The sequence below is a fragment of the Suricata suricatta genome, chromosome 2 (assembly GCF_006229205.1).
Source record: "Suricata suricatta isolate VVHF042 chromosome 2, meerkat_22Aug2017_6uvM2_HiC, whole genome shotgun sequence".
Lineage (NCBI taxonomy): Eukaryota > Metazoa > Chordata > Mammalia > Carnivora > Herpestidae > Suricata > Suricata suricatta.
Window position 1 is genome coordinate 29,167,540 of NC_043701.1, and position 72,089 is coordinate 29,239,628.

Sequence of the window (72,089 nt, forward strand, 5' to 3'; positions counted from 1 at the left end):
ACCATTTCAGGCCTAGCCTCTAAACTAGTAAAAGTTATGTAAACTACTGGATAGTCTTTTTCTTTCAAAGAAAATGCTATAATTTATCTAATTTATAAAGAACATTTATACTCTCCACTGTTAAAAATTTTTAATAAAGTGTAAATATTGAGAATATTCTGATCTACATGTCTCTATTTTCCAATTGTTCTGGAACTCTCAGGTTTTGTTTGTTTCTAATTTGAGAGAGAAAGTGAGAGTGCACAAGTCAGGGAGAAGGCATAGGAAAAAAGAGAGAGAATCTTAAACAGCTCAGGGTGGAGCCTGACAAGGGCCAGCACCCTGGAATCATGACCCGAGCAGAAACGGAGAGCTGGACGCTTAACCGACTGAGCCACCCAGGTGTCCCGGAACTCTCTTAAACTAAGTATTAATTCCTACAACTCACACGATGTCAACCTATACTTTAGATTTCTCCTCAGTATAAAGCAGATTGTTTAAAAACAGAAACACGATTCTATCCATTTCCATGGAGGTTAAGACTTCTAAGGGTTTATCTAAGCTGCAGTGCACCAAAAACTCAATAGGTTAAAGGGATAAAAACTGACTTGGTATTGTACAGTTGACCTTTGAACATGGCATCCCAACCCCCGTGTAGTTGAAAATCCACGCAGCACTTCTGACTCCCCAAAAGCTTAACTACTAATAGTCAACTGTTGACTGAAAGCATTTACTGATAACAGAAATGAGATTAATGCATATTTTGCACAAGTATTATACTCTGTATTCTTACAATAAAGTAAACTAGAGGAAAAAATGTTATGAGAAAATACTTTTACTGTACTGTATTAATAAAAAAAAAAGTCCACATATAAAGTGGACCCATAGGTACAAACCCACGTTGTTCAAGGATCAACTGTATCTGTTGTTGTCTGTACTCATACACACCTGGGTGTCCAGGGGTCCTCCAAGTCAGGACCAATTCTGTTACGGAGTCTAAAACATTTTCCTCCTAACAGAAATCATCTTCCTCCCATAAGGCAAAATAAATAACACAGTACACAAAATTTGTAGTTTTCAAATTTCTTTCTCAGTTGACCTTTGATCAATTCTATGAAGGATGGGGATGCAGGAGCCATTATTATTCAGAGATATTAAAACCCTGTCCAGTGTCACACAGCTAAATGGAGGTCACGACAAAACGCAAGTCTTTTCTGTAATTCTTCCAATGTATCCTACATACACTAGATCACATATTTAAAGCAAACTTTGGGAGGAGATCTGATACTTGTTCTAATTTGGAAAAGACCTGTAAGTGCTGTAAAATTAATAAAAACTTACAGTTTTAACTAAAAGTCTTTGTAAGGATCCACTCAACTCTTAAAATTCTGTTCTCCTGTGATTCTATCAACGTAGGTACCTAGCAATATATAAAATATGCTTCAAGGTCTGCTATTTTTCATACCAGTTTGTGGCCAAAATTAGAAGACAGTATTTGATCTCTAAAGACTAGGCAACTTTAATGAGCTGTAACTAGAATAAAGCAAATTAAAAGAAAAAAGTTGTACTTTTTTATGACTCTGTACCTCTCTAATAAAAGTTGCTAATTTTTATTACCAAAAAATGATTAAAAATACCTACACGTAAAGCTCTAAACCACAACAAATTATTTAAATTTTAAAGAGCCATTGGTAACTTCCCCTCATTCTGAGATCCAGAAAACTATTTCATTTAAAATATCTTTCTCAGAAAGTCCCAATATTCACTGATAAATCATCCAGAGTGTTGAACATACTTTTTTGATGGATGCCATTTGTTCTTCTCTCCACTCCGGTTTATTTTTCTTTGCATTCATAAAGAATTCACTGACTCTTTGTTCTAGTTGATCCATTGCATCTATGACATAATAAAAACATTTCATATTTAGATGACCAAATTCATACACTGAATATACATGCTTTGATTTGGGGAAAGAAAAAAATATCTGACAACATACACTCTTTCACTTGGCCAATAACTTAAATATGTCATGCTTTGATTATGTAAATAATTTAATTACTTTAGAAAAAAATTACAATTTTCTCTACTGACTATTTTTGTTATTTCAAAATTTTTCCAGTTATCAAAGAAATGAATCAAGTGTGTATATAAGTTCTGTACCATAGTATTTCAATAGTACAGCCTTTGGGTCAAAAGCTAATGGCATTAAATCAGCCAAATTTCTCATTTGCCACAATTTCTCATTGAAAGTACCACTACAGGGGTGCCTGGGTGGCTCAGGTGGCTAAGCGTCTGACTTTGGCTCAGGTCACTATCTCACGGGTTTGTGGGTTTGAGCCTCACCTCAGGCTCTGTGCTGACAGCTCAGAGCCTGAAGCCCCCTTGAGATTCTGTGTCTCCCTCTCTCTATCCTCCCCTGTCTGCCTGCACTCTGTCTCTGTCTCTCTCAAAAATAAATAAACATTAAAAAATTAAAATAAAAGGAAGCACCGGTAGATAATCCCCACGTTACTTTGTTTTAAGGTTTATTTATTTTGAGAGAGGGTGAGTGTGCACATGGGGCAAGGACAGAGAGAGAGAGAGAGAGAGAGAATTTCAAGCAGGCCCCACACTGTCAACACAAAGCCGTATGTGCAGCTCAAACTCATAACCTGTGAGATCATACCCTGAGCCAAAACCAAGAGTTGCAGGCTTAACCAACTGAGCCACTCAGGCACCCCCACATTTCTTTTAATAAGAAAAAGTAATAAACAGATTTTAACCTCTCACTATATGGCATTAAGCACCCCATCGTCTCATAGCATGACTGAAAGTAGAGGGTACAATCATTTATTCACTTAATACACTATATTATTTATTCTAGATAAGTTTTCTCAAGCCTATGTCAAGAATAGTCACCTCATTCCATGTCTGCTAAAAAAGGAAAAGTAAAAAAAAAAAAAAATGAGGGAGTCTTACTATGTTTAAGTTAAGGAAAACCTTTTAGAGGTTTTCAGGGTATAATAGGTTTTTAAAGATTCTAAGAAGTCTTACAGTTAATTCTTCAAAATAATTTTTCTTTGTTTAAATAAGCTCATTTTCTAACTTATTTTACAAAGATGTCTCTTATTAATCTATTAACTTAAAAATTTTTTATTAAAATGCAAGTCTATAAAACCTCGCATTTATATAAATACAAATTATAAGAGAACTTAAAATTTGTAATGATAATGAAGAAGTATAAAATAACAGCTACCTTTTATTGATTTTCTACTTTGTATCAGATACTGTATGTTCTCATTTATCGGTTAATTTAAATTCTCACAAGATTTTCATCTTATAGAAATAAGAATAAGTAAAATTCTAACATGAACTCAGACATCAAAATCTGTGCTTAATCCTGTAGAAAATATTATTTTAGCTACTTCACTACATTAAAGTTAAAATGAATTTTGTGATCAAGCTAAAGAAATGCCCAAATCAGACTTCTACACTACAATCCACCAAATAAAAGAAAGCTTCCATATCCTATTACCTTGTATTAAGTGGCGCGACTTGACGCCAAGACGCTGAGAAAAGTGTACCCATGACGATGGTATGGAAGGCAGGGAGGGGCAGAGAAAGGAGTGAGGAAAAGCACAGGTCCTTAGCTACCTCAAGGAACGTTGGTCCTCTGATCTCTTTCCACAATTCCCCCTTTCTCCCAATCTATCCCCAAACCCAGGTTTTCCTGCACCTCTATTTTTCTAAAATAAAAACAAAAACAAAAAAACCGGCAGCATGAAAAACATGTCATGTGTATGTCCTAAACATCGCTGGGATAAATGGAATCAAGAAACATATTTTTTTAGGATACACCCCGCGAAGGCCAGCCACTATTATCAATTACACAATTAAAGAGTACCTGAATTTCTCCAAAGGGGGAAAGCCATAGAGGTACACCTAATTATACACTTTAATTATGTAACATATAATTCATTTCCATTCTTAATTTTTAATACAGTATCTCTACAAGACAGTTGGAACAGCTATATTAAATGCATTTCATAAAAGGGGAAAGTTCATGAGGCTCATTCAGAGCATGATGGACATAAATTTATACTTAAGTGTAATGTTGCTCTAAGTATTTACCTTATCTCCAAAGACACTGATTCTTTACTTTCTTTGAATCACAAACCCTTTTTTAGAAACTCCACAGAAAAAATGATCATATAAACCACATACTGCTCCGTGAAAGAACAAGGTTAATTTTGGGAAAAAGTAACCAGACTACCAAGCTACTACTGATAGAAAAAAAGTCAAAATTTTTATTACAGCAGATAAGAAGCTTTACAGTAAAATCTTATTTCCCTCACTTTGAGAAAATATCATCCTGTTGACAATTGAAAATGTATTCTATAATGTGTATTTCCAAAATTTGACATTCCAAGTTCACCAGGGTCACCAAAAGAACCACATATCACCTATGCTTGTGTTTTCCACTCTTGCAAATTTTTGAATAGAACGAACTTTTGAACAAAAGTATAAATGCTGAAATCTATGTTCCATACATAAGGGCTCAAGTCAAAAATCTTCTCAACATTTACACCGATGTACATTAAAACAGGAATCTACGTCCTCACTGATGGTACAGAAGCTTTTATTGCAGAGTCTCGAAATGAGAAGAAACAGATACATGTGCCCTAATGCCTCCTTCTCTTGTAAAAGCAAGGAGAAAAGTAGCGTGGAAAGCAAGAGGCAAGATTAGGCACTGGCTTTTCTTTTTCACAACTCCTTATGCACTAGCCAGTGAGCCGGAGGAGAGTCAAATAGCGGAGGCGATGAAGTCGATGGCAGGGAAGTCTGGACTGAACGCGCGCGGCGAAGAAGGGCAAACGCGCCGACTTACTCTGCACCTGCAGGTCCATCTCGCGCATCTCCGTGAAGCGGTCCCGCAGGTCCATAGGAAGCTGTTCAATCACTGTCAAAGGCAGAGTCCGTCAGAGGGGCGGGGCCAACAGTGAAAGTACGCGCTTACGTCGCTGCGTGCGTGCGTGCGTCGGGGGGGGCCGAAGGAGCCGGCAGCCCACAGCGAGGCTGCCAGTTACCGTGAGAAAGAAACATCCCCCGCCTCCCCCTCCCTCCCGCCATCCCGCCTGCCCGTCCGCTCGCGCTCTCGCCCGCCCGCAGGTCCCACAGACGGCCCCGCCAGCGCCGCCCACTCACTTTCCAGATAGTCCTCTAGGTACAACATCGCGGCCCTTAGAGCTGGGGGAACGAAGGGGTCCAGGGGTTTATTTGTGTCACTCGCTGTCGCCGGAGTTTTGTCCCTTCCAATATGGCGCCTCCGCTAGCAGCACCCGCTCAGCTTCGGCGGAAAAAAAAAAAAAAAAAGAAAAAAAAAAAGCACTTTGGCGCCTGACGGCGCTTGCCTCACTGCCGCCCGGAGCTGTCATTGGTTGGCGGAAGCAATGACGTAAACCGATCGGAGCCCGCTCCCGTGCCATTGTGGGAAGTGTAGTTTCATTCCCTCTCAGAGATTATTAATGTGCTGGCAGTTCCTCATGTAGAAACTACAAAAACCAGGCGTCCTCGCGAACTGTGCGCAACACAATCTGAAATGCGGTGCCTCTGTTTATTTGTTGATTTTTGCACAGGGAATGACGGGAGTTGTATGCGCCTGCAGAACACAACTAGGAACAACTTTTCACCTGTTCTTTACTGCTATGATTCCATACCCTAGCGTTTGTGAGTCATAGATTTCAGATAGTGCTAGGCAAATAGAAAATGTTCCAACGCTAGAATAATCAGCAAAGTTCGGGCGGCTTGGATTGTTTAAAACAGAACTCTGTTGGAATTTATCCTTAGTATCCACTACTAAAAATATAAATGGGACTTCTGGTTGGCCTCCACGTAACTAAAATAGGGTACACTAAGAATATGGGGTGAATATGAATTTCCCATATTAAAAGATGCAAAAATAGCCCTCTATAACCTCTTACAGATTTTATTTTGCGGTCTGACTCACCGTCACTGCAATGTAATTGAGCTATACATAGAACCTACACCCACAGAAAAGAAGAAATAGTGAGCAAGTAGAAATAACGGATGAAAACTTAATATCTATGGGACTGTTCTAATAATAACTTTAGATTATGTTGAGTAAACAGCCTGTATTAGATGTCTATAGTCCTGGGCGGTGTCTATTTCTACCTTTTGACTCCTCCCCCCACATGCTCCACCGTGATGTATTTAGTCCTTCACTGCTCAGTTTTCTTTTTCTTAAAAACGTTCGCACTCAGTAAAGGTTGGATTTTGTTCTTTTCCGCCTGTCTTAGCTCTATCTGTTTTTCAGTGAAATTTTCTTTAGTTCACGATTTAATGTTCTATTTATATATTTTTCAGATTGAAGTTGAAACATGTTGTGCATTTAAGTTTCCTGCTTTCCCCCTCTACATTTTCATATACTCAAGAATTTTTTCACCTCTCTTAATCAGGATACTTGCCTGTAATGTTGCTGAATGTCAAAGGAAACTTACCTCAATTCTAATAATTATCTAGTTTACTTTATGTACTTTTATCTAAAATTTAGTGCTTTCAATCTTCCACCCACACTCCATCCTTCCCCCCCCCCCCCATCCCTTCCTTCCTTCCTTCTTTCCTTCCTTCCTTCCTTCCTTCTGGCTAGTTTTAAGATCTCTTGGATATTTTTGCAGTTTCTCTGGGGTCAATCTAGGTATGTAGTCATTTATTTCTTTATTTCTTTATTTCTTCCTTCTTAACTGTTCAAAATAATTTTTTGAAAAGATTGCTGAATCTCAAGATTCTCTGCAACAATTGTAAAAATTGTCAACCATTCTCTCTTATCTGTTGCTTGTTTTCCATGTTCTCCATTAACTCTTAGAACATCTGTGAGACACCTCTAAGACTTTCTCACTTTATCCTCCATTTGGGAGGCTTTCTTTTATATGGTCCATCTTAATATTTTCAGATAACTTTTCATTTTTACAAATTCTATTTGACTTTTTGGGCCATTTTGTAATTTCTTATACAAACTAAACATAATATGAACATCAAATAGTCTATATTCTGGGTCTGTTGCATCCAAAACTGGAAATTTTATGGGTCTTTGCTGTTTAACACAGTTTTATGGATCTTTTTACATCTGTGCTGTCTGTTGTTTCTGCTAGCTTTTGCTCATGGTGCCTATTTCTTTGTAAGTTGTGATTCTGGATTCTGCACTCATGCTTCTAGAGTTATAAATGTCCAGATTATCTGAGGCCAGAGTTAACACTGAGTTTTCCTAGACAGTATTAGAATTTGCTTTGGCAAGTTACATGCAGGCACCATTAAACCTAGACCAGTTTAAATTTTTCACTTAAAGTGTATTGGACTACACAGATAGATTTCATTTGGCCTCACATCCAAGTGGCTTGGATTTGATTCTCAGAGGATGTTCTCAGAGGAGACTTTTTCTTTCTTTCCTGGATTCCAAGGTCAAGTCAGCCCTGTTTCTTTACTGACGTGTGCATCAGATTTCTTTTTTATTCACCCTTATATGGGGAATGTAGCCCTTTAGGGCTTCAGATTTTTCCCATTAGACTCCTCCTTTTTAGATGGGTTCTTGGCTTTATTTTCTGACGTTGACATGCAGCACAACTACAAAGGCAGGAGCTGTAGATGTTCAGAATTTGACAGATAATCTCTTGGCAAAATCGCACTTTGGCCCTCACTTATTTCTCAGGATACTCTCATTTTTCTTCCTTTTTTTCTTTTGTTTCTCTCTGACAATTTCTTCATTTCCTGCCAATTCATCGAAGTATTTGATATTTCTTTTTAACTTAGCAGTTTTCATTGTTTTCATCAGGTGGTTATTCAGAATGGCTAAAAGAGCATGCTATGAGAAATAAGAGCAGTAGAAATTGAAGCTGTCATTCTAATGAAAACTGAGCTTTTTTAGGGAGTTTTCCCATATTAGAGAAAAATGAACTAATAGGTGGATCCCCAGTTCATTCACTATACACACACTTCAAAGAAGCCAAAACATAATACAACTTACATGCTATGTATTTTAGTTAACGAATGTACTCCTCACTCATGCACCATGTATCAGATGCAGAAAATTGTACATGTACACACATATGATAGTTTTCTCTATCATTAGTACGTGCCACTTGGTGTGCCCGCTCACTCATAACCTCTACTGCATTTCTAGAGAGTGCTTCTTCTGTATGGGGGTGATGGCATCAGTACTACATTATTGTGCTCTCTGATCTTCACTCATTAATTTACCAAGGACAGACCAAAGCTGGGCCTATTAGATGTACTCTCTTGGCATTTGAAGTTGGGAATGAAGAAACTTGGACACCAAAGGCCTTGCCGCAGACTTGCAGCACAATAAATACAGGGTCCACAAGCTCCCATTGAGGGGTCCCCGAGCAGCTCTGGTTTTCTCCTTGCTCCCTACCCCCCCCACTCTACTCTGTCACTTTCTCACTAGTCACTAGTTGTATGACCTTGAGAAAGTAATTTTAACACTCTGTATCCAATTCCTGGTTTGTAAACTGGAAATAGCAATAGTAGTTAGTATTTGAGCAAAATAATATTGTTTATGCAAAGCACTTAGGTTGGTGTCCAGTAAATGATATGACGCAGTAAATGCCAGCTTCTATGACTGTCATAATTGAGTCCCCTCCTGAATTACTCATATTGCAGATGCTCCTTTATGCTTCTCTTAATTTTGCCTTGTGCCCCTGTTTATTTTGTGGCTGGGCACCATCTGGAACTCTAGGAAATCTCACCTCCAACTGTTGTATTGCCACCGTCATATGAAACTCAAAGAAGTGAAGTGGGGAAGGTTATATCAGCGTACTACTTAAAAATGGATGCAAAATGACTATTACCAAAAGTCTAAGAGAAAGGAAATGTTAAAGCCTCCATGCCTTATATCTTAAGATTCTCCTGCTTCCATATCTTATAAAGAAAACCACCATCCTGAAATCTTGCTAGTAAAACTCTGAAATAAAATATTTTCTTAGCTCTGGGCCAAGTAATGGATCCTCCCAGACAGACTTCTGTAATATGGGAAGAAAGCAAGACATTCTGTCTTTATATGAATGACTCCAATTTTACATCTATTAAAATCCATTGAGTCACTCACAGAATCAACTATAAGCAGCAAGATAATAGCCTTCACTCTGTACATCTCTGGATGTTTCCAGCCTTTCGTACTCCAAATACCCACTAAAAAGACCCTCCTAAGGAAGGTTCTAGTTTCCTGACCTTATTTCTGGGCATTTGTGAAAGAGACTCTGGAGAAGGGAGAAGGGAGGAAGACAACAGAGATTAATGGGAGAGTGGGGTCAGTGGATGGAGAAGGAAGATATCAAACAGGGTGACAGAGAGATGGATACGAAGCTGTTGTAAAACCATTCCCTCCAAACAAAGGGAGATTCAGGATAAAAAATAAGAAAAAGCTCAAAACTGAGAGAATGAAATCTTCAGGTGCCAGAAGTGAAAAGTAAACTCAAAGTCACAGTAGTGAACAGGAGTTGAGCTGAAGGAGTAGAAGGTTTATAGGCCTTATATTTTGGGTCTTGGGTTCTGACTATAGCAGAATGAGGACACTGAAATTTTTGAACTGAACTTCTAGACCTGGGGTGGAGCTGAGGTGCCATGTTAGCAAACAAACTCAGATGATAATTCTCACATCCCTCTAAATATTCTGCTTGGTCACAAATCCATTATCTTGCCGTCAGCCAATCTCCAGATGCCAAGTTAACTCTGGGATTTATACTTTCTTTTTCTTTCTCATGTGAAGGAAGGTTGACGCAGATATTTTTTTTTCTTCCTTGTTCTTTATTCTTTATCCTATAAAAGCTTCCTTCTTTCTACCCCATTTCGCAGTTCTCTGAAAGGAGACTGTCCACTTCATTGAAGTGTTAAGGTTTTTTTGTATCATCTAAGTTGCCTTCTTTAATCTTTCTGTAAGCACAACTCGTCTTATCCTTGTAGGGACTGAAGATAACCATCTTGCAAGAGCCAGCAATCTCAAAAGACTGCTTCAGTGAAACTGACTAGGGAGACTTCAAAGAAGCCATTCACCCACCTAAAATCATGGGAGAGAAGGCAGCCCAGAGGAATTTAGACCTCAGACCTGCACCATGCCTGAGTGTGAAGTACAAATTCATACTCCTCACGAGGTGCTGAGCATTTTAACCAAGATAGTAAACATTGGTCTGGCCTGGTTGAACCATGAGCAGGCCCATAGAGGAGGCAAACACATACCCATTAGAATTGTGCCTCAAGCTAGAACACAAAGAACAACTTGTGTTGGAAATATTACAAATCACTTAAGGAAACAAAGATTCTGAAAGACTTTAGCAGAATAAGCAGGGGAATTTTAAAAATGCAAGTATCAGAAGTTATCATTAATGAAATCAACCCAGAAAGTAGAACAAACAAGCAAAGAGAAAATCAAAAAGATATAAAAATTGGAGGGTCAATCTTGAAGTTCCAATACCTCATTAATAGGAGTTCCAGAAAGAGAGAGCAGAAAAGAAATGGAGACTCTAAAGACTATATGTCCAATGATGACATTGAGATGAAGTTTCTGAATAGATAAAACTCATCTGTGGTGATAGATGTAGGAGAATGGGCACCTCTGGGGAAATCGGGTGCTTGACTGATCTTACTTAGAACCCTTGCTGACAAGAAATGTTACTAATGCACTGCTCTATTAATAGCTGGCAGAAAGCCCTCCATTCCTACTTGTTGCATGAATAAATAGAAACAGGATTGGCTGGATGAGGGCTTTCAATTCAGACAAACCTGAGTTTGAGCACCATCTCTGAATTTGTTCATGTGACCTGAACCAAGTTACTTAATGTCCCTAAGATTGTTTCTTCATCCATGAAATGAGAGTAAGGAAGGGTGACTTGCACTCTCAGAATATGGGGGAGGCTCAAAGGAAGTAACGAATAAGAGTACCTAGCACTGTGACCTGTGCACAAATTTAATCATGAAACAGTATTATTTGTAGAAGTGACAGCACTATTAGGTAAATGGTCTAGTAAGTGCTGTTCCAAGGGCACCACGATGGGAATGTTTGCCCTGAGCAGGGAAATAAGGGAAATCATTGTCTTTAGGATTTAAAAACAGTAATAAAACTGACTTCTACAGTCAGCCTTTTATTTTTACTATGTGCTAGCAATTCTAAATAATGTCAATGGTAAAATATTTCTCCCTGAAAAAAATATATTTTGTTGGTTCAAGTTCTAAACTGTCTCTGAAGTTATAGTTGAATTTAGAAAGTGGCACTGCATATTCCTGTTAAATAGTGGCTTGGACATAAACGTTGAAAGCACAGTGATTAGAAAGACAAAGACACAGAACTTGAGTTATTTCAACTATAGAATGCTAAATGATCACTTGGAGTTTTTCTTTGTATTTAAAATTTAAAACAGTGAAACTGATTATAAACTACTAGGTATGATATTTTTGCTCATCAGATGCACATTTTAGTTCATACATGAAACATTACTGAATTTAAAGAATATCTTGAAAATAAAAAATGTATTATTTTAAAATTGTTCTTCTTGTTTAGTTGGTATTTAATTGCTATTACATTTTAATATAGTTATTAGTGCAACAAGCCCATGTGGTTTTCCCTTTTCAAAAATTGATTAAATTTAATTAAAAGGAATTAATCTATTACTTTTATCCTTTTCACTGTAAAATTAATTAATTATGCATTGTAGGCATGATTAAATAATGAAGTTTAATAAAATAAATCTTATACTGTCTGAGTTTCCTTTCTAGCCATTATCATTATTTATTTCATGTAATGATTGTTTTTTAAATAACTTTCTTGTAAGGGAAAGGGGTATATTGGTATATTGGGCACCTGGGTGACTCAGTCAGTCAGTTAACCGTTCACCTTCAGCTAAGGTCATGATCTCCTGCTTCCTGAGTTCGAGCCCCATGTCCAGCTCTGTGCTGGCAGCTCAGAGCCTGGAGCCTGCTTCATTTTCCTCGCTCTCCGCCCCTCCCCCACTCATGCTCTCTCTGTCTCTTAAAACTAAATAAATGTTTAAAACATTTTAAAAAAGAGAAAATTTTTAAAAAAAGAAAAGGGGTATATTAAAATGATTTGCGTCCTGTGTCAGATGTGTTAGGTATGCTTATTAAAGTCTTCTGGCAGAAGGCAAGTGTAAGTTTATTTGTATACAGTGGTCTCATTGTAACTATTTCCTGTGTTTCATTTTGAAAGCTTTAGGCTCACTAACATTGATCTTCATAAGACTAGTAATTAAAGATAAATTATCTTTTAATAAAAAGATTAAAAAATTAAAAATAAATTATCTTTGCTTTGTGATGCAACATGAAAATATTTCAGAGAGTGGGATGAATGTTAACATTTCTAGAAAACATTTAAGGGTTCGACTTTTCTTTTTCTTTTCTCTTTTAATCAGTCAGCTGCTTGATGATATTGACAAAAAGTGATATTTGGAAAATTCAAGCTTTAAAAATGTTTTTATTTAAAAATTCCTTTTTTAATAAATCCAAATCATTAAGGACCAAGGAAGCTTTATTTTGCTAGTAGAGGTAAAGTGCTTTAAACTAGGTTGAAGACATAAGAGTGTGAAAATATGACAACACAGTGCATTTTTATACTCTGTGCATAAATATCTTATGAGACGTACTACATTGTAGAATAGAACCTGCCTCCTCCCCTAATTTGGAATTCCTCAAAGGTAGAGACTATGTTTTATTTATCTGTTGATCCACAGATCTGGCAGGTAATATGAGTTCAATAAAGATATAATGAATTATTGAATGAAAGAATGCATGAACATCAAGCACAAGTTCATAGGTTTCTAAGTTCAGAGCAGAGGAGGCAAGATGAAGTTATCTTGCTTGTTCACTATTGAGCTCTGTGAATAAAATAGGTTTCCAGTGGTCATTCAGATAACTGGACTGGAATGCTGAGAAGAATTTTCTAAACAGAAGCCTTTGAAAAACTCTAAACTACAGGAGTGGATTGACTTCCAAAGTGGTTTTTAATTAGGCTTGCCTAGACGAGGAAGCAGAGGGAAAATGAAAGTAATATGATAATTCATGGTGGTTTATATTTTTAAAAATGCTTTGAAAGCGAGATGTTAATCGAGGCCAATGCATAGGCTCCTAGGAAACAGGAGAAAGAATATTACTACAGTTCATTTCAGTAAACATTTATTGAACAACAAATACCACCAATTCAAACATGACCAAGACACAGTCCCTACTCTTGTAGGATGTACTGCTTGGTAGGAGAAGCAGAAGGTTAGAGATATAATTTAACTACAGTGTAGTACGTTCTATATAACATGATCAAATTTTGAGGAAGGGACTAGGAGGAATTTACATAAATTTAATTAAGAAATGATGATTTCATGGGGCTCCTGGGTGACTCAGTCTGTTGAGCGCCCAACTTCAACCCAGGTCATGATATGTGCTGACAGCTCAGCTTGGAGCCTGCTTCAGGTTCTGTGTCCTCTTCTCTCTCTGCCCCTCCCCTACTCGCACTCTGTCTCTCTTTCTCTCAAAAATAAACATTATTAAAAAAAAAGAAATGATGATTTCTTTGGTGAATAGTGAACATACAGATTCACCAAAAATATAAAGTGCTGGAGACCAATATAAAGATGCAGTGAATAAAATATCTACATATTTAAGTACTTTGCAGCCATTAAATATTAGGCTTTTGATTACTATCTAAGTAGATATTAAAGATATTAAAGCAATATATTCAGGAATGCTAATCAGCTGATTTTCACTGATCTGACCCTAATTGTTAAAAATTTTAGATAAAATATTCTACATCCTATGTCATCAGGAAAATGGAAGTTTAAAGGGATTCCACTACACACCTAACAGAGTGGCCACAATCTGGAACACTGAGAACACCAAATGCTGGCGAGGACATGGAACAAGAACTCTCATTCATTGTTGGTGGTAATGCAAAAGGGTACAGCTTCTTTGGACAATGGAGTATTACTCAGTGCTAAAAAGAAATGGGCTATAAAGGCATAACAAGACATGGAGGAGCTTTAAATGCATATTACTAAGTAAAAGAGGTCAATCTGAAAAGGCTGCATAGTTAATTCCAACTATATGACATTCTAGAAAAGACGAAACTGTGGAGGCAATAACGAGATCAGTGGTTGCCAGGGGTGGGGAGGGAGAGTGGAAGTATTTTAGAGCAGTGAAAATACTCTGTATGATGTTATAATGGTGGATTCATGTCATCATATATTTGTCCAAATCCATAGTGTGTACAACACCAAGCGTGAACCATATTTTAACTATGGACTTAGGGTGATTGTGGTGTGTCAAGGTAAGTTCGTCAACTGTGACAAAAGTACCTATCAGTGGAAGGGATTAATAATGGGAGAGGCTGTACTGTGTGGAGGCGGAGATTATGGAGAATCTCTGATCTTCCCCTCAATTTTACTGTGAATTTACAATTGCTCTAAAAAATAAAGTCTTAATAAAAGATAAAACAAAAAACTGAGACACATTCTACTCTTGGTATATAGAAGCTTCTCTGAGTAATCAGGGAGTCTCATACCACCCTGGCTTCCCTGGTCCTTCCTATGGAATTCTCTGGGGCTCTTTCACCATGTAGCTACTCTGGAGGAGTTGACACAGACCACCAGGACCCTGCTCCAGTAATGTCAGCCTCTGGGTTACTAATTATTTCAAATATCCCTACTGTATATATTATAAAGTAAAAAAAAAAAAAGACAGGTTACAAATACTGTTTGGAATATGATAGCACTTTGTAAAAAAAAATGTGTATGTGGATAGATACATATTTATGTACAGGTTTGTTTCTTTTTTTAAATTTTTAATGTCTTTTATTTATTTTTTGAGAGAGAGAGAGACAGTGCGAGCAGGAGAGGGTCAGAGAGAAAGGGAGACACAGAATCTGAAGCAGGCTCCAGGCTCTGAGCTAGCTGTCAGCCCAGAGCCTGATGCGGGGCTCAAAGCCACGAACCGTGAGATCATGACCTGAGCCACGGCCGGACGCTTAACCGACTGAGCCACCCAGGCACCCCTGTACAGGTTTATTTCTACTTTGACTGGAATCTATATAGAAAGTTAACCATAGTTATTTCTATGGAATTCATTATGATACTGAAATTATAGGTGACTATATTTTCCTTACGAATTTCTATCTTTCCCAAGCTTCAAAATTATTTTATAATGAGAAGTATATATGTGGAAAGACAGAAAAAGAGAGAATGAGAAATGAAAGCAATCAGATTGGTTACCTATGTAATGTTGCTTCTGTGCCCCCAAACTTTTCCAAGTTCTATAAAAAAAATTGGACAAATAGGTCTTAACTTCCTAGAATAATCAATTTTGTTCTCAAAAGTCTTTCATGCTGAGCTAATATTGCTATCAGGATCAAAGTGGTATCCAAGTTTCAAAATACCAAGCCAAGTCATTAAGCAAAAGAAGCATTCAGGATTCTAAGTCTCATTACCTAGTCCCTTTACTGGCTGTGGGACAGATACATAAAGGTCAGGATCTGGGGGAAGCAGATACACAAATAGGAAATGAGGTTAAGAACACAAGGAGGAAAGGATTATTTGCCAAGTTAAATCCCAGAACACAGGACAACATGCTAAGTTGAGGTCAGCTGAGGGAGTAGGAATGACATGATACACGTTTTGCAACTAACTAATAATAACGAGTCTGTTCAGAATGGCAACCGAAATCCTGCTTTTGCACCTGTTTTCCCTGTGCTGATGACTGGAAGAGATGATACTGAGAGTGAAAATATCATCAGTGCCTTGGGATCATTGACTTGCTTTCCCATCTAGCTCAACATGTGGGTGTGTTTTTAGGACTGAAATGATGGAGTAAACAAGGAAGTCTATATGCCGTCCAGACACAGATTATAAACCAGTCCTGAGGAACAGGTAATATTCATCATTCGGTATCTCAGGCCTTGAATCCTAAATGAGACCCCATTACAGACATGACTGCTAACCTAGACACCAGTGGTTCTCAACCAGGAGTGATTTTTCCCCCTTGGGGATATTTGGAAATACCTGGAGACATTTTTAGTTGTCACGACTTGGATAAGTACTGGCATCTAGTGGATAGCAGCCAGGGCTGCCTCTAAACAGAGGATACAGAGGACAGTGCCCTGCAGCAAATAGTTATTGGGTCCAAAATGTCAATAATACCAAGGTTAAAGACACCTGTTGCAGACCGACATTGTAGTTGAAGAGTACTCTACATTCCTGGGTCAGTGTTCCATGCCTCTTAGTGACATTGTCCGCCTTAACCAAGTAGTGTTGACCTAGGAAAATAGTACAGCAGAGGGCAGTGATAAACACATTTTTAGGTAATATTATCATTTGTCCTCCAGTAGTTTTGTTTCTTTTTCTGCTTTTCTAATCCTTAAATAAAAAATGGTAATAGAAGTATACTAAAACCAAAGAAAATAAGGTTGTATTTTTTGAGGAGAAAAATCACATTTTATGCAAAGATGTATTAGAAATCTTAGGGGTGCCTGGGTGGCTCAGTTGGTTAGGCATCCGACTTGGGCTCAGGTCATGATCTCACTGTTCGTGAGTTCGAGCCCCTCATCGGGCTCTGTGCTGACAGCTGTCTCAGAGCCTGGAGCCTGTCTTCAGATTCTGTGTCTCCCTCTTTCTCTGATCCTTCCCTGCTCATGCTCGCTCTCTCTCTCTCTCTCTCTCTCTCTCTCTCAAAAATAAATAAAACATTAAAAAAAAGAAATTTTAAAATAGAAGTCCAGCAGATACGAGAGCCATGGCGTTTAAATTTTCTTAGTATGTACCCTGCGACTGAATCTGCAACTTTAACTCATTTAAACAAATTACATTTAAAAAATTCTTTTAATGTTTTATTTATTTTTGAGACAGAGAGAGACAGAGCATGAGCTGGGGAGGGGCAGAGAGAGAAAGGGAGACACAGAATCTGAAGACAGGCTCCAGCCTCTGAGCTAGCTGTCAGCATAAAGCCCGATGCAGGGATCAAACTCACGAACAGTGAGATCATGACCTGAGCCAAAGTCAGAGGCTCAGCCAACTGAGCCACCCAGTAAGTGCCTGGGTGGTTCTATTTGTTAAACGCCAGACTCCTGCTTTCTGCTCAGGTCCTGACCTCACAGTCCAGAGAGGGAGCTCAGCCTCAGGTCCTGAGCCCAGCTCAGGTAGTCTCCCTCCCTCTCCCTCTTCCCTATCCCCAATCACGTGCACACTCTCTTTCTCTCTTGTCTGAAAAAAAATTACCAATCGCATCTAAATATTAATAAATAAAATAGATCACTGAATACCAATGTAGACTTGATCATACTTTTTCAGTACGCTATTCTATTATTTAATAACTCTTATTTCAGTGAACTGCTGAACCAGTGCTCTTTACTATAAATAGATGTTGGGACACCTGGGTGGCTCAGTCGGTTGAGCTTCTGACTTCAGCTCAGGTAATGATCTCATGGTTCATGGGTTTGAGCCATGCGTGGGGCTGTGTGCTGACAGCTCAAAGCCTGCTTCAGATTCTGTGTGTGTCTCTCTCTCTGCCCCTCCCTGACTCATGCTCTCTCTCTCTCTCTCTTAAAAAACAAACAAAAAACATAAAGAAAAACACTTTAAATAGATGTTCTTTTTTAGTTAATTTAATGAAACTCAGTGACACTTACTGTCCTTACATCAAACTCTACCTGCTCAAAAAACTTTCAAAATATATTCTTAGCACTTTTCCAAACTAAATAAATAATCATGGGGATATAAATGTACAGCATGATGGCTATAGTTAGTACTGCATTGCACATTTGAAAATTGCTAAGAGTAGATCTTAAAACCTCTCGCCACAGGAAAAAAAATCTATAACTATGTGTGGTGACAGATGTTCACAACACTTATCATGATAATCATTTCACAATATATACAAATATTGAATCATTGTTGTACCCTCAACCTAATATAATGGTATATGCCCATTATACTTCAATAAGAAAAAAAGAAAAACTACGGACCAATAAACCTCATGAACGAAAACAAAAAGAGCCATTAAAATATTAGTAAATCAAATCCACCTATATATGAAAATTATTACTATGGTATAAACAGGTGAGGTTTGCCCAGGAATGCAAAATTAGCTGAATCTTCAAAGATCAATTGATGAAATTCACCATTTATCAGAATATAGGAGAAAAATCATACCTAATATCACAAGCTTAGATAAAGCATTCCATAAAATTCAATACCAATTCAGGATTTTGAAAAACAACTTTCAACAAATTTGAATTAAAGGTATCCTTCTCGATTGGATAAATGCTATCTTCAACAATCTTATACCTATCATCATGTTTAATGATGAACTATTGAACACTTTCTCCCTAGGACTAGGAATAAAACTGGAACATTTTCCTTACTACCATGTTTCAACATTATTTTAGAGGTTCTATCCAGTATAATTGGATACAAAATAGAAAAGAAGCAGTAAAATTGTCCATTTCAATTTGTTAGGGCTTCTATAATGTAGCTCCACAGCCAAGCGGCTTAAACAATAGTTCTAGCTTTTTTTTTTATGCTTATTTATTTTTGAGAGAGAGAAAGAGACAGAGCAGAAGCAGAGAGCACAAGCAGAGAGAGGGGGACAGAGAATCCGAAGCAGGCTCCAGGCTCTAAGCCGTCAGCACAGAGCTCGACATGGGACTCAAACTCAGGGACCACGAGATCATGATCATGACCTGAGCTTAAGCCAGACACTGAAGCAACAGCCACCCTCTCCAGCTTTTGATTTAGCATTTTGGATATTTATTTGCTGACATATGAACTATAAGACATACTGTTCCCTACACGTACTCCCAACTACATTTCTGCCTGGAAGAAACTGCTTCCTAGGTTGGTGTGAGGATTTTCTCTCTCCCATTCACAATGCCTTCTACTTCAAAGCCATGCAGTGTCATCTGGTAGAAAGAGTTCATGATGTCTATGTGTGTCCACAATATTTAGAATTATCTTACTAGTTGTTCTCTCATGACTTTTGTTATTATTATCAATATAATAATAAGTATTATTATTATTGTTACCCAGGGGAAGAATAATAGCACTGAATATTGAAAAATGACTCATCTCAAACTCTTGGACTTTTTTTATGTTTTTGTTTTGAATTTTTGTTGACTTCTTACTTAACTGATGATCACATAATGTGTTCTGTGCTGCTTCTGTATGTTAGAATTTATTGAATTTTTGTGGCTTAATGTATGATAAATTTTATAACTGCTTACAGGGATTTTTAAAAAGTTGTTTTTGTTTTGAAGATATTGAATTCAATATCTGCCTATAGGTTCTATGGTATTGTTATTTAGGGCCTTTATAGCTTTACTAATTTTTTAATCTACTTTATCTATCAATGTTGAGTTAGGTATTGCTGTTTTTCTGTTAGGTCTAATTGTATTTTCTGCAGCTTTGGTTTTTTTAATTTAGAAGCTGTTATTTGGTGCGTAAAAATCCTTGAGAGATACGATGGATTGCATTCTTAATTGTTTGAAAGTATTCGCTTTTTAAACACCTTTTGCTTTGCCTTAATAATTGCTTAGTTCTAATATTGCAAATCTTACTTTTTCCAACATGATTTGTATTTGTTTGCTCTTTTGCTTTCAACCTTCCCTGTATCTTTTTATTTTAAATAAGTCATTAACATTTGGTTGGTTATTATTTTACAGCCAATCTAAAAGATTAATGTATTCTATTACACTTAGAATTTGTTAGAAAAAGAGTTTATGATAATCTATATATGTACTTAATTTTTAGAACTGTCTCTTCCTTGTTTTTTTTAAGAGTCACTTGCTTAAATGGATCTTCCTTCCATTCTTTTCTAAAGAAATTTTGAGGCGCCTGGGTGGCTCAGTCTGTTAAGCGTCTGGCTTCGGCTCAGGTCATGATCTCATAGTTCATGGGTTCAAGCCCCGCATCGGGCTCTGTGCTGGCAGCTCAGAGCCTGGAGCCTGCTTCGGATTCTGTGTGTCCCTCTCTCTCTGCCCCTCCCCATGCTCATGATCTGTCTCTCTCTGTCTTTCAAAAATAAATAATTGTTAAAAAAAATTAAAAAAAATGTTTTTAATGTTTATTTATTTGAGAGAGAGAGAGAGATGGGGAGGGGCAGAGAGAAAGAAGGGGAGACACAAAATCCAAAGCAGGCTCCAGGCTCTGAGCTGTAGATATGAGGCCCAAATTCATGAACCATGAGATGATGACCTCAACCGAAGTCAACTGCCTAACGGACTAAGCCACCCAGGCACTCCACCTGCCATTCTTTTAAAGCTCTGAGCTTAAAGTCAAGATTTATTGAATTATTTAGGAAAATCTTCTCCACTTCTCTAAAGTGTTATTGCTTACATAAGCTTCCCTCTAATAGAGACTGCGACTTTTTTTTTCTCTCCCCACATTCCCTTTCCAGTCTATGTTCTAAGCACACACTCCTACGCAACTTGGTTGTTAGGATTACACAATCAGACATTCTTCTCTCAATAGTAAGCATGAGTGTTACCCTCTTCATTGTAAATGCTTAGAGATAGCGATGTCAGTAGCTACCATTTGATGATGATAAATATTGAATGATTAGTGCTGTATCACAAACATGTCATTCTTGTGAAAAAGAATTTTCTTTAAATTATGTCTGTATTTTCAACTGAAGAAATAAATTTGGGGTGGGAACTTATCTATTTCAAGATCAAGATGATTAATTGCTTGATTTATCAACAGGAAAATGGAATTTCCGTATATCTTCAAACTTGACTTTTAGCCCAGATTTGGACAAATACACACCTTCTCTTTTTAGTTCATTTCATTTACAGCTGAATTAGTCACAGCTTCCTCACAGTCTGCAAAAACATCAGCAACTATTAACTATTTAATTCCACTTTGCCAAAAATTTGTTTGAATTGATTTATGTCCTCATTACCTACTCTGTCAGCACAAAGATCTCACATCTTTAATAGTGATTAATCCTTAGACAAATTAAAGTTTAAAAAATCTACTTTAAAATAACATTTTATTTGTGTGTGCAGTAAAAACTACAGATTCTGAAGACCCATCTTTGTAATTGTTTTATATGAATTAAGATATACTAGAATTTTGAAAGTTTGCTTTTAGGTCATCAAAAGAGTGAAATGTCTCCAAAGACTGACTCTTATTCAAAGTGTTAGATTAGAAATGGTTTATTGCTTTTAATGTTATGGCAATATTAGAAATACATTTTGACGTTAATTTTTCTTAAACTGTTTATATTGCATTGTCTTAAAAATATACTGTGCTTTTTAAAAATAAGTTGTTAATGTATCGATTAACAACTTAGCATGTGCTTAGGAGTTGGACACCATGGAATTAAATGTCTTCTTCATAACTTACTGGCCATTACTTAAACTTTTCTTACCTCAGTTTACTTATTTATAAAATGGGGATAAGAGAAGTTTCTACTTGATAGGGTTATTGTAACAGTTAAATGAGTAAATGCACGTAAAGTTCTTAAACGAAGACCTGACATTTATAAGCACTACAATAATGTTAACTATATTTTCCCCATTATATAGTTTAGTAATTAAAATCATGGGCACGGGAACTGGGCACACCTGGAGGCCAAGCCCAGTTTTACCACATGTCAGGGTGACCCTGGCAGTCCATTTATTTGCTCTCTCCTTCGAGCTTGCATCTTGAGTGTAATAACACATACTTACCACAGTAGAAGAAAGTGTAAGCATAATACCTACCATGAGGTAAGCACTCAATTAATGGCCCAGAAATTCCAAAATATGTGTTAGAAACTATTTTACATATATTTTTTTCTAACAGAAACCAAAGAGCAGCTTTTAATGTTAAGGTAAAGAGAGGCCAAAAAGAACAAAAAGAAAGAAAGAAGTCAGGGAGGGAAGAAGAGAGAAAGGAAACGAAACGAAATGAAACAGAAAGAAAAGAAAAGAAAAATTTATATTCCATGCTATTTTTAGATGTATAAAGAATATTATTCCCTTAGTTGCTAGTCTGTGGAAGTAGACAGAATGACAATTCCTTTGACTCTAGATAACATAACTCTGTGTTCCTCTTTCCTTACTTCAAAGCGTATTTAGCCCATGTCCTCTTTTATCCACATACAAATTCCATGCTGATCCTGAATTCTTGCAGGATTAACAAATATCTGTGTGGGAATGTGCGACTTCCCAGAGTAATTTCTGCAACAGACAAGAACCATTGACAGGATTGTTCTTTATAAAAATGCCTATTCCTTGGGAGTTGTCATAAAGGATTCTATTTTGTGAATTGGCTTACTTATTATCTTTTAACAACTAAGTGAGGAGTAGGGCACTATAGAATAAAGTTTGAATGAGGTACATGATGAAAACTATTTTTTTCTTTCTTTTCTTTCTTTTTTTCTTTTTTTTGATCAAGACTATTTTAAAAATCCAGTTGATTTTCTGGAGGGTGTGATCTGTTTATCAGGCCCTGGGAAGCACAGGAAAAACTCAATTAAACACCCTTTTAGAATTTTATAAATTTTTGTTAATTTATAGATCAAGAAATCATAACTTTAAAACAGTTCTTATTTTACAATGACTAAAAATAACCTATTGGGGAAGAAAAGCCCACATTCAGGACCAGAGGTCAGTGCAAATAGGACCATGACTCACAGAAATCACATTAATGTTCCATCTGAAAAAGCAAGAAGAATAATTTGTATTTATATTTATGCTGTGCACATATTAGATACAGTAAGACTAATTCAGAGCATTAGATTTCTTCTCTCTCCACAAATCGGGCTGCTCATCTTTCAATCATATAGTCCCCTGTAGTGCCTTAGTTGGAGCACACTTTACGTGGGATGTATTTAAGCGTTTCTTCCTCAAAGATCTCACTGCTAATCGAACTCTGACACTACTGAGCCACAGATCTGAGTCACTGTCATGGCAACCCTTGTGCTTTGAATATTGAATGTTCCTGATTTATTGTTATGGCTCTGCCTGCCTCTTTACTGTCTTAATAATGATTGCAATATGCATTATTTATCTGTTGTGTCACAACAAATTAAAACTTAGTGACTTAAAACCCCAATAAACATTTATTATCTATCACAGTTTCTGTGTCAGAATTCGGGAGCTGCATGGCCGGCCAGCCATCCTGGCTCAGGGTCTCCCAAGAGGACGTTGTCAAAATGCCTGCCAGGACTACAATCATCTGAAGGCTTGACTGGGACCGGAATATCTGCTTCCCAGGCAGCTCTTTCATGAGGATGGTAATTTGTACCAGCTTTTAGCAGCAAACCTCCATTCCTCTCCACATAGATCTTTCCATGAAGCTGCTTGAAAGTCCACACTGCACAGTAGCTTCCCTCAGCACAACTAACCCAAGAGAGCAAAGCAGAAGCCACAGGGCCTTTTATGACCCAACATCAGTCTTCACAATTCAGCTGAACTAGGACCCAAGAAATCCAAGTCCTGCTAGATAACACTTTACAGTTAAATTATCCAGGCGTTAGTAACCATTTTCACTCCCAGCAAACCATTAGCCAATAAACTTTGGGTATCTTCTCCTTTCTCAGGCTTAATAGCATTACCCTAGGCAGGCTAAGCCTTTTTTTTTTTTTTTTCTTTTGTCAGCGGGAGTTCTACACAATTTCCTTCTCTTGATTAAAGCATGTGTGGAAATAGGAGAAAGAATATTACCTTCATTGAAGCCTACATTGTCTGGTTAAACATAAATATGCAACGTTTTATTTCTCCAAACTGTACTACCACACTTGTTTTCCTGAAAATCATTTGTTTGGATTATAGGTTGTGACTCTCTATCCCAGGTTTACTCTAGAGAATAAGATTTTCCTGGTGGAAGTTACTGTTTGCTTTTGTTAAATTTTAATTTTCTAGTACCCATTGATTCAAGTATAATTTTTCCTTGATAAGAAACGATTTTACCTAACACTAGAATAATTAATGACACATAGCTCTGTAAATCAAGGCACTTATACAAGAATGTGACAAAATGATAATTCTATAACTAATTTAGTCAAAGAGTGTCATTATTAATGACATAGAATTCTATAAGAGCAAAGATATTTATACAGAGAATTTGATAACTCATACACTACCTTTAGAACAAAACATTGCTTCATATTGTTTAATTCCCTAAAACAATAATTATAATGCAATGCAGGTTATGTAAACTAATTATATTGGATTTAGATTTGTAGATTTATTGAGCAGATATTAAATTCTAAAACCTGATGAAACAGTAATCAATGGCCTAAGATCTTTTTAAATGTATATTTTAGAATAAGTGTATGATAGCTAGTTTAAGTTAATTGATTCTTATAATTAATTTTATTTACTGTAATTTCAACTAAAATCTATTACTACACATTACAATGTAGCAAAACAAATTTCTTTAGGAACTAGGTCCTTGCTTTCAAGTTGGAAACCTTAGAAGATATTATTAAACTATATATCAGTGACTCCGTGAAATTCACAGGAGATAGCAATTCCCATTAAAAATTCCTGAAACAGCTCATTGAGCAAGCTATATGAGTTAACTTCTGGTAATTTTTAGAAAGAATTCTTGAAGCTCAGAATTAAAAATGGAAAATTCTGGGGGAAAGGGACTGAAATACTTTTCCCTTTCCTTCCACTAGTCCTAAGCTTTCAGCTTGCATCCTGCTGGTCTTTTACCCATTTACCCTTAACAGTTAGGAAGGGATAAACAACAACAACAACAAAATCATATGAAAAGGTGAACAATAAAAGGAAGTGAAGAAAGAGAAGTCAAGAGGCTCACTTAGAGCAATTAGGACCTGCTTAGAAGAGGTGCTGTGGATTGAATGTTTGTGTCCCTTCTAAATTCATACATTGACATTTTATTCCCCAATGTGATATTTGGAGATGGGGCTTTGGGGAGGTACACAGATTTAGATGAGGTAATGAGAGTGGCACCCCATGATAGAATTAGTATCTTTATAAGAAGAGGAGACCAGATGAGCCTGGGTGTCTCAGCTGGTTAAGCGTCTGATTTCGGCTCAGGTCATGATCTCATGGTTTGTGGGTTGGAGCCTCTGTGTTGGGCTTTCTGCTGTCAGCACAGAGCCTGCTTTAGATCCTCTGTCCTCCTCTCTCTCTGCCCCTCCCCTGATCATGCTTGTGCTCTCTCTCTCTCTCTCTCTCAAAAACAAACATTTTAAAAATACTTACATTAAAAAAAAAAAGAAGAAAAGGAGACCAGAATCCTCTCTCACTCCACCATATGCAGACACAGCACCTGTATATTACCCACCTAATATACAGTATATACTGTAGCCATCTGTATATTAATAACAGAGCTCTCACCAGACCCAGAATCTGTAGGCACTTGATCTTGGACCTGCCAGGCTCCAGAACTGTGAGAAATAAATGTTTAAGACCCTCAGTCTATGGTATTTGTGATATAGAAGCCTGAACTGACTGATATAGGCACATATCTCAGGGAAGAATGTTCTAGGCAGAGAAAACAAATAGTAAAAATCCTTGAGGCAAGAGCATGCCTGGTGTGTTATAGAAACAGAAAGGAGCCTGCTATGAATGGAGCAGGGTAGAAAAAAGGAGGATACACCAACCAGTAAGATACCCTTAAACTTAACCAACCAAAGTGGCATCATTTAATCTATTAAGCCTATTGGCTTGGCATAAATGTATAATCAAGCAGGGGTGTGGCTGTCACGGGCAGCAGGAGACTTGGGGATTATCAAGAAAACTCTTCTCCACAGCATTCCAAGACACTTTCCCTAGAGGATGTTATATTTTAATAACAATCACAGTAATTTTACCCTAACAAGTTATTCCATTTGTGTAATGTTTTATTCATTCTGAGACTCAACCTCCCCTCTTTTCTCTAGAAGAAAAATCAACCTCCATAACAGTCCAAACTACATAAACACATATGTAGTTATGAGCTCAATGAACTAATAAGATTCATGTGTTTTCTTTCCCTGGACAAACATACTGTGGCCACTTTTAAAATGCACCATCAACACTCACTAGTACTCCTTTAAATAACTCTCCCAGTTGGCCAACCCACCATAAATTAGCACAAATGCCATGATCAGTTTGCTTTATAACTTGACGTACCTAGAGAAAAACCCTCGATTCTCTCTTGAATATAAGTCGCTCATCTAGCAAGTCCAATTAGGGAAGTGAAGTCTGTAGAGAGTCGCATTGAACTTATGTGTATTTCTATCATTCTTGCATCCTTGTAAGTGACAAAGTCCAGTTGTAAAACTTGAGTCTGTTATCTTGTTTTCCCTGACAATTTGGTGAAGGCTTGGGAGGATCATCAGATCCTGAGAAGAGCAGAGGGAACCTCAAGTTGAGGATCAATATGAAAGGTAAGAATCCCTGCTTTTTCATTTTCATTTCCACCTCCTAGCTTCCCCTTTATTATCCTGGGTCATTGAAGCTATTTTTATCCAAGATCTGTTTCTTATTCAATTTAAAGTTTCCAAGCCAAAGCAGGGAAAGAAAAATGACAGAGAAGGAAAACTTAAAAAAAACTTTTATATAATTTTATTTAAATCCAAGTTAGTTAACATATAGTGCAATAATAGTTTCAAGAGTAGAATTTAGTGATTTATCACTTACGTATAACACCCAGAGCTCATCCCAACAAGTGGCTTCCTTAATGCCCATCACCCATTTAGCCCATTTCCCCCACCCAACACCCATCCAGCAATCGTCTAGATTTTTTTAAGTTTATTTATTTTGAGAGGGCAAGAAAGAAGGAGAGAGAGAGAGAGAGAGAGAGAGAGAGAGAGAATGCACATGTGCGTGCAAATGGGGGAGGGGCAGAGACTGAAGAAGAGAGAGAACCCTGAGCTGACTCTGGGGCCAACAGGGCTCAATCTCAAGAATGTGAAGATCATGAGTTTAGCCAAAATCAAGAGCTGACACTTAACTGACTGAGCCACCCAAGTGCCCAAGGAAGAAAAACTCTTTGTTTGTTTGTTTATTTATTTATTTATTAAATTTAAATCCATGTTAGTTAGCATACGGCGCAATAATGATTTCAGGAGTAGAATCCAGTGGTTCATCCCCTACCTATAATACCCAGTGCTCATCGCAGGTGATTTCCTTAATGGCCCTTACCCGTTTAGACATCCTCCCCCCCACAAACCTTCCAGCAACTCATAGTTTGTTCTCTGTATTAAAGAATTTCTTATGTGTTGTCCCCCTCCCTGTTTTTATATTATTGTTGTTTCTTTTCTGCTATGTTCATCTGTTTTGTATCATAAATTCCACATATGAGTGGGGTCATATGATAGTTGTCTTTCTCTGACTAATTTTGCTTAGCATATCTTCTATTTCCATCCACATTGTTGCAAATGGCAAGATTTCATTCTTTTTGATTGCCAAGTAATACTCCATTGTGTATGTATATATATATATATATATATATATATATATATATATATATATACATACCACATCTTCTTTATCCATTCATCCATCAATGGACATTTGGCTTTTTCCATACTTTGGCTATTGTCGACAGTGCTGCCATAAACATTGGGGTGCATGTGTCCCTTTGAAACAGCACACCTGTATCCTTTGGATAAATAAATATAAAATATAAATAAAATAAATAAATAAATAAAAATAAAAATAAAAATAAAAGTAGTGCAATTGTAGGGTAGTAGGGTAGTTCTATTTTTTATTTTTTGGAAACCTCCGTACTGTTTTCCAGAGTGGCTGCACCGGTTTGCATTCCCATCAGCAGTGTAGAAGTGTCCTTCTTTCCCCGCATCCTCGCCAATATCTGTTGTTGCTTGAGTTATTAATTTTAGCCATTCTGACAAGTGTGACGTAGTTTCTCACTGTGGTTTCGATTAGTATTTCCCCAATGACGAGTGATGTTGAGCATTTTTTCATGTGTCTCTTAGCCATCTGGATGTCTTCTTTTGAAAAGTGTTTATTCATGTCTTTTGCCCATTTCTTCACTGGATTATTTGTTTTGGGGTATTGAGTTTGATAAGTTCTTTATAGATTTTGGATAATAACCCTTTAGCTGATATATCATTCGCAAATATCTTTCTCCCATTTTGCCGGTTGCCATTTAGTTTTGCTGATTGTTTCCTTTGCTGTGCAGGAGTTTTCTTTTATCTTGATGAAGTCACAATAGTTCATTTTTACATTTGTTTCCTTTGCCTCTGGAGACATGAGTAAGAAGTTGCTGTGGCTGAAGTCAAAGAGGTTGTTGCCTGTTTTCTCTAAGATTTTGATGGCTTCCTGGTCTTACATTTATGTTCTTCATCCATTTTGAGTTTATTTTTGAGTATGGTGTAAGAAAGTGGTACAGGTTCATTTTTCTGCATGTCTCTGTCCAGTTTTCCCAGAACTATTTGATGAAAAGACTGTCGTTATTTCATTAAATATTCTTTCCCGTTTTGTCAAAGATTAGTTGGCCATACATTGGTGGGTCCATTTCTGGGTTCTCTAGTCTGTTCCATGGATCTAAGTGTCTGTTTTTGTGCCAGTATCAGACTGTCTTGATGATTACAGCTTTGTAGTACATATTGAAGTCCTGGATTGTGATGTCTCCAGCTTTAATTTTCTTTCTTAGAATTACTTTGGCTATTCAGGGTCTTTTCTGGTTCCATATAAATTTTAGGATTGTTTGTTCTATCTCTGTGAGGAATGCTGGTGATATTTTGATAAAGATTATATTAAATATGTAGATTGCTTTGGGTTGTATTGACATTCTAACAATATTTGTTTTTCCAATCCATGAGCATGAAATATTTATTTTATTTTTGTGTCATCTTTAATTTATTTCATAACCTTTCTATAGTTTTCAGTGTATAGATTTTTCACCTCTTTGGTTAGGTTTATTCCTAGGTGTTTTATGGTGTTTGGTCCAATTGTAAATGGGATCGATTACTTGATTTCTCTTTCTGTTGCTTCATTATTACTGTATAGAAATGCAACTGATTTCTTTACATTGATTTTATATCCTGCAAGTTTGCTGAATTCATGGATCTGTTCTAGCAGAATTTTTTATGTAATCTTTTGGATTTTCCATATAGAGTATCATGTCATCTACGAAGAGTGAAAGTTTGACTGCCTCCTTTCCAATTTGCATGTCTTGTATTCCTTTGTGTTTTCTGATTGCTGAAGCTAAGACTTCTGATACTATGTTGAATAACAGTAGGGAGAGTGGACATCCTTGTTGGGTTCCTGACCTTAAGGAAAGACTTTCAGTATTTCTCCATTGAGGATGATATTAGTGGTGGGTCTCTTGCATGGCTTTTATGATCTTGACATATGATCCTTTTATCCCTACTTTCTTGAGAGATTTTATGAAGAAAGGGTGAAGTATTTTGTCAAATGTTTCTTTGCATCTATTGAGAGGATCATGTAGTTCTTGTTTTTCTTTTATTAATGTGATGTATCACATTGATTGATTTGTGGATATTGAACCACTAATTTATACTCTGCATCCCAAGTATAAACCCCACTTGGTCGTGGTGAGTAATTCTTTTAATGCATTGCTGGATTCAGTTGGCTAGTATCTTGTTAAGAATTTTTGCATCCATGTTTATCAGAGAAATTGATCTGTTGTTCTCCTCTTTAGTGGGGTCTTTGGTTTTGGAATCAAGGTAATTCTGGCCTCATAGAATGAGTTTGGAAGTTTTCCTTCCATTTCTATTTTTTGGAATAGCTTCACAAGAATAAGTGTTAACTCCTCTTTAAATGTTTGGTAGAATTCCCCTAGAAAGCCATCCAGCTCTGGACTCCTGTTTTTATGGGAGATTTTTGATTACCAATTTAATTAAAATTTTTTTAAACATTTATTCAGTTTTTGAGAGACAAAGAGAGAGACACAGAGCGTGAGCAAGGGAGGGGCAGGGAGAGAGAGGGAGACACAGAATCCAAAGCAGGCTCCAGGCTCTGAGCTGTCATCACAGAGCTCAATGCAGGGCTTGAACTCAGAATGGGGAGATCATGACCTCAGCTGAAGTCAGACACTTAACCTACTAAGCCACCTAGGCTCCCTTCAATTTCTTTACTGGTTATGGGTCTGCTCAAATGTTTTATTCCTTCCTGTTTCAGTTTTGGTAGTTTATATGCTTCTAGGAATTTGTCCATTTCTTCCAGATTGCCCAATTTATTGGCATATAGTTGCTTATATTATTCTCTTATTATTGTTTGTATTTCTGCAGTGATGATTGTGATCTCTCCTCTTTCACTCCTGATTTTATTTATTTGGGTCCTTTCCTTTTTTTTTTTTTTTAATCAGACCAAGTAAGGGTTTATCAATTTTGTTAATTCTTCCAAAGAACCAGTTCCTGGTTTTATTGATTTGTTCTGCTGTTTTTTCTTTTATTTCAATAGCATTTATTTTCACTCTAATCTTTTTATTTCCCATCTTATGCTGTTTCTGGGTTTTATTTGTTGTTTCTCCCCCCAGCTCTTTAAGGTATAAGGTAAGGCTGTGTATCTGAGATCTTTCTTCCTTTTTTAGGAAGGGCTGGGTTGCAATATACTTCCCTCTTATGGACTCCCTTTGCTGGGTGTCAGAGGTTTGGGGCTGTGGTGTTATCATTTTCATTGGCTTCCATGTACTTTTTAATTTCCTCTTTAACATGTTGGTTAACTCATTCATTCTTTAGTAGGATATTCTTGTTGTCTTTCAAAGTTTTTTCTTGTGGTTGATATCGTTTCACAGTGTTGTTGTCTAAAAATATGCACAGTGTGATCTTGATCTTTTTGTACTTGTTGAGGGCTGATTTGTGTCCCAATATATGATCTATTCTGGAGAATGTTCCACGTGCACTCTAGAAGAATGTGTATTCTGCTGCTTTGAATGAAATGTTCTTAAGTCCATCCAGTCCAGTGTGTCATTCAAAGCCATTGTTTCCTTGTTGATTTTTTGTTTAGATGATCATTCATTGCTGTAGTGTTGAAGTTCCCTACTATTATGGTGTGATTGGCAATGAGTTTCTTTATGTTGGTGATTAATTGATTTATATATTTGGGGACCTTCACATTTGGGGCATAAATATGTACAGTTGTTAGATCTTGGTGGATAGACCCCTTAACTATGATATAATGACCTTCCTCATTTCTTGTTAGTCTTTATTTTAAAATCTAGATTGTCTGATATGGCTACTCCAGCTTTCCTTTGGCAACCGTTACACGATGGATTGTTCTCCATCCCTTTACTTTGAATCTGAAGGTGTCTTTAGGTCTAAAATGGGTCTCTTGTAGACAGCAATATGGATGGATGTTGTTGTCTTATCAGTTCTGTTACCCTATGACTTAAGGAAATTTTTTTTAATATTTATTTTTGAGAGACAGAGACAGAGCATGAGCAGAGAAGGAGCTGAAAAGGAGGGAGACACAGAATCTGAAACAGGCTCCAGGCTCTCAGCTGTCAGCACAGAGCCTGACAGGGGACTTGAACCCACAAACGTGAGATCCCAACTTGAGCTGAAAATGAGATCCTCAACTGACTGAGTCACCCAGGCGCCCCACCCTATGACTTTTGACTGGTGCTTTTAGTCCATTGTCATTTAGAGGGAGTACTGAAAGATGTGAACTTCTTGCCTTTGTGTTGCCTGTAAAGTTGGAGAGTCTGGTGGTGGTTTTTTTTTTTTTTTTTTCCTTTCTAGTCTTTGTCGCTTTTGGTCTTTTTTGTTTTGTTTTGTCTTTTCTACCCTCAGAGAGACTCTTTAAATTAGTTTTTGTTTGTCTGGGAAATTCTTTATCTCTTCTTCTATTTTGAATGACAGCTTTGCTGGATAAAGAATTTCCTGGCTGCATATTCTTCTGATTCAGCACGTGGAGTATTATCTTGCCACTCCTGTATAGCCTGCCAGGTTTCTGTGGATAGGTCTGCTGTGAACCTGAACTGTCCTCCCTTTTAGGTTAAGGACCCTTTTCCCCTTGCTGCTTTCATAATTCTTTCCTTGTTTGTGTATTTTGTGAATTTGACTTTGATATGCCTTGTTGATGGTCAGTTTTTGTTGAATCTAATGAGAGTTCTCTGTGCTTTCTGGATTTTGATGTTTATGTCTTTCTCCAGGTTATGAAAGTTTGCTGCACTGAGTTGCTCACATAAATCTTCTACTCCTTTTTCTCTCCTTTCTTCTGAGTCCCCTATGATTTGGATATTATTCTTATTTAATAAGTCACTGAGTTCTCTAATTTTTATATCATGCTCTTTTGTATTAGTTTCCCTCTTTTTTCTGCTTCATCATTCTCCATAAGTTGGTCTTCTTTATTGCTGATTCACTGCTCTACCTAATCCATCTTTGCCACTAGAACATCCATTCGAGATTGCATCTCAGTTATAGCACTTTTAATTTTGTTCAGACTAGATTTTACTTCTTTTATCTACACAGAAAGGGAAGGCAGCTATGCTCACCACTATACCACCAACGCCCACTTATCTATGCAGAAAGGGATTCTATGCTTTTTTCAACTCCCGCTAGTATTCTTATTATCAGGATTCTCAATTCTGGTTCAGACATCTTGCTTATATCTGTGTTGATTAAGTCCCTGGCTTTCATTTCTTCCTGTTCATTCTTTTGGGGTTGATTCCTTTTGTCATCATTTTGGAGGAAGAAAAATAATTAATAAAAAATAAAAAATTAAATCAAAAACATTAAAAACAAATAAAAAATCTAATAAAGGAAGCCAGACTTTAGGTGTGTTTTGGTCTGGTCATTTGAAGAAGCTTGAGAGAATAGAGAAAAAAAGAAAAGAAAAGAAAATTTTAAAAGAAAAAATAGTAATCCAGTCTGATCTCATCTTCCAAGATCCTTAGTTACATCTGCAAAGACACTTTCCCCCAGATGAGGTCACATTCACAAGTTTGGGGGTTAGAACACGACTATATTTTGGGGGAGCCACTACATATGGTTATACATTTTCTGTCAAATTTGCAAAAAAATGTTTCAAATGCACTTGGTTAAGACTTATGTCTCATCCATTTCAATGTTTTCTTTGTCATATTTTTTTCATGTGTCAGGTGGCTTTGAAGTTGTTACCAGTTCAAAGATCTGATGGGAATTTGAGCTGGGTATACATTTAATGTGAATCTAGAAGGGTATATTTATGTTTTTTTGTCACTAGATTTTTTTGTTTGGTTTTGGTTTTTATAAATTTCTTTAAAACATTTATTTATTTTTGAGAGACAGAGAAAAACAGAGCACAAACTGGGGAGGGGCAGAGAGAGAGGGAGACATAGAATCCAAACAGGCTCCAGGCTCTGGGCTGTCAGCACAGAGCCCAATGCAGGGATTGAACTTGCAGACCATGAGATCATGACTTGAGCTGAAGTGGGACGCTTAACTGACTGAGCCAACAGGTGCCCCATTTTTTCACTTGTAAGTACAGTTAAGTTGTTTCCAGAATCCAGGTGTAGGATGGCTTGCAGGAATTCTTTTGAGCTCACTATCGTGACTCACATAGTATCATGGTACAAAGGTGCAGGGCCCCAAGTAAGGCATTATATGAATGTGTCTGACAGCATCTGGCACTGGAAGTATATACGTCAAATAAAAGAGGTGGAGTCTGACGTTTGTGAAATAAGAAGTTAATATTTGGAAACTTCTTCCAATCATTTGGTATATAAAATAGTGGGCAAAAGATTTAGCCTCTCATTAAGGCGTTATCAAAATTTTTTTCTCTTATCAGGAATATACTTAATAATACAAAGTACAGATGTATATTTTTCAACATAGAAATTAAGCTAAATTTTACTTATCAGAATCCCCCAATTTTAGTAACACTATAACCAATTAGTGTATGTGAAGTTACCCTTTTATACTTTCCAACGTATCAGATTGTATTAAGTCACACTAAGTACATGTGTGCAGCATTAGAGTAATTTGATTACATATTATATAGCTCTGGATGTGGCAAGTATAAAATATGCATTTCACTTAATTTCAGGTTAAATTTTTTTTCCAGACTTATTGATCCCAGAAAAATTCAAATATGATTGTCAGGAAGTATGCTAGCTGAAACAAAAAATACAAATAAATAAATGTAAATTGAAACAAAGAAGAATAGAGGAAATTTCAAAATGCCAAAAACTCTTTTATTGTCTCACAGTAAAAATTCTGATGGTAGATAAAGGGGATTTAGAGCACACTTATCTTGATGAGCACTGAGATATTAACAAAATTGTAGATTTATTATCTGGAACACCTGCAATTAATACAACACTGTACATTAGTTTACTGGAATAAAAACATTCTGATGTTTGAAATCACAAAGATAGGGGCACCTGGGTGGCTGAGTCAGTTAAGCATCCGGCTTTGGCTCAGGTCATGATCTCATGGTTCGTGGGTTCAAGCCCTGCGTCGGGCTCTGTGCTGACAGCTCAGAGCCTGGAGCCTGCTTCAGATTCTGTGTCTCTCTCTCTCTCTGACCCTCTCCTGCTCGCACTGTCTCTCTCTGTCTCTTGAAAATAAATAAAAAAAACATTAAAAATAAAAAATTTTTTAAAAATTGAAATCACAAAGATAAGGAAAAGAAACAGAAAAATCCAAGAAAATGTGGAAAATGAATATGCAACAACATTGAAAAGACATTATGAGAAACAGTAAATGTTTAAATAGGAACTTAAGGCATCAATTTGAGGAATTATGAAACAATTTGTATAAACATCAGTGGCAAACTGATTAATAAGTATTGTCAATATAAATGGCATTTAAGATTAGAAATTGCACAGGAAAACGTGAACGTCCCTAAAATCATCAGCTCACTTATGAAATCATGAGCCTGACAGAGGTTTCCCCAAAATTTACAAAAATCCTAAACATTTATATGACATTTGCAATAAAGTGTTGTGAAGCTATAAGATGCCTATGTCATTACTTAAAAAACAAATTTTGTTCAACCATATGAGAAAAGATTAAATTATCTTTCTATCCTTTCTATGGAAATAATATAAATTATCATGATGTAAAAATTCAATTAGAACCATATGTAACCAAAACTACAGAGAAAAAAGAATAATTCAGAGACAAGTCAGACTAGTCAATAAAACACATTAGCCTATCTTTTTGGATTTTGTAGTATTTGTGATATTTGTCACTTTTTTAAGAATGTAAACTTGAGATTCTTTTTCATTATGAATAAATACTTATATTTGTATTGAATTTTATATTTCTATTATTTTTCTTAATGAGGGCCTCAAAACTGAAACTAGTTTCAGGAATATTGAATAGCCATTGACATTTTAAGATGTATAAATGTTAGCAATTTTGGTTTAACACATAAAGTTATCTTTATTTTATAGATGCAGGACTTATTCTCTCAAAAGAGCACCCACACAGTATGATTCTTTTTATTTTTTAATACTTATTTTTCAGAGAGAGAGAGAGAGAGAACACACATGAGCTGTGGAGGGGCAGAGAGAAAGAGAGAGAGAGAGAGAGAGAGAGAGAGAGACAGAGCCTGATGCAGGCTGGAGGCTCTGAACTGTCAGCGCAGAGCCCTGTGCAGGGCTCGAACTCACAAGCCATGAGATCATAACCTGGGCCAAAGTCAGCTGCTTAACCAACTCAGCCACCCAGGCACTCCCTTCACAGTATGATTATTAAACCATAGTTTTAAAAATTAAATGTTTAGGGGTGCTTGGGTGGCTCAGTTGGTTAAGCATCTGACTTCTGCTCAGGTCATGATCTCATGGTTCATGGGTTCAAGCCCCACGTCGGGCCCTGTGCTGACAGCTCAAAGCCTGGACCCTGCTTCAGATTCTGTCTCCCTCTCTCTCTGCTCATCTCCTGCTCACACTCTGTCTCTCCTTCTGAAAAATAAATAAATATTTTTAAAATTTTTTTAAAAATTAAAATGTTCAGAAATCTCAAATTCTCTAATTACATTTAATTGTTTGAAAAGGTGCCCTCCAATCAAACAATTAAAAAATACTTGATGTTTGGGACTCATGGGTGACTTAGTTGGTCAAGCACACAATTCTTGATTTCAGCTGGGGTCGTGATCTCACGGTGGTAGGATTAGGTGCTGTGTCCAATCTGTACTTGGCCTGGAACCTGCCAGACATTCTCTCTCTCCCTCTCCCTTTCCTATGGACCCTCCCCCAAGCACATGCACAGGCACGCTCTCTCTCTCTCTCTCTCTCTCTCTCAAAAACAAAACAAAACAAAACAAAAACCAAGTACTTGATTTCTAAAAATGAAACACCTACTGGTAAAAATATAAAAAGCTTGAGTTTGAATTATTTTTCCTAAATGACCATATGTATATATTTATATGTAGTTAAAATATCTATGAATTAAACTGTACTGATCAAGAACTATATTTTCCAGCATAGTCTTAGCCTCAAAAATAAAATTTAATTTTTTGTTTGATAAGAACAGTCCACAGGCTAAGTAATAAATGAGTCATTTAGTTATCATAAATTTTTTAAAATCCAAATATTTTTTTAAAGATGGCAGTTTTAAGTTTTGCCTAATAGCAAAAGCTTTGTATATAAAACAGTAAAAAGTATGGGCAGGAGATTATTCAAACCAATCTTACAGCCTTCTTTCCTGCTCCTCTTTATTTTACATAACATTCTGGATGCACTTAATGCTCCTAAATTGTACCCTTAAAAATGGCTAAAATAGTAAATTTTAAGTTATGGATGTTTACCATCAAAATACATGATTAGTATGTGGAGATTTCATTTTAGCTTTAGAGGTTTTCCCAACTTTTTTATATGTTTGGAAAAATCTTTTCATAAGTCACTATCACAGATGGTGCCATGATCAGCATGCTTTATGACATAAAATCCATCATCTTTTTGGTCGATATAAATCATAATCCCTAGGTAAGCCAGTCAAGGTACCTTGCTTTGTGGCTGTCTCCTTATTCGTTCTTACTTATAGCCTTAGTAAACGGCAAGGTCTTTATTGAAATCTTACTGTATGTGGTTTCATTCTCCCTAATGCTTTGTTCCCATAACTTCTGTCACATAGATGTCTCCCTGTACTGTCTCTTACTAACTGCAGCCTCTTTGTCACATTCATATTCTTAAAAAGGGAGTCATATGATCACAGCTTCTCTAATTAGAAGAGTTCTTCGAATTTGCTGGGCCACGTGTCTTCTTTGGGTCAGGAAATGATCTTTTCGCCATCCAAAATGTTTTGACCAGATTTCCATGCACATGTGACACGTGCTATATCATTGAGCATTAAACAACCATTTTGAAGGGTTAGCGTAGCATGCATTAGATACACAGATTCATTGCATGCACTGAACATTTCTATCAGTCACATTAAAATTAAGACTACATACATGCCTAGGCACACGTTGTGAAATAATGCACTAACTGAAATACTCAATCAAAATCCAGTGGATAGAAAGACAGAGCAGTCTATGATATTGACTAATATCCTATGGCTATGGTATTAGATCAGATTCCTAATCCAACTAAAGGCTCAAAGAAGGGTGGCAAATTGTGGCCTATTGCATATTTGTGGGATCTCATCTGTCATAATTACTATATCTTATTCTTAGTATATTTCATCACCATCAATTGGAGTCATACTTTATCTAAAATGACCAGATAATATCACCACTACCAAGACCCTGGACCATAGCCAGTCTTCTGGCATTTCAATGATCCTTGATGCAACCCAACACCACTGTGAACAGGATTTTGAAGCAGCTGTTACAGTGAGCTGCAATCACTGAGCAGAAAAAACACACAGCATATTGTACAAACCAAGTTCAAGTAATGCAATAATGCCTTGAACAAAACATAATCTTCTTGGTTAAGACTTTACTTGTATAAGCGAAAGCAGACTTGGAAATATAGTAGCTATTTCCCAGTAAAAGTTCCTCCTTTGGTAAAACTGGAGAATTTGTTAATTTATGTACGTATATATTTGTGTCAAAAAGCACCCAAATCGGGGATTAGCGCGTGTGATTTTTCCAATCACTCTTGTCTATTAAAGAAGAAAGAGTTAAGTTTAGGAGTAGAAAGGGAAAGTAAATCGAGCCAGAGGGAGAACACTTTTCTTTTGCAGTAAAGGCTTGGAAAAGATAAAGAATATTAAAAGGAAGAAAACTTCGTCCTTAGAAGAGGCCTGAATGAGCTGGGTCATGTACAAAATAAAGCTGATGGTGATGAACTGGGAAGATGAGGCATGGAAGCAGGGGGAGGGCTTGGCATGTAGATGTCAGCATCTTTAAGTCATTAAATCAGAAAGGCGTTAAGCAAAAATGTCTTCTGGATGTGAGATGGCAAATTTATTAAACAGTGAATGGTGCTGGCCTTTCTCCTCCCCTTATCTACTAAAATAAATTCTGGCTTCATCTAGTCAGTTTCTCACACCCCCACCCCCATCCCCACTGATCTCCAAAAAAGGTCCTGTCTTATTCCACATGTCTTTGAGGCTTCTGTGATGAACTATTAGACAAAGGAATGTGGACTGAATGTGAGTATAAAATGGTTTGAGGATTAAAACTTTCATGGAAGTTTTTCAGAGGAATTTCAAAGAGAGTAGCACAGAATATGAGAGAAGAGCTGAAGAGCGAGGGAAGAATTTTAAATATTGCATTAGAAATATGCTTCCTTCATAGACTTTAAGAAATGCATGTGAAGGGCTTAAATTTTTAAAAATTATCTCTTCAGTTGCATTCTAACTGTATCGCTGATCTGAGCCTGGACCTCATGGACTATGACTCCCGAAGCATCCAACAGCTATGCATATATCTTGTTGAAGCTGCAGCAAAGGGAAGGAGCCTCTGTAGTGACTTAGGTGGTAAATCAAAAGTAATAGTAGAGAACAAATTATTACTTGCTTTTATGGATCATTATCGATCTTATCTTTAGTGATAAGAGTTTATTTTCTGCTTTGTGGAGTGATCATAAAAGTGTAACAGCTTTAATTGGTTAATTCCAGACTTCAGTTGTCCTGTTCTATTTTTCTTAACTAAATTCTCTCCCACAGGAATTTTCAAAGACATGACCTCTACAGTTAGGGAGCTACTATTATAGTTTCAAAACTTTTATTTTTTTATAAGTTTTATTGCTTACCCTAACCACATAGATTTGTCTCTCCCTCCACACATAAATTTCATATATACCATCAACATACAAACAGACATGTAGAGGGGTGCCTGGGTGGCTCAGTTGATTGAGCCTCAACTTTGGCTTAGGTCATGATCTCACGGCTCGTGAGTTCGAGCCCCATGTCGGGCTCTGTGCTGACTGTTAGCTCAGAGCCTGGAGCCTACTTCAGATTTTCTATGTCTCTCTCTCTCTGCCCCTCCCCTGTTCATGCTCTGTCTCTCTCTGTCTCTCAAAAATAAATAAATTTTAAAAAACAAGTAGACATGCATATAGATATGCCTTCATGCCCCTGTCTCTTCCTTTCCCTCCACGACCATCTCTGTTTTTCTCTCTCTCTTACATGCACCACTTATTTATTGGCACAGCTAAAAAGGTGGATATAAGAAAGGATTAATAATGCATGTCCTTGGCCAAGTCAAATAATTGATGACAGTTCTGTAAGTCTCATAATTTTAGCCATTATAAAAAGCCTCCTGTGGTTTAAAATATAGTTAGTGAAGGCCTAGATGTCCTGGCAAGATGGGACTTGAATATTGCTGTAATCTGAGTTGGATAAATTTGACAAGATACCTAGCTATAGCTAAAGAGCCTAGCTTCCAATGGCTCTATTTATGGCTACGTGGCTCTCAAATACATAATGATGATGAACACCATAAAATGCTGCAGGAGAACCACAGCATTGAGTTAGCATCGGCTGAGCCCTGCTGGACAAGCAACCTTTAGGAGAAGCCTGATTAGGTTTAACTCCGAGTTACAACTTCTGTTTTACAATAGGAACATCTAGTGTAGAACAGCCTTCTCATTAACTATGTGGTCTTACCAGAGGACGTATTGTCAAAGAAAAACTAGACTTGGGCAATACTTAGAGCAGTAAAAATATTTTATTCAGAAAAACTGTTGCAATAGAGGAGAGACCTCAGTTTAGAACTGGGCTCAATCCTGAGTATAACGAGGGAAAGCAAGAATTTTTACCCAAGGAACAGGCTGAGGGTTGGTGGATGGAAAATTACTAAGGGAAAGTATCAGCAGTAAGAGGGAATTCTGGCTAAATTGACCTAGTAGGGCTGTTGGTGAAAGGTGATCAGATATCATTGGCAGGTGGGTATCAGAGGATAAGGAATCTGATTAGATATTGAAGTCACGTGGTCAGATATCAAGGATGGCGGATTCTGGCTAAAACAACAAAAATCTTGCTAAAATTGGACAATGTGGAGAGGAACACAAAAACCCAAGAGTCAAGGTTTAGTTGAAAAATGGCTCAGAAGAGCCTGACTAAAGTTTAGACAAGGACCGACTCTTTTGTCAGCATGAACTGGTTGAGTCATCTGTATCTGCACCCATGGTCTGTGACTCAAGTGTGTGGTTCAGAATGGGTCAGTATTAAGGGAAGCTTCAGAGCCTGCCCTTCCCATTAGTCCTGGACATAATGTCAACCTCTATGAAGTTGGTGGTTTTTTTTAGCTTTTGATAATAGATATAAAATTTTAATTATATCTACCTCTAATGTATTTTATGAACATATAATTTGCTACTTTGAAATTTTTTCTTTCTTCATTACTCTAATGCAATGGCACCTAACTGAAGGTGGTGAGTCTAATTGATCTTCACTACAAGAAGTTCTAGGAAAACCTATTCATCCCCAAGTTTTTGCTTTTCTACAAGTATAAACTAGTCAACCAAGATAAACTCTTTCCTCTCCCTGACAAGAGACTTTCTTTACACTCAAATTCCTGCGTCTCCTGGGAAGTCCCATAGGAGCCTCCATCAGTAAGCCTCCCTGAGGAAACTCTACAAGTTCATTTCAATTTTATTCTTCACACACCTTCAAAAATACAATCTTTTGCATTAGCCTTATTTGTAATGAAAAATCATTTTCTGGAAGAGGTACTTGGGTGGCTCAGTCCGTTGAGCATCTAACTCTTGGTTTTCACTCAGGTCATGACCTCGCAGGTTCATGGGTTCCAGGCCCCCATGGGGTTCTGTTCTGACTGCATGGAACCTGCTTGGGACTCTCTCTGCCCTTTCGGCACTGGCGCTCTCACCTCTCTCAAAACGCGTAAATAAATAAACTTAAAAAAAATCACTTTGAGGAAGATAATATTCTATCTTGAAAATTAAGAAATCGTTTTAGATAGAATTCTAGTTTTCCAGCTTTGGACAGAGACACGGGACTGACCCCTGCAGTGTGCGTGAAGACCCACCCCAGCACTGCCACAGCTTTTGAAGCTTGCTTTCATGAGGAAGCGATATAGTGCCACAAATGATCTGTGCCTTTCCTCCTGAGAGAACGTAGCTCAAACCCTAGAGGCTTTAGTTTTTCTCATAAAAACCCACTTTTTGTGCTTTGTGCACTTTCGCTGGACTAGAAGCATAATCTCTGATTCGTTAATCACTTCTCTAAGAATGTGTGTGTGTCTAGCTTCCCTTCCGAGGGCCACTTCAGCTTTCCATCAGCCTTCTCATTTCCCCCCATTTCTCATTTCCTTGCATATGTGATATTTCCGGGAAGAAAAAGTAAATGCCCCCATGACCTTTAACTATGACTTCCATACCTCCATTCAGCAGGGAGCCACAGCACTCAGAAGTTCATATCTTACACTGTTATCTTACACTGAATTTTGCTGGCCTGCATCCATATTCTCCAACTCGTGCAAGGACCTGAGGCCATGACATTCTTCTTAAGTGGAGTGGGGCTGAAATATGAGGGTTAAGTCTGAGGGATACGAATCTTACCTGCACCTCCTGTGTTGAGGAAAGACCTTTAGACTCTGTCTGCTGTTTTAGGACACCCAAACACTGAGAGACTGAGACATTCCACAGGTCTAACCTCCTTGAGTGAGCCAGGAATTACTCAGGTCTAAATTTCAGTCATCACTGAGTAAGAGATAACTGTCTTTGTGTGATTAACATGCGTTGATGAGTCACTTACATATATATCCTGTTTTCACTGCCGTTGTTAAACTCAAAACAGCTGTACAGAAAAGAATATTTGGATCAGCGCATTCTCCACTTAAGATTCTCCTTAAGAATCATTTCCTAATATTTTATATCCCATCCTCTCTTTTCTGCAAAGATTATTACTAAATAAAGAACACTGAATGAATAAGAGTCCTAAAGTGAGAATTAACAATCTTTATAAATTTTTTTAGAAAAATTGAAAATCTCATGAATTAGCTCAACTGATATAATAAATTTTGTTTTATCACATAGGGTAGGATTTGGTGCAGTTTCCTTGGAATCAACTTGCTAATGGACACACATTCATAATAATTTAACTTGATCAATATTTATCTGAAATGGATTACAAATTTTTGAAATTCACAATCAGAAAAAAATAATAAATAAACCTGTCTGCCAGCAATACCTTGTTTCATTTAACCAAGTTAATTCATTGGTAAATTTCTTAAGAACATACACAGAAAAGAAAAAAGATAAATGCATGTCTAGGAATAATTCTGAATATCACTGTGAGAAGTTATTAAAGTATTTTTAAGGGTACTTTGGTAGAAAAAATTATGCAGGATAGAATTTGATATTAGCTGCTCTAAATTCATAAGAATGAAGGCCCTGGCTAGCAAGGGATCACATAATCAGTTTAAGAAGGAGAGTAAATGGTCAAAACTTCCAGAAATCTAATAAATGTTTATTCTTGATAACCTCATTCTATATAATCTCTTCTTTCTACAGGGATCCTTATATTTTCATAACAGATTCATCAAACTAGTGCCTTTTATGTATATATCTTTTGCATCATGTAGCAACCATTTGTATTTTATAATAATTTCTCCTGGAAAAGTCCATTTTTATGTCACTAAAATTGACATGTACTCTTAAAAATATTTTTTAATTAATTCCCTTATTTTAAAAACCAGGACACAACTTATCTTGGTCTTTCCAGTTTCAAAAGCATCCCTTAAACTAATTATCTAATGGAGCACCTGGGTGGCTCAGTCAGTTATGTGGCAAACTTCAGCTCAGGTCATGATCTCACAGTTTGTGAGTTTGAGCTCTGTGTCGGGCTCTGTGCTGAAAGCTCAGAGCCTGGAGCCTGCTTTGGATTCAGTGTCTCTGTCTCTCTCTGCCCCTCCCTCACTCATGTTCCATCTGTCTGTGTATCTCTCTCTCTCTCAAAAACAAACATTAAAATAAAAAAATAAAAAATAAACTAATAAAACTGCAAACTTTTTGCTTCTTCTGACAAAAGAATAGATTTACTTCCCATGGACATCAAATAATGAAAACTGCACGAATGTGAGCAGCTGCAAAGCCATCAACTTTCTGCTTATGCCACATAAAGCATACCTTTTTAAAGAGACAGACATATGTTTATACAGGCACTTGTGAATTAAATGCCAAAAGAAGTTCTGTGCCAAACTACAGTCACCTCTTTCACCTTAGGGAAATCCACAGAAGTTAGTACATCAGGTTTTGTCAGAGTTGTACATTTCACTTAACCATAGTATGTTCCTTTTTGTTGGTAGTGGTATTTTTTTATTGATGTGTTGTGTACATGGAATGCAAGTCATTCTTTCTGCATTTTGAAAAATGCATCGCAAGATATAGTACAATCTCATTCATTCTTCCAAATTCACTTATATCTCATTTGTCACTATCCTTACTCTTACTCATTATCATGCTTAGTCGCTGACATACAAAACTTCTGACTGCATCGTTTTCTATCCCTATAGTTTGCCACTTTCGGGATGTCACAGAAACAGAACCCAACAGTATGTAACTCTTTGAGTTGGCTGAACAAATTCTTTTTACTTAGCGCAAATCTTCATTTGAGATTCACCAATATTGCTGTGTGTATCAGAAGTGTCTTCCTTTGAATGGTAAGTAGTATTCCACTGATGGATGTACAACTGAAGGTCATGTAACTTGTTCCAATTTTTGGCAATTAGATAAAACTGCTATAAATGAAATATTTATCTTATTCTTTCTGTACTCTTAGATCCCATTTAAAGTGAAGATAAATTCATGGAAATGGGAATGATATAACAATTCGTTCCTACCAAAGCATTAAATAGTTAAAATATATTTTTGGGGAGATGTTTTCCTGACAAGGCACTATATTACATTTGATCAAGGTATAGGTAAGTATTTCTTTGTCACCTAGGAATTCTTTACCACTGAGATTTAGGCCTAGAGTGTAATCCTCATCCATTTGGGACTCTGTTGTCCTCAGTATACATGTATATAAATTATTAAGACATGGGGTAGTGTATCTTCCTTTATCTTTGTGTTACTTTTGCTTCAGTCAGTTGCTATAATTAGCATGTGTTAGTGTCCTAATTTACAGACATTTATCAAAATTAAGATTTTAAATTGTTCTCTGGGGAAGTATCAGCTTACTTATCCCTCCATCTATAGCTCTTCTCCCTGCAGCAAATTCATGATTAATCAAGGAAATGTTCTTAATAACCATCTGCCTTTGATAATTTAAGGACTCCCCTACCTAGAGACACAGTATGAGCTAGATGTCCTCTCACATTCTTTTTGACTCTGCACATATACTTACGTTCAGATCTTTATTCATCCATGTTAAATTATATCAAACTGTATGACACATTTTAGCCCCAATATTGTTCTCCCATATAACTCCTCTCTGTAGAATTGGAGGTATTTTACAGTGGAGTCAAGTGAATGACAGACTTTCAAGAAGTCTCAATTACAAAATTCTTAGGAATTCATATATGCACAAATTAAGAATCCTTCACACACATATGTATACATATATGTACAAATAGCAGAAATACATATGTACAGTTGAGGTAGAAATAAAGATGATGAAGCTAGTTACCATTTTAAAGCAATATTGTTTGCTAATCTAGAAAACCATATTTATAACTATTCATTTCCTCTTTGATCTTATCCTTCTGTTCCTTTGGTTAATACATGTGATATTTCCTTTCCACCTCAGAACTTCTAAAGAATTCTAAGCAGCCTCCTTACATTAAAAAATTAACGCTGAGGAAATTAATGGGTAGAGTAATGAATGTCTTCTCTTTCTTTCTTCCTCAGAATGGAATGAGAACAGAAGGCACTAGAGATAATTTTCCATAGCAATTTTAATTAACTTAAATATGGAATGAAATTAAAATATTATGCAAAGAAATCTAGAGCTGTGTTCTTCTCTTCTCCATTACAGCCAGTGACCACAGCTATACAACAACAAACAACAACAACAACAACAACAACAACAACAATCTAGCATATCTTTCAACCATTTTCCCTTCCAAAATTGAGTTTGGAGACGCAAGGGTCAAATCTCTGATTTTCATAAATATTCCTAGTATAGTGTCTTCTATACAATAATATTCAATAATTCAATAAATATGGGTTAAAATAGCTTCTTGTAAATGTTTTCTGTAAGTAATCCAATAGTTTAATAAATAATTGCTACCTGAGCCCTGGATGACAAAGAGAAAGCAAAGGCATCTCCCTCTTCTTCCATTCTCTGATTTGCAGGAAATTTACAGAAACAAATATCCTCTATATGTGATATTCTTATACGTACATCTAGACAATCCATTTATTATGGAGGCAAGTAGTATGCAGTCAATTATTTAGTGGGGATTGAAGGGTGGGGCTTGGCATATAAGAAATCAGTGTAGAACAATCTGCTAATATACCTCTATAACCACATGACTTAGTACATTACAGAATGGCTTTTTGGGCAACACCAACATTGTGATACGGGTACTAGGAATTGGTTCAGGGTATGGGCTTTGCTTAGCAAAGCACCTGGCACATAGTCAATAGTCTATATATGTTAATAATATTAAGTTCTGGGCCATTTCTTGCATTCACTGAACCAGAAAAGTTATTTTGTTGTATATTTCTGTATGCTTTCATCTTCCAGGTACTGCAGTAAATTAAAACAAAACAAAACAAAACAAACTTTCAACATAAGACCAAGATAAGCTAAACAGAAATATAGTTATTCACAGAGCAATTAAACCAAGGGAAACTATGACGCTGAAGTAAATGTGATAGAAAATGCTCTTCAGAACTGCCGTGGTTCTTGGAAAGTCCTTAGAAGTGATACATCAAAGGAAGACAATCCAGAGAAGTATACCTTTGCAGGTTCTGGAGGACAAAAATTGCAGTTGCAGTTTTTAACCAATCTTTAAATTCCTTCTTGGGGGGCACCAGGGTGGCTCAGCAAGTTGAGTGTCTGACTCTTGATTTCAGCTCAGCTCATGATCCCAGGGTCAAGAGATTGAGCCCCACCTTGGGCTCCATGCTGAGTGCGGAGCCTCCTTAAGATTCTCTTTCCCTCCCTCTGCTCCTCTGCCCCATCCCCTGTTCATGCACTCTCTCTGTCTAAATTAAAAAAATATCTCTTTCTTGATATTACCACTAAGAGGAGTATGGACATTTTTATAAAATATATGTCTAGATTTTTACTTCTGCCTGTAAGAGCTGGTTGCTGTGAGCCAGGGAAAGAGGCAGAAGAGGTGAAAAGATAATGGGAAAGGATGGAAGGAGTGAAGAGAAAATTATTAACTTGATATTATTGTAAGCTTATGACAGCATGTTCACTTTTTAAAAAGTGGACAAGATTAGAGAAAAGATAAGGAAAAGAACCAGCATTTATAAATCAACTAATATGTCCTAACCACTCAGGTGCCTTATTTATATGATTTTACTTAATCCTTCCATTAATTTTACAGGGATATTCAGTCAGAATAGGGAACAACTGTGGTAACAACTCTCAGTACTTAAAACAGCAAGATTTCATTTATTTATTCTCTTAATATTTACTTATTTGTGAGAGAAAGACAGCACGAGTGGAGGAGGAGCAGAGAGAATTAGGGAGACACAGAATCCAAAGAAGGCTCCAGGTTCTAAGCTATCAGCACAGATGTGGGGCTTGAACTCACAAACTATGAGGTTCAAACGCTTAACCCACTGAGCCACCAGGTGCTCCCCAAAACAGCAAGATTTAAATCCAACTACTACCCAAAGGCAGCTCTTCACCCTGTGGTGGCTCAATCTTGCAACTACATATCATGTTTCCAAGATTGTCTCAGAAAAGAAATACACTTCTGTAAAGTTTCATAATGCCAATTAACATTTTTCCCCAGAAATGACATATTTCTTCCCCTTATATTTATTTGGCCAAAGCAAGTTACAGCACCATGCATAATAAGCTCAATGGGCAAGAGAATGCAATTCCTTCTTGTGTCCCACAGGACCAGAGCCAGAAATTCTGGTGAGGAGCATTGATGTCTATCGAAAAAGAAGACTTCTTATTTTGAAGATGAGGAATTTGAGATTCAGAGATAGTAACAACTTTGGCAACATCACCCTGTTCTTATAATGGAGTATTAGAATGTAAGACTCTTAAATCTATATTCTTTCAACTGCTCAATGTTGCTTCACATATATTCACGTTCACATTTATATTAATGTGACACACAGAACATATTTTCCCCTTAAATCAATGTAGAAGTGAGTATTGTAAGCTATTAGCTAGCCAGCTACACACAAATTACTGCATCTAGTATTATAAACTACTAATACTATAATCATGTACTTTGGGGCGAGTTATTTTTACCCACTGATAATGAAATAAAGCAGCTTCAATTTTGCAGTGTTGGTATATTTTTTAGTTGTTTCGCTTTTTGTTTCCTAAAGGATTTTAACACTCATGTGTCCTGAAGAAACCTCTGTTGTGCACTTACGGCATAATAAAATCCATGGCATGCAGTTCAAAGAAAGTGCACCAATTAGGCTAAGAACATTTTCCAGACTCAAGGAAGCCTTCTCCACATTTGAGCATGGTCTATGGATCAGTGAAGATATTAGTTCAAAGGGACTAGTCAGTTTAGTAAAATACCTACCTTGGTTACCCATTAAATTTGCGTTTGTAAATAAAGTACAGTGAGTTCCCCTTTGATCTTAGGAAGATAGTTCAGCATGCTATACATAGCACAGAGATGAAAGTCGACAAGCCTGCTTTAAATGAAATATGCCACTGAGTGATATAAAGCTTTCAAACTCTTTTGAGCAGAAGCAGAAGTAATCCTGTAAGCAATGTCCTTTCTTTGCAACATTTTCTGAGGGCATTTAGCATTAATTTCAGGTTATTTTTTATTAATATGAATCAACAATACGCACTGCATGGAAAATGTTATGAAACATTAGGCATAACTATGATCAATGATTTATGATAGACCGCATGTATCTGCTTCCATTTCTTGAAAATTACATCTACCTCTCATATTATTTCATCAAGAATTCCTTGTCACTGTCCTCTCTGGCCAGGACATCAAATTTATAAATTTAATAAAAATGCCTCTATACTCTTATATCTTATTTCCCTCTGGCTGGTTGGCAAGACTTGTCATTATTGGTACAGGATGATGCATTTAAAAAATAGAAAATAGGAAAAGTTAGATTCTTGTATTTTCCATTTCAATGACCCATTCCTAGTTTCTGGTAGAGTTCTTCGGGTACACTTCCTTCCTCAAATGTCAAGCTTTACCCTGGTTTTTAACAAATTCAGACCAAGGTTTTTGCCAATATTTAGCTTATATTCCAAGAGCTGGCATTATCACAGAGGATTTGAACCCAAAGGAATAAATCCTTATTGGAAGAAGTTTCAACAAAGGTAATAGATGAGATGGGAAAAGAGGCCTTAATTGTGTGTAGTAAATGACTCCCACTGGTATTCTTTTTTAATTTAATTTAATTTTTTATTTTTTAAGTGATCTCTACACCCCATGTGGAGTTCACACTCACAACCCTGAGATCAACTCACACACTCTACAGACCGAGCCAGCCAGGCGCCCCTCCCACTGTCATCCCCGACTCCTATTCGGGAAGCTGGCCCTGGCTGAGGGATAAACATATGTGTGATAATTCCTTCTCCTGCTTTGTGGCAGTCTGATTTTACAGCCTTTTTAAAAACTCATTGAAGAAACCTTATTTTTTGAAACCCTAAATTATTTATAAGGTTTGAGCTTTCAGTATTTACATGACTGCATTTTTATTTGACAATTTATAAATGTGCCTATTTTTCAACTGAGTCATTGTCATAAACAGCATTTTCCATTTTTTGTTCAGAAGTTATTTTTACTAAATTAAAGTTATGTTCATATTTGACAATGTGTTTTTGAAGATCAAAATGAGTTTTCGTCTATATTTTTTAACTAGAGAAAAGTTATCTATAGATAAACTCAATTATATTTCTGTATCTTTAAGCCAGATATAGTAGGCAGAACAATAACCACCCAAAGATGTTTCTGTTCTGATTCTTAGAACCTATGAACATACTATCTTACACGAATAAAGAGACTTTGAAAATATGACTAATCGTAACGACTTTGAAATGGCGAAATTAACCTAATTGCACGAGTCCTTAAAAGAACCTTCCAGGCAGAGGAAAGAATCAGAAGGCAGATGGATAGAGAGAAGGAAAAAGGGGCCGTGAGCCAACAAGTAGGGGCAGTCTCTCGAAGCTGTGAAAGACAAGGAAACACACCATCGCCTGGAGCCTCAGAAAGGAGCAGCCTCACAAGCATCTTGATTTGGGTCTACGGAGACCTGTGTTGGACTTCTGAGCTTCAGAATTGTGATAAACGTGGGCCGTTTTAAGTCGCTTCATTTGTGGTAACTTGCTGCAGCAGCAATAGAAAAACAATGCTGGTTTTGGTGCCCGCAGTGAGGCTTGAACCCGTGCACCACACAGTGCACCAGGTACCGGGTTTCCATTACGTAGAGAAAAATAAATGCCCAAAAATGCAACTGAGTAATGAATTCAAAACTCAAAGCTACATATACAATTTCATTTAACAACTTTTTGTGTGCAGCAGTTCTGTTTCTTTTTGGTTCTCAATGAAAATAGCTTTATTGATTTTTCTAATTACATTCATAACATAAGAACATTAATGCAGGAAAAAAAAACCCTCAAACACAAACTAACCAAAAATAATCTGAATCCCGTTATCTTGAGAGATCTTCCATTAACATTTTTATGATTGTATTTCACACATGTCTATTTTTATGCATACATACACATGCATAAAAATTTACATAAATAGAATCATTGCTTGTCATTTTTATCATGGACAAATTACTTTTTTCTTTGAAATGTATCATTTGTATACAAAATTATGAAGACAGGTAACTAATGTGTTTGTGGTAATAATAAACACCTGTGTCCTCACTACTCAGGTTAAGGAATAGAATATTCACAATACTTAGCACCCTGAGCTCCTTTCCAATTGCATTTCCCTTCCTCTTGTCTCAGTAGGAACCTCATTTTTTACTTTTATACTAATCTTCTCATGCTGAAAAAAATAGATTCAGTATGTATGTATGTATTTATTCCTAAACAATTATGTTTTAGTTTTGAAAAACTGAGCAGCAAACCAGATGTATCCATAAAAAGAAATCAATTACTGCCATTCAATGAAGGTTCCCGGGAGAATGTAAACAGAAGAGAATCTCCCAGTCTCACAGAATAGTTATAGCTCCACAGAATCTATCATGACTTTCCTGGGGACTGGGTCATCCTTCATGAATTTGGAATGGAGAGAACTAAGACGGAGGTATAATGGATCATGGCAGAGACATGCAAAGAGTGTTTAGAAAGGCAGACTAGCTTCCAGGAGCTCATGGAACTTGACATCAACCTGATTTAATATGTTAACAGAATAAAAAAAGAAGAAGAAGAAGAAAACACAGCACAACTACCTGCAAGTGAGAAAAGGGATTGGTCGGCAGCGGAAGTGTGGGAAGATGAGAACTCCAGGGGCAGACACCGGCCGTGTCTTTCTTGCCTCCAACGGGCTGAGCAGTCCTGGTTCAGGTACACAAACAGCACTATCCCCGCGCTGCCCTGGCAGATGGGCTCACTGCTTCCTGTGGAGATGGCTGTCACCAAGGCTCAGGGAGCACTCATTCCCTAGTCTTTATGTGGAAGGATTCCCTAAGAGAAACACTCCTGGCATCTCTTTCCCCCAGTTTACCCCTTCTAGCAGGATAAGAAATGTCTTATCTGATAAGAGAAATGTGGAAGAGAGAGATGGCACTCTGCCACCCTTTCTGTCTGTCTCTCTCAAAGTCTCCCCTCTTTGGAAACCCATCTTCCCACAGGATGCATAGGTTCAGGTCTCTCTGCTTCCCTGTTGTCAGGGGCCTGGCTGTGAGGGGAGCTGGGATGGAGCAGCTGTACTAGGGACAAGGTCGGCTGGTCTAATTCAGTGAAGAAACAGCATCAAGTGTACTTAGTTGGGTAGCTAAAGCTGAATCTATAGCCTTCATTAGTAATAAAGCTGATATTTTGAGCTGTATCTGTTTGACTCCATATTTGCTTTTTAGCTGGTACCAAATTTTTGAAGCAGGAAGGATAATATATGTTTATCCAAATCATATATTTAATTTCTCTTGTTCTGATTCATACTCACCAGGTAATAACTCACCACTTCATGAGCCTTGATTAAATGAAGATAAAGTGTGCACCAGAAGATTTTAAGTGCCTGGCTTTCTTACCAGCCCTACTTCTCCTTGAAATTAATACATTGGCATTTTGTTTTGATCATTTACTCTTGTTAATGATGCCTGGCTAGTGTGCATCTGCCCTTAAGAGATGTGTCTGTAAATAGAATGATGTTAGAAGTTGTGAGCAAAATTGTCAGACAAAGCTCTAAGACATTTCAGAATTCAATCCAGGAAGAGTTGGGTAGTTTGATTAGAGTGAGAAAATGCTGGAATGCCTTACATTCAAATGTCTTTACACCTAGATGTGAATATATTTGTCTTAAGGACTAAGGAAAGCCAAAATCCAATTAAGAGGCATGACCACCTGGGTAGGACTCTAACCTGACTTGAAAATTAGATAATGATGTGATTCATTTCTAATGGTTATGGGCCCCATGAAGTTATCTTCTTTCACTCTAAGTCCTTATTATAGTCTGCTGCATTCTCCAGGGCTCAGGATGTTCCATCCCTGGCAGAGACAGAATCCGGTCTAGTCTTATCAGGGGGCTAGTCTTGATTCATTGAGAAGCTGAGATGGCAGCTCCCAAGTTGTACGGTGATATAACCCCTAAAATTTTGTGAGATGCTATATGTTTCCTTTGGGGAAAAGAATGTTACACTCTACGAAGATTAAGAATTAATTGTAGAAATGTTTTAGAGCTCCAAAAGCTATTATTAATATTTTTACATTAGTTAATGTATGCACACTTGCTATGCTAAATATTTGTAAAGTAGAGGCACCAGGGTGGCTCAGTTGGTTAAGTGGTGGACTCTTGATTTTGGCTCAGGTCATGATCTCATGCATTTATGAGTTCCAGCCCTGCATTGGGTTCCTTGCACTGACACTGTGGAGACTGCTTGGGATGCTTTCTCTCTCTCTCTCTCTCTCTCTCTCTCTCTCTCTCTCATTCTCCCTGCCCCTCCTATGCACACTCACTCAAAACAAATAAACTTAAAAATATATCTGTAATATATATGTATAGGACACTTTTACACCTGGCTAATTAAAAACTGATTTATTATATACAGTTTTTGAACATCTAAAAAACTTAAAGGAAACCATTTTTAAAGTTTCATTTGTTAATTTTCTAAGTATTGCTTAAATACTTGAGAAAGCGTGTTAGATAATTTATGTCTGTGTTGAAAGAATTTAAGCGTGTTATATGTATTAATGCAGTTTAAAATGTTAAACATAGTTTAATTAACAAGGTTTATAACCCCTTTTAGATAGTAATTAAAGGCCTCTTTTAAAGTGTGAAAATTTGCTAGCCTTCTACATGGGATAATAAGATTTATAAAATGAACTGACAACTGTAAAGAAGAACTAATCCTTTTTTCCTTATAACTATAATAAATTGAATATTTAAAAACCTAACAACCTATTAATGATTTTTCCCATGTAAAAACCAGTCTGGAGGAATAAAAACTCTTACTTAATAGAAATAACTTTTAGTATCAGACACAAATCAAGCTCAAAACGTTGAAGCCTGTGCCCCAGTTAGGTCATGGCAAACTCACTAGAGAAGGCCAACCCCGGAGGTCCCTTTGGGAGATGGGCAACCAGCCTTTACCATACTGCATTCTGACCACATTATTGGCAATTCCCTTCCTTTTTTGAAATTTTGACAACTTTTGTAGTGCTTTCCTAAAGTAAATTATTTCTTTAAAATAATTAATATCTTTTTATTTATTTTTAATTTTTTAATGTTTTATTTGTTTTTGAGAGAGAGAGAGCACAAGCAGGAGAAGGGCAGAGAGAGAGGGGGAACAAAGGATCTGAATTGGGATCCACATTGACAGCAGTGAGCCCAATGCAGGGCTCGAACCCACAAACCGTGAGGTCATGACCTGAGCTGAAGTCAGACACCCAACCAACTGAGCCACCCAGGTGACCCTAGAAAAATGAATATTTAAAATACAACATATCATTGAGATTAAAGCACACACTTTAAGTAATCACAGGTTCTTAAGGTTCTCAAGCAAGACAGCTCTGGTAATAAGGAAAATAGGCTTGCAATTTTAATAATAGAATTTACCTGAATTCCTAATAGTTTTTTAAGAGTTTGTACTTCAAAAGAGCTTTAGTCCGCTCTCTAGGTCCTCTTGTGATGCATGAATAGATCACTAGTTTTTAGTGGAGGAAGGGTTTGGGAACCAGACAATCTTGGTATGAAATCAGTTAAGCCTTACACTAGTTCTGAAAACTCGGTCAGATACTCATCCTCTAAGTTTTCATCTGTCCATTGAGAATAGTAATACCTGCCTAATAGAGCTGTTGTGAAGCTTAGAGGTTTTATATGGAAATAGTTGGCACACAACTGGCCCTCAGTGAGTAAGACATGATTCTTACGGGCAGTGTGAAGTCAGGGTATGAATGTATTGTTAGGTGAGAAAGGGTTAATTTCTGCAGTGAGTTGAGTGTCTGTGTATGTGTGTGTGTGTGTGTGTGTGTGTGTGTGTGTGTGTGTGTATACAGAAGACCAGCTGCCTCAAAAATATGCCGCTGCAGTGAATCATGGCTGGCTGCCAAACAGAGGCTCCAAAACCCCTTGTACAATGTTAGGCAACGATCTGCATAGTGTAAATGATACCCAGCAAGAACTCTAACTTCAGACTTCATGGGGTTGAAACTCTGGTCTCATACAATGTCCCAGAGATCACATATCCTATATCCATCAGAGTGAGAAGAATCCCTAGGCCTAACAATTACCATACACTAGATTTGGGGCTGTCTACTTAAGTCCTTAAGGTCTCCTTCATTCACCCGCCAAATACCCTGGTGTTAGTTTTGTTCATATAGCCAATGGATGCTTGCATTCTTTTATTTTTTAACTATGATTATTTGTTGCAAAATATAAGACTTTGAAACTCTCGTGGAAACTGTAAAAAGTGGCTGTCGTCTACATACTGTTGTGTATGGTGAAATTCTGAAAGTGTCATTTCATATCCGGTGCCAACCCTAAACAACATTAAAAGAACCAAATACAATGAAATAGAATTCAGAGAGAGAGAGAGAGAGAGAGAGAGAAAGAGAGAGCGAGCTTGCAAAGATGTTGACAATACTTGGAAAGCAAAAAGTGAGACATTTGTAGAGAGCTGTATGAAAGGGAAACAATTCCCTCTATTTAAGCCTTATTGAAATTCATTGTTCTTCCAGTGAAGTCTTTGTACATCTGAAGATATTTTCTAAATGGAATAACAGAGATGAGATCTCATGAATTACAAAAGAAAACTGAAGACCAACTCCGTGAACTAAAGAACATTGAAATTAAATACTTTACCATCCTCTGAATGAATACTCTTTGTTGATATCTTCTCTTTAGTATGCCAAGAGCCAAAATTTTCCAAGTGATAAACTGTATCCTTAAACCCTTCCCAGGCTGGTTCAAAGGAAACTGAATCTTTCAGGCATTGAAATATATGTTGATTGACTAACTTTAAATTTCCTTCAAGATTACTTAACGCTTCTTACCATGATGTAGATTTTGATCGATGAAATTATTTTATTATACTGTTTTAGAGAAGTTTATTTATTTAATTTGAAAGAATATGCTAACAAAATTCTAGACACTGGGGAGATGAAGGATAGAGACTGCCTTTCTGGAGATTGCATTCTAGTGGAGAATATAGATTGACGGGTAGCTAGGACACACAAGTTATGTGCTGAAAGAGGTTTCACAGGATGTTATGGAAGCATCTATGAGTGTCACTTAATTCAGCCTGGGCCTGTCAACAAGCTCAGTTTTAGGTGTATGTTCTTGAAAATGCCAGAGGTCAATAGAAGGTAGATGTACCATGTTGCAATTTTAGAGCAAGTAAAGGTTATAGATGGAACTCTAGGGACTATTCACAATTACGAAAACAATCAAAGGCCTAAGAAGCACTCATGTAAATGCTATGCTAGCCCTAATGATTACTTTCAAGTGTACATGAAGATGCCTTTTACCCATAAGTATGTAGAATGGCTTACGAATTAAAAGAGAAAGAGTTTTGATGACAGATTCGGTAAGGAAATTATAGGAAGGAAGCAATGTCTTAAAAAATTATAATTTTTCATTTCAATTGCAAAGAATCTTTTGACTAATCTGTATAACACATTTATAAAATTAATAAAAATTAATGAAGTCATAAATTATTAAAGAAATAAAAATTTGGTCATAAATTTAATATAAACAGGTTAAATATTTCAGTTGAATTTAGTTTACTTAAAATACATATTTTATTTATATCCAGACCTATTTAAACAGGTATATGTTATTAGTAGAAAATTTGGTAAAATTAAGAAATGGAAAATATGAAGAAAATAAATTAATCATAATTCCTCCTCTCTGTTACTCCCTTCTTAACATCTCTTACCATTTTCATATTTTCTACAATATATGTATATACATACACATGCGAGTTTCCTGGCCCATTTTAATTGAGGAGACATAAAAAGTATTTTTCTGGTTGCTACTCCTTTAAATATAGAGGAGTAGTATAACTTCATAAAAAGAACCCAAATTTGAACTAGCTAGATCCATTTTGTAATTATATAAAATTGAATAAATTGCTGAACCTTGAGCTGGTACACCAGGCTTAAAATTCTATCCTTCACTGCCTTGTAAACTTGGGCAAATTTATTTACCATCAGGAACCTCAGTTTTCTTATTTGTAACAATAGGACAAGAATTCCTATTGCTTGTGGAGAATGAATTGAGGAGAGCAAATACTGATGTGACAAAGGCTGACTAGTCCAGCTGAGAGACTACCATTTTCTTGACTGGCTTGTTGGCAATGGAGACCGAGAATGAGATGGATTTGAAGTATATTTCGCAGTAAAATTAATAGAACTTTCCATCAGAAGGAATTCAATATAGGGATAAGAGAAAAATTTGAATCAAGGATAAAACTTGGGTTTCTGGTTGAAAAATGAATGAATGGCGATTCCACTTACTGAAAAGGGGCACAGTGTTCCATCACTGGGAGCTCCATTTTGCACACATGAAGCTTGAGATATTCTGCAGTCTGGTTCAATACTGGCATCTGGAGTTCCCAGAAGAGGGAGTCTGGGCTAGGGAGGTACTTTTCGGTGTCATCAAGGTATAAATGTCATTTAAAGCTTGAGAACTAATTGAGATTGTATATGGGAAGGGAGAGACTGCGGAGGGCAAGAAAAGGAAGAAAAATAACTAGAAGGGACAAAATGGCTCAGGAAATGCAGCTGCTTCTCATTCCATCATTTCCCAGGGCCCTGCAGGGAGAAAGAGCTCATGAAATGAATCCCACTGTCTCTTTCTCGGGCTAATTCGGCGGGATAGAGAGGGAACAGTGAAGACATACGAAAGTCTTAAATAGAAGCAGCTGCTGACTTTTCTGGGTAGTAATTTGACGACTATTTATTTAGCTTCAGTGAAATAATTTTGTTGAGTAGATAAAACAGTTAAAAATATTCTTATGCTGGTTGTATATACCTATATGCCTTACCAATTTTTTAATTGCATAGTAGATTTACAGCAAGACACTGAGATGTTTTTAAGGTGCAAACACTTAGATATGCCATATGGTAAGTTTGAGTTAGCTGAATGAACAAACATTACTGTTAAGATCCTAAAGCATTACATATCTGTTAATGAATGCTCATTTCTATTTGTGCTTTACACATTGTAATTACATAAAATGAAAATATATTGGCAATTTACATACACTGTATTGGTGATAGTGATTTTTGGTTCATATTTAATGAAAAATAGTAATTCAATAAACCAATGAGAGTTTAAAATTATTATTTTATGAGCTAAGAAATTTTTCTTCATTTTGTTTATTCAGCTTGTAAAATTGGGGCCTTTTTCCTCCCCTTTCTTTTTTTTCCTGAGGAATGAAAGAGATGAAAATCTAAAGCATCCCTCTTATGGTTTGCACTGAAGTTCCTCAGGTAGAAAACAAGTTCAGCAAGTTTTAAAGAAAAGACCTGTTAGTTAAGTAGAAGGCAAATATTTTCATTAGTGCTGAGTGGAAAAGAGAAAGTTTCATGTGACACGTTCAATGTTCGATCACTTCTCACCTGAAGCCCTTTTAACTCTGAGAAAAGGCAGAAAACAAAATAATGAAGTTGAAATGAGGAGAGTTTACATCAGCAAAATATTTTCTTCTCACAAAATGCAGAGAATGGTGTTATTTTATTCAGCACCTCTGTAGTTTTTCAAGTGAAAAAGAAACTCATGCAATTATTTTGGATATGTCTTTGACTAGCATGGAACAATTAACGATAATAACTGAAAAGAAGATGTTAAATGTAGCAAGGAAGATTGGGAAAGGAAGGACATTCTTGTAGCCCACCATGTTGTGTGTGTGTAGTGGAGGTCCAGGCAACATTTTGGCTCACGGATCTCATCTCACACCGCTATGGCGCCCCGAAGGTTTCATTTACCTCCTGGAAGGGATGTGAAGTCTGGACATGCCAGAGCTGAAATAAGGCTTTGGATGAGCCTTGAGAGCAGAGAGGGATTTCTCTCAACAGTGGTCCTAGTCCTGGGGAGCTCAATTTGAAAAGGAGAAAGTAAAGGTGTTTCATTTTAGACCTGTGAATGTAATTATTAGTGAGAAGAGGTGATTTCTCTTGGTTGTGGTACCCACAACCCAGCTCCAAAGGAAGTTAGCCCCGTGAAGATAAATCAAGAACTCCCATAAAAAATTTGCACAGGAAAAGCCTGGGATCCCAAACCACTGTGATCATGAACCTATTAAAAGGTCTGCTCTGCTGGCTGGAGAAAGACTAGCTCATTCCTCTACATATATGTCCTTCTCCTCCTTCATCCAAGAAGGCAGTGGAAAAGACTGTGGGAAGAAAGGAGGCACAATGGCAATGCAGTCAGTCATGCAATGATTTGCCCACATCACTAGGAGCAACAGGGTACTGAAATAAAGGTCATCATTGGCAATAAATGGAAGCTGAACCACTGTATTGGCATCTGTGTCTGTTGAACAAAGTTCTAATGATATCCAGAGACTGGGTGAAATAGGTTGGAACATTTCAAATGAGAGAAGGGTATATAAGCTTGCACATAAAAAAAAAAACTATGGTTAATATATCACTGCTTCCCCCTGCAAACATAATTCTCTCATTAGGTGAAAACTGGCAACACATATTCCATTCAGAGGTTATATTTAAAATATCAAATTTCATTATGGTTCAGATACAAACAAAGTAGCATGGATGTTCCAAAGCCTTGGGACAGAACCCGGAGAGCAATGCTGCCCCAACCTTATTGGTTTATTTTCTAGACAGTGCAGAAGATAAATAATGAGAGAAGGGACAGGGTGGTTGGGGAATCAGGGCTCAGAGCTGCCTCTATTTACCAAGTAGTTCAGAAGTTTTAATGTGTTAATGACAATACTTAGTATGGCCATATCAGTGCTTGCCAGATGAATATAAACTGATTATATTAACAGTTCTCAAAGGCTTCTTCCCTCTTAAAAACTTGAATCAATAGTGTGCAGCATATTTTTTATGTTTTACTTCAGTGAATGAATCTAAGTGTGCTTCCTTGATTATTCATCAAGTATTTATTTTACTAAACATCAATTTTGATGATAGAAAATATTTTAGAACTACTTATTCTGAAACTTTCCTTATACCGTAGATCTATAATCAAAACTGAATTATTACCAAATGGCTTTTATAGGTCCAAATCAAGATTTTACTCATGTATTGAAACATTTTAATGTATACGTGCATTTGAAATAGCTCAGGACCATTACACATAAAGATTTGGGAAGAACTCATTTACCACAGTCTTTCCAAGCATGGTTTATAAAACTGTAATCAGAATAGCAAAGAAGCTTTCCTGATCATAAATTATAAAAGAAATTACTAGTAGGAAAGATGAATTTTTTTTCTTCCATTGAGGCAAATAGGGGAAGAAACTGACTTGGATACAACTCAATCCTGCCAGCACGTCTACATGGAGTGCAGTCTGGTCTCTCAACAAAGAGGCATGCACATTAACTTGCTTTCCAGCACTGAGCTGAAGTTTGTTCCTACCCTCTGAGGAGTTCTCAGTTGATTAAGGGCCATATTTTCCAAGGGGCAGCAAAAACTTGTGATCTTAAAAATCATGACTGACTTGGTCCAGTTAGGTGTCTGAGAGTTTTCTTGGTCATGGAAGAAATGGAGAAATGTCATTAGAAAACTTGGAGAATTTTCTTTTTGTAGAATCGTAGGCAGAATTTAGTCTTCTCTTCCTGTGCTTTTTCCCAGAGAAAGAAGGATGATTTTTTTTTTTAAATCCATTGCTGAGTACATAGATAGATAGATAGACAGATAGATATTTTTTAAAAATCACAATGTGATCACCAATGAGCGATGAGTGAAATCTTTGTCTTCTTGCTTTTATTTTAGCAAACTCATTAACTCTTGCTTTTCTGGTTCATCCTTCCTTCTCTATTTCAATCTTCTCCTTCCCTCTCCTCTCCTAGTCTTCCTTTCTTTGTCAAAATATCTCCTCCATCCCTATCCCATTCTTTTCTTGCTTTCTCCCCTTTCTCATTCCCTTTCTGCTCCAACTCTAGGTAAACAGTGCTTCCTAACTCTTCCTGTCTTCCCTTAGCCCTTCAGCACAAACAACCAAGCACAACGTTGGAAATTGGTCTGTGGAGAGACAGGGTATACAGGAAAGATTTGATGATGTAGATTTGTTAAAAAGTTTAAAGTGGTAGAATAGTCAGCTTTTTTATAGTTAAGATCATTCGAACAAAGTATATAAAAAGGATACAGATTAAACTAAATGTGCCTCAGTGCTGCTAACTAATTAAACTAAGTGAATACTCATGATTTGTTTTATCATTTTTGCATTAAGGAAATTTCTCAAATGGAGGATAATTACAGCAAGAGCCTAATTAGATGCTAACAGACCATACTCTTCTGTTCTGATGCATTAATGATTTCTTTTGTGTTATAACTGTTGCATTCATCAGGGCCAGTTAAGTGTTTCTTTTTCAATATTCATGAAGAGGATGCCTAGTGCAAAGTGGGGAGTCTGACTTAAGAACAAGCCAGTTATTTGAAATGAGTTTGATATTTCTAGTCTAATTCACTGCAGTTTTATTATCTGCGTTGCAAAAATTTCTAAAACATTTGGCACTAATGTTAGTTTTAGCAGAAAACATGTCTTTTGAAAACCACCTTCACCCCCATTCTATTCAATTGAGAATCTCAAATGTACTTGTACTGAGCTATTACTGATTACTAATGTACTAATTATTTTGTGATGACTGTCAAGTCATAAAAATCATATCACATTGTCATTTTTATACTGTAAATGAAAGAATGGTAGGTTAAATGCATCATGATTTATAGTCTTGAATCCAAATTAACAGAAGAAGTTAGTAGCTACCAATTAGCACAGATTTGTAAAGTACAAATATGTCTACTATGAATTTCTAATGAACAAAACATTACAGGACTAAGTATGAATGTGGATACATAATACAACTGTATGGTTCAATCACAGCCATCTTCCAAGGTGAAAGACATAAGAAGAATAAGAAAGAAAGCAAATTTAACATCTACAATGCCTAAAGACACATAGAGAGGACGTGAGTATTTAGTTTATATAACACTAAGACTGTTTCTAAAGATCTCTTACAAACAGAAGATTATTTTTGTCTTTTTAAATTAAAAATAGTATGTAAACTAATATTGTAAACCTAACTTTGAACCTTAATAACTAGGATGTGATTTGTCATAATAATATCAAACCACTCAACTATTGATATCAATAGAATTAAGGGACATCCCCCATATTAGCAATTAGTGTCTTTTTTTAAAAAAGGATGTAATGTTTTGTCTCTAAAAAAATTACTATGGCTAGTAACTTTTGTTAGAAGTAGGAAGGACAGGGGTACCTGGGTGGCTCAGTCGGTTGAGCATCCAACTTCAGCTCAGGTCATGATCTCACGTTCATGGGTTTGAACCCCGCTTGGGGCTCTGTGCTGACAGCTCAGAGCCAGGAGCCTACTTTGAGTTCTGTGTGTGTCTCTCTCTCTGCCCCTCCCCACCCACAGTCTGTCTTTCTTTCAAAAATGAATAAACATTAAAAAAATATTTAAAGAAACAAGAAGTAGGAAGGACAGAAATGTGATTGAATTGTTCAAAGTTGGAACTATAACAGTAAAATTAATTGGGTTAAATTCTTTCTTATCCCTCTAGAGGGAGAACCATCAAACAACTCTAGGTTTCCTGGCTCAAGAAGAATCTGGATTCGAACCTCAGTCTTCTACTTCCCAGTTCAGTGGTCATTTCACTCACTACATAGGTGTGAAGCAGCTCAGATACAAAATTAGACTCGGAAATACTATAATCTGCTAAAAGTAAAATTCCCTTCACATATTTTCTCAGTCTTTTTTTTTTCCCAAGAGGTTAATGCAGTAATATTTTCATGACCAGAAGCCACTGATCTTAGAACCTTGACCGTACAGAACACAGATGAGTAAAAACATAAAAAAATACACAACCAGACATGCAATTCTTGCATTAAATCCTCATGCAAACACAGACATCACGAAATCCTTAAAGCTCATGGACTTTTCTAGAGTCTCATTAGAGTATATTTCCTCTGATTCTGAGTTCAGTTCCAATGTCATGCTTCTCCTGATTTTCAGTCCAGAGTAAGTTAGAAAATTTGTTCCTTTGCTTTTGGTAGGAAAGAGAGCAGGGGACAAGGGAGGGGAGGACTGTGTAGCTTGTTGCAGGCACACGTTGACCAGCAAAAAATAACAAAGGAACCAGTAAAAACCAGTCTGACAGTGAGATGACAGGAAGTTGTGTTACAAACTCACTTAGTAGAGAAGCCAATAACCTGCTTATTTACATAAGCTGTGAGATCAGGGCTGAGAACACTTTAGTAGATTCACTGTTAAAACTCAAGCATGTTTAGGTAAAACAAATAGAGACACAAAAACCCTATAGGAATATAGGAAAGGGCTGAGACTGTGCCTCAGCTCTCCGGCTTCAGGTACCTGTCTGAAGGGTCAGGCAGGAAACTTGCTTCCTGCTGGTTTTTGTAACTAAGGAGATCTAACCCCTGTGTGTGTGTGTGTGTGTGTGTGTGTGTGTGTGTGTGTGTGTGTCTATCTAAGTATGGAGGGTGGTGATGGTGTTGGTGTTGGTGGTGGGGCTGATGATGCACAACATCAAGAAAACTCCAAGTTAAGCAGATGTAACACTGTGTTAGTTTCAGGGTCCAATCCCAACAGGTCCCAGAAAGATAAGAAAGCAAATGAAACATAGGGAACAAGATCTAGCCTCTAGAAGGAGAGAATTAGAAGAGTAGTAAGGCCTAACCGAGAAGATGGGGTTTGGGGAAGGACTTCCTGCTTCTAAATAGAATTCTAAATTGGAATGTTGGGTAGGACAAGCAGAAGTCAGAACCGGTAGTTAGTACCGGAGCAGTAGCGCCAGTAAGGATGGGCTACAACTGGGGGATTCTGGGAAGCTCAGGCACCAGGGAGGCTCGCCTGTCTTGTTGCAGCATCTGTATTGCAACATCAGGGGTGTCTCCACAGCAGCTGAGCCTGCAGAAGAAGGGCATCAGGAATGTAGCGAGCAGCTGCTCAGGAAGATAGGGGTTCGTATGATTAACTTTGATGAGGCGGATTGGGAATTCTCTTCTTTCCTTCCTTCCTTATTTTCTTCCTTCCCTCTTTCTCCTCTTTCTTTCTTTCTTTCTTTCTTTCTTTCTTTCTTTCTTTCTTTCTTTCTTTCTTTCTTTCTTTCTCTCTTTCTTTCCTTCTTTCTTTCTTCCCTTCTTTCTTCCTTCCTTCCTTTCTTTCTTTCTTTCTTTCTTTCTTTCTTTCTTTCTTTCTTTCTTTCTCTTTCTTTCTTTCTTTCTTTCTTTCTTTCTTTCTTTCTTTCTTTCTTTCTTTCGTTCTTTCTTTCTTTCTTTCTTTTTTTCTTCTTTTTCTATTTTATGTAATTATTAATTTATCCCCTACAATCATTTCCTGTAGCCCACTACAGCTTTGCTCTTACTCACCTCCTTTGTGCTGTCATTGGCAAGTATATTACAATTACATGACATTTCTATGTGTTCTAGCCCCAACAATACACTTTACACACACACACACATAACTATACATAATACATGGTTTTATATATATATACATACAGCTGCTTATATAAAGTTTTCTTACTAATGTAAAATGTATTATTGAGTCTAGCACATACAGCAACATTTGGTTACTTTTTAAAATTTAGATCTTTTTATTCGTATTATCGAAGTGATGTGACACCGCCATCATGCCTTCCCTTTCTTCTTCGGTCATACTTCCTTTGGTGCTGTGAACATATTTATAACGGCTACTTTGAACTCTCTTTCTGTTAGATCCAGCATCAGGTCACTGTCACAGGCAGCTGCTGTTGTCTGCTTTTTTTTCTGGTATGTGAGTCATACCTTCCGGTTTCTTTTCAGGCCTCAATTTTTTTGGTTGGAAACCAGACATTTCAGATAATATATCGTAGCACCTCTAGCTACCAGTCACTCCCTTCAACTTTGGGGCTTGTTATTGTTATTTGCTTGTTTATTTGTGTAGTGATCGGCTGGATTACTTTGGTGAAATCCATTTCCCCCACTTGGTGTTAAGGCTCCAACGCTGCTCCTCACGGAGGCGCAGTCTGGGGGTGCCAGAGCCACCCTGGGGTGACCACGGCACTGGTAAGGTCCTCTTCTACTCTTTCCCTGACCGCAGCGAGCTGGAAAATTCCACTAATTGCCTGCTAGTTCTGGTATTGTTTTCAACAATGTCCCCAGGCATATATTTCTTTACAAAATCATCCAATCAAAATGCGATTTCATGAAAGGAATAATTTCTGAGGTCGGTGTTTGATATTTTTTCCGATCCCAAAATGACTCCCCCAAACTGTCATCACCCCAGATTCTCTTCTGAAAACTAGCTCTTCATAGTCCACTGTATCTTCATCAGATCCATGAATCTCTTCACACTTGCCTCGCAGCGGAATGTCGCTCAGGGAGAGAATTCTGTGAAAGCAGAGACGTCTGGGGCATAGTTTCAAAGTTGACTGTAAAACAAAATAGATAGCTATGTCGTCTGCCTGGGAAGTTACCAAGAATTCGGGGTTGGAGTGAAAGCAGTGAGAAGAGCAGATGAGAGGAGGGTCAGTCAACACATAAACTTCAGAGCAAGGCAACAAGGAACAAGTAGGTAGTTCTAGAGTAACCAGAGAATTTCTAGGATTTGATTTTGAATTGTGCGTGGTGCTCCTACAGAAATTCCTTCCGATTCTCTGAGATTTCAAAGGCAACTACGAGTGTAAGCTTGTGCTGGCCATACTTGAAGAGGCAAGGAATCTTTTCTTGAAGGCTGCCATCCTTCAGAGAAAAGAATAGCAAGCATGGTCGGCCGAGATGACCTATAAACTGATTCAGAACTCTAGAAGTGGGGCCCCTTCTATTTCATCCAAATAGTCTCCAGAGGGATTGCACATGGAGAACAAGTCTACCCACTGTGTGTGGGAAAGAGGCTCACCTATTCTATTGAAACCTCAAAGGACGGTGTGACCCTAGCTAAATTTAGGCCACTCACACCTTACATAAAGTTCATGACCATTTTAAGAGGAAGGTATACAGATAAAGAAACTGCGGCTTACAGAGGCAAGGTCATCTGCTCATTATCACATTACAAGCAAGCCTTGAAGGCAGCATGCAAATCAAGGCCTGCATCAAAACCCCGGAGGTAGGTTCCTTCGGTTATTCTTCCTTCCACATTCTTCCTTCCACGTCACAACTCGTTTGTGGCGTCATTGCTTCTGAATGAAGCGCACACTCCTCTGCCCTCCATTTAGGATCTTCCTTAATCTGGAAACCACAAACTTTTCTAATCTTAACATTATGACTCTTAAACCTAAGGACAAGAGGGATTTCTCTGGGACTGTCGTTCTTGCCCTGGAATCTTGCGTTTCTACGAACTGCATTCATCAGCCTGGACCACCCTCCCAGCCCGGGCCTTGGCAGAGAAGGACTAAATCACCTTGACACGGAAGGCAGCTTTCCTTGATTTTGTGAACTTTTTCCTGCTTTTTTGCTGCGCAGCTCCTGTGCCACTGACTTCCAATGTCCGGCAAGGCACCTGCCTGTTCCTATTTGCTGGGCTTTGCGGATGCTGCCATGTGTATTCCTGCTAGAGTCCCTGTCGCGCTTGCCAGCACATTCCCCTCGTGCTTAGTTACGCTTGGCTGCCTGAATTTACATTGCCTTTTGATGGGTCTTCACTCCAGTTCCAGTCACACCCTAATTGATTGGTCTAGTTTTTAGGTTCTGGCCATGGCTGCCCACTCCCATAACTGAATGAGGCACATTTGTGAGGCTGCGGATGTGATCAGTGCATGGATAGTTGGCAACCCCAGCCTGAAGAGGGAGGCTGTGGGAGAGAGGGAAGAGGGGATGCGATTTATAACGCGGTCAGTACATGTGCAAGTTGGGAACGGTAAAAGAAAGACCAAGAAACCCAGTACACCTCAGTAACGTGAGTTTTTGGCTGCTATGGGCTCAGTTTTACGTCTGATCCGAGGAACTGCTGTTGGGACCCAGTTAATTAAGTTAACATAAGGTCAGCCTTGCAGCCTACATTGGCTGCTGTGACGTTATAAGCCACCTTCCCTGGAGAGAGAACCAGCTCCTCCCCACATTGGCAGGCCTAGAAAGATTCTTCCCTGTGACCCAGCGCTACTGTGACGGCGGGTCATAAAACACCATCAATGTAAAACTTACACCAAAAAACATATAATTTCATTCCTGCAAATCATTTGGGACAATACATATAAGTTTGCTAAATCAAGCATATTATTGTCCAAATCTTTTTTTAAAGTCAGTTACAGTGATGATAGGCTAAGAAAAGAATTAAAATGAAAGAAATGTTTGTATGTTTAAAAAAACTATCTGTATACGTTATATATGGATGTTTTATGTCTCTGACATGGTATCTCTTCCTTCATTACCATGAATAGAAATCATTTAGTACTCATTCCTAAGAAAGAATACTGATAATACAAATATAGTAAAACATAATGGCAATTGTCAGTTCTTTACAATGAACAAAATAGATCATCATCAAAGAAAGCAGAGACACTAGTTTTTTTTATTCATTGGTCAATCCTCTATGCATTCATGCTATTAAATATGAAATGAAAAAATACTACATCTCTAGCTTGCCACATATAGTGATACCCAAAACACATATATACAAATAACATAGGAATAGAAAGTCCAAGTTGCAATGGTAAACCTTTTGTAAAAGCTGAATTCTAACTACAAAATCACAATTTTTTTGTTACATAAAATGGTTGGTCTGTACATGGTAGGTTGAGGAAATTAGTGAGTTTGGATTAGCTCATTATTTTTGGAAAATGATTTTTAAAATTAAATATTTAATCTAATGTAAATAAAGGTTTTATTAATGCACTTTTGGGCAAACCCAAAAGCTTTAGAGCACAGCCAGGAGATTGGAAGGGGTAGCAGATGAAGACAAATGCCTAATATTCACAGTAACTATCTTCCTCCAGGTAGTTGTGTTGTGGGCATGGCAGGAAGCTAATGTATAATAATAGAATAATTCCCGAAGGATCTTGATAAGAAAGGTAGGCTTCAGCAGGTGTTTGTAAATGGAGCTTGTACAGTATGTTTCAAAGAATTGTAAATTAAGACTTCTTACAAAGAGAAAGAGTTCTTAAATTCTATAAATTCTGCTTTCTAAAGAGGAAGTATGCTAATGAAATCGTAAATTCTTTGAGAGTCAAAATTAGGTTAGAATGTAATCTCCCATCAGAGTTCCGAGTTTGTAGTAACAATTCAATAAATATTTATCGACTAGGACTGGATTCTTTGCACCAGTGTCGGCTGGTGAAATGAATCCAAATCTCTGAACTTTGTACAGAGGCTGGGTTTGGATAAACTTACAGAGGAAAGTCTTCTAGAGGTTTTTATGAGGGTGCTGACTGAAGCAATTCTTTAATTGGTGTGGTGTACAAAGGCAAGTATGGGTGCAGGATGTAAGCGTAGGTCATGAGATGGGAATGATGTGATGGAGCTTTCTTAGGCTCCTTTGCTGTTGCCAATTTGTTCCTGCTTTGGTGGATCTCTCAGTAACCCAGGGCTTTTGCTGAGTAGTGCCAAGAGATAGTTGGCTGACAGCTGGGTTGTTTTAGCAGTGAACAGGAAAGAAGATTTTAGCATTCTTTCTTTTCTCTGCTCCAGGGTTCATACAGAAGTCTGCCTCTGTTCAGTTATCTGTCCTCCTCTGTTTGGCCATGTCCTTGAGAGAAGAGTTGCCCCAGATGCCGGGAACGCATTCTGACTGCTTTGAATCAGTCACAGCAGGCTCATAGTCCTTGCCAATAACTGATGCATACATGAGTATGACTCCGGGTTCTAGGTAATGAATCACCAGGGATGACCTGCTACAAAATTTCTGGGAGCGGCTTTCTTGATTTTAATGGAGACCCATAGAAGGGAATAGTTACTTCCTCTGATCTAACTGGGCACCTTGTATTTTATGTGCTAACATTAAGCTTGTCATTGAGAACAGTTTACCTAATTCAGGGATGAAAGGCTTTGCTCAGGTCCTACTGGCTATGCTCTTTTAGAGGTAAAAGGTGAAATAGAGTGACCAGTTATACTTTGAGTATACATATTTGGAATTCAGCCTCATATTCTCAAAAACTAATAAAAATGTCTAAAATACTTTTTTTCTGGAATCTTGTCAATGAATCCTCACCTCGATTTGAAACATTATTATAAAGCAGATTAACTGTAGAAAGAGTCAGATCCTAAAGTCTCGGTTTCTTTACTTACCACCTATTCGGGGCAGGAGAAATCTACCATCTGAGTCCCAGTATCTCACTATGTAGTTATGAGGAATTAACAATATACATTTTGAGAAGCACTATGTAAGCCAGGCACATATTACTTCAAACATATTAACTCCCTTTCTTGTATTGATTGAAAAGAACTCTCTTAGGTGCACTTGTAAGAATATTATACTTAAAAGCAATAGAAACTCATTAATCCAAACAAGTACCGATGCTGCTCCTTCTCTCTGCATAACCTGAGCAGAGTGAGTGCAGTAGGATGTGAACAAATGAGTCTTTGTGCCCTGAGAATCTTGTGCCACCTTACTGTTTAGGTGAGTGTTCTTTGAATATATATTTTTAATATTTATTTTTGAAAGAGAGAGAGAGAGAGATGGAGTGTGAGCAGGAGAGGGACAGAGGGAGAGGGAGACACAGAATCTGAAGCAGATTCCAAGCTCTGAACTGTCAGCACAGAGCCCGATGTGGGGGTCGAACTCAGGAACCATGAGATCGTGACCTGAGCTGAAGATGGACACTTAACTGACTGAGCCACCCAGGTGGCTGTAAAATATCTTTAAATACTTGTTTATGTTAGAGAGAGAGAGAGAGAGAGAGAGAGAGAGAGAGAAAGAGCAAGTGAGCAACTGGGGGAGGGGCAAAGAAAGAGGGAGACAGAGGCTCTGAAGCAGGCTCTGCGCTGACAGCAGAGAGCCCAATGTGTAGCTCTAACTCACAAACTGTGAGATCCTGACCTGGACCAAAATTGAAAGTCGGATGCTTAAGAGGTTGAGCCACCCAGGCACCCCTAGCTGAGTTTTACTCCTGACTCTGAAACTGGCGCCTATGAGATTGTTCATAAATTATAGCTGTTGTTCTACCTAAACTAAGAAGAATAGGTTTCCCTTTTCTTGAAGGATGGAGACCCATCTCTTCCTTAGTATCTCCAGCATGTGGCACAGTGGATACCACACAACCAACAGGTGTATAATGAGCATAAACGGCCACGGAACTGGGTTCCTACCTCATGGACAATGCATAGGCCATACAATCTTTCTAATGGGTTATTCTCTTTCAAGTTGTTATGCAATTTTGATATTTTTTCTATCTTTATTTTTATGCAAAACATAAGCAATTCTCACAGACAAAAATATAGATAGAGCCCGCAGAATGGCGGCAGGGATGTCAAGTCTTACCATGGTCTTATAATCCTGATGAAGAAAAAAAACTGGAGAAGGAGGGAAGGGCAGCTGCCCTAGCAAGCTGACGGGCTGCCAGATGGAGGAATGCTCATGCTGTGCACACTACAAGGCAGAACTAGAGTTGAGGGACAGAAGGTAAAGGGAGGTGTGGTCAGGTTTAAACAATCAGAACTGTCTAGACCCTCAATGCCTCAAAGGAGGTGAGGACTCCTCTACTGAAGGATTGACTCACAGACTCTTATGACCGCTTATCAGGTATATTATAGCAGCTCTGTTTTCTGCTTAACTTGAAAAATGGGGATATTAATCTCAATTCATCAGCTCACAGATGAGGGATTTGATCCAACTAAACCTGAAGAGACTCCTTTGCTGGTTTTCTGGCATCTGTAAATCTCTGGTCGCGATGGTTTTCAAACTTCACATCAGAGTAAAATTATCATGGGAATTTTGAAAAATCTAGAGGCCTAGGTCCATCTGCAGAGATTCTGATTTAATAGATATGGGGTAGGGCTTAAGTATTAAGGAGTTTTTTCAAAGCTTTCCAAGTGACTCAAAGGTACCACACTTTTGAGAGTCACTGAACTAGCATGCTCAAGAATGAGGATTCTGGACTGTAGTTTGGAATCTGAGTTAACCGGAGATGTAACACTGAACTGCTTCTGTAACTTCTCTTGGTTCCATATTCCTTATTTATCAAAAGGTGGGGTGTATTTACTTCTAAGGCACTGTCCTCCAAAATTTTATTATTCTAGGGCCCTTAAAAGTTTATCAATTATGAAAAGACAACTTTACTGCTTTCTCAAAAGAGAGGGGGAAACTCTGTTCAGAGACATGCGAATTCTTTGCAATCATTCTCCTTCATTCTAATGGCAGTCATAGACGCCCCTCAAAGTGGAGATGGTTCCACCTCTTGGACCAACTGGGTTCAAATGGCAGGATTCTCAGGGGTCCCCTGCGGAGGACTGGTGTACATTCTAATTTGCACAGAAACTGATCAGGGATAAAAAATGGGTTCCACTCCTCTTCTCCATGATTCCAGAAGATACCTTATTGCCAGATCAGAGCCATCTGATGGACTGCTGCATGTTTTCCTTGGTCTTTTGTGTAGATGCCCATCTTTGTGCTCTTTTGGGCTTGCTGCCTTACATTCAGTTTAGTGACTTGCTGACCAAGAATTTTCCTGACCCTAACCGGGAACTCTCAGGTTCCCTTTCAGTCTTGATTTTACTTCTATCCAAATGAGAGTGTGAGTCTCATCGTCACTCTGGTCATGCGGTTACTGACTCCAGACGGGCCATGATAGACACAGAACTCCAAATTTCTTTTTTTCTCCTAAGGAAATTTAAGGAAGACTTACATTATGAGGTTTTCCCAAAGATGTTGCTTGTATTTAATGGAATTTGTATTTGTTAGTCTAGTTGTATTTGCCACACAATGTGCACAAAAGTAATCATAGAGATGTGAACTATCATGGAGCATAAAACATCAACATCTTATATGGAGACTATGAGTGAGTGATTTTTTTTAAAGCGTGAAACTTCTTACTTCCCAAAGGGAAGGTATTTTGGAAATATGGTCTCCTCTTATTACTTTAATACTTCCTGAATTTCTAGTTAAAAAGCAAATTTAAAGACCCGTCACTCTGCACACAATTCAAGACAAATCACCCAGTTAAAACTCAGACAATCTTATCGGGAAATACTTTGGAAATTTTGGGTTACTTGTGAAAGAGTTAAAAATGTTCTTTCTTCCTAATCTGGACATCAGACCCGGACACGTTTACTCTGGTGTTAACATAAATGATATCAGTGCACCGTGGAAGGGAGAAAGAACTTTTTTTTTTTTTAATTTTTAAATCAGGAGGGCAACAAAGCAATAAGAAGGATCAGAGGGCACCATGTTAGTGACAAATCACAGGCAGTGGTTCCAGAAAGGTTGTGAAAACTAGTTTCTCATTGCAGGAATTGGGTTGGGCCACTCCTCCGCCCCCCCTTCTCAAACACAAATATTTTCATATAATAAAAGCCTGTTTCCCTATGGTTATAACCCAGCCTCCCTTCCTCGAGCACCATTTTAAAGGGGTTGACTGCACGGACTTCCCCGAAGTGCATCGGCTTCTCTCTCCCTGGACCTCGTCTCCTGGAGGTGAGGCGTCCCTTCGGGGGCTCACGCCGGGTGAAGGGACAAGAAACACCCACTCGGTCCAACCCGGGCCGCCGGCGGCCGGAGCATGCGCTGAGAGGTCGAGCAGCTGGCCCTGGCTGCCGCCGCTGCCTCGTCCGGACTTGGCGAGGACTTGGGAGGGACAGCGGCGCTGGGAGGTGGCTTAACAGAGACTTTCCAGCAATTGCTGCCCAGGACTCTTTTTCTTTCTTTCTTTTTTTTTTTTTTTTTTTTTTCCTTTTTCCCAGGAGGCGGCGACGACGGCGGCGAGGGGAGAGGAAGAGAAGGAAGCGTCTGCTGCTGGAGCCAATGCAGCCC

At 37.5% G+C, this 72,089-nt stretch overlaps 2 protein-coding genes and 2 long non-coding RNA genes across 4 annotated transcripts in view; 3 read left to right on the forward strand and 1 right to left on the reverse strand.

Annotated features, from left to right (window-relative positions):
• Window positions 1-5,320, reverse strand: part of ING3 (inhibitor of growth family member 3) — a 27,804-nt gene extending 22,484 nt beyond the window's left edge. Inside the window, exons 1-3 of the mRNA XM_029924393.1 lie at window positions 5,164-5,320; window positions 4,847-4,918; window positions 1,775-1,875 (exon numbers count right to left, since the gene is read on the reverse strand). Coding sequence (XP_029780253.1) covers window positions 1,775-1,875; window positions 4,847-4,918; window positions 5,164-5,191 — 201 coding nt within the window. The 5' untranslated portion in view covers window positions 5,192-5,320. The remainder of the gene's footprint in view (window positions 1-1,774; window positions 1,876-4,846; window positions 4,919-5,163) is intronic.
• An 8,969-nt stretch (window positions 5,321-14,289) lies between these two features.
• Window positions 14,290-43,825, forward strand: LOC115305464. The gene is made up of 3 exons (XR_003914793.1): window positions 14,290-14,314; window positions 26,299-26,364; window positions 43,760-43,825. It is a non-coding gene; the product is annotated as an uncharacterized LOC115305464 (long non-coding RNA).
• A 17-nt stretch (window positions 43,826-43,842) lies between these two features.
• On the forward strand, window positions 43,843-47,414 carry LOC115305467. The gene is made up of 2 exons (XR_003914794.1): window positions 43,843-43,906; window positions 47,273-47,414. It is a non-coding gene; the product is annotated as an uncharacterized LOC115305467 (long non-coding RNA).
• Window positions 47,415-71,699: 24,285 nt separating this feature from the next.
• TSPAN12 (tetraspanin 12) overlaps window positions 71,700-72,089 on the forward strand; it is a 63,702-nt gene continuing 63,312 nt past the window's right edge. Inside the window, exons 1-2 of the mRNA XM_029955744.1 lie at window positions 71,700-71,753; window positions 72,020-72,089. The exon at window positions 72,020-72,089 is cut by the window's right edge and continues 99 nt beyond it. The gene's annotated coding sequence lies outside the window, so the exon portion shown is untranslated. The remainder of the gene's footprint in view (window positions 71,754-72,019) is intronic.